This window comes from Columba livia, chromosome 1 (assembly GCF_036013475.1).
Source record: "Columba livia isolate bColLiv1 breed racing homer chromosome 1, bColLiv1.pat.W.v2, whole genome shotgun sequence".
Taxonomy (NCBI): Eukaryota; Metazoa; Chordata; class Aves; order Columbiformes; family Columbidae; genus Columba; species Columba livia.
The window spans coordinates 174,463,909-174,524,856 of record NC_088602.1 but is presented as its reverse complement, the minus strand read 5'-3'; the positions used below and the strand labels follow the sequence as shown (position 1 = coordinate 174,524,856).

The following is a 60,948-nucleotide window of genomic DNA, read 5'->3' as shown; positions in this document are numbered from 1 at the left end:
AGAATGTTCTCTTGGGAAAACAAACCAATCCAACCCAACCAACCAACCAACCAAAAAAAACCCACCACACACCTGAAAAAAACAAACACCCCTCTTCCTCCCCCCCAACTCATCCTCCAAAAGACCTCTCCAAGCTCAGGGCAGGGGGCAGAAGAAGAGGCGGGGCGGGGGGGGGGATGATAATTTTCCTTTTTTATTTTCTGACTTTTTGTAGGTTTAATGTTATTTTTAATGTTTGAGGCTAGTAGGACTGTTTAAAATGCAAAATTCTTACAAGAAAATATACCCGTTACTTTTATTTTAATTAAAAACTACCAAAGACCTCTGAACCTCTATAACATATCCTCTACATTATTTATGTTTAATAATTTTTAAAAATTCTGAAATTGTTCACAAATCATATTTTCTCCACAGTGCTGTCCCAGGAGATAATTGTCTATCCTATCATTGGCCTCACCAATAAACTTTTACAGTGTAATCACATGGAGTTTCCCTAATTCAGTAAGAAACCATAGCGGTTTAATATTCTCGACAATGACTTCTTGACCCATATTGAGGACAGAGGATTTCTTTGAGGAGGACTGGAACACTACATCACATCTGCCTCAAAAGCCACAGACATTTCCTTCTTACTTTGAATGAGGCCACAGGTGATTAATGAATACAGTACTTCGATATTCAGCTGCTCTGTATCGTCACCAGGATGCTGGCGTACAGGAATTTTCTTGAGTTTTAGTACGTTTTCAATCAGCTAGGATTATATTGCATTATTAGAAACATCCTCAGTATCAGATACTGGGCTAGAAACATTGTCAAGAAGAGGCATGTGGCAGAACAAGCCTGCGTACTGTCCTCTTGCATCAAGTACCTGGCAATTAAATTCTCCCCCCTTAAATATCTGTTCAAATGGACCTAAAACCAAACAGTCAATCTATGTGAAGACATCCTCAACTTTCAAGTCACATTCATCCCCCTCACTTTGTTACGGCTCAATTTTGAGCTAGTTCATTGCGTTTTGTCTCAGTTAGTTCATTGCATTTTGTCTCAGTTCGTCTCTGCTTTTGCCTAGGCTTTCAAGCTTGAAAAGATTAAAAGAGACTTAAAAAAAATGTTTCTAATCAAGCTCCAGTAAAGCCTTATTTTAGTCAGCTGTCTGTACAGCCATGGAAGCATCAATAAGGGAAGCTGACTCTTACTTAGAAAAACTTGAAAACAAGATTTTCTATAATTCAGCTATTCATTATGGAAACATCCTGGTACACAGGCAAGTGTCTTCTGGGCACGATCATTAGGAATGGCACAAGGGATCAGTTTTATATGGAGGAAATTATATCAACAGAATCATAGAATCACAGAATAGTTGAGGCTGGAAGGGACCTCTGGAAATCATCTAGTCCAACCATAACCTAGCAGAGTCACTAAACCATGTCCCTGAGAACCTCACCTATGTTTTTTTAATCACGTTCAGGGACGGTGACTCAACCACTTCCCCAGGCAGCCTATTCCAATGCCTGACAACCCTTCCCATGAAAACATGTTTCCTAATATCCCATCTGAACCTTCCCTGAGGCCACTTCCTCTCATTCTATCACTTGCTACTTGGGAGAAGAGACCAACACCCTCCATGCTACAACCTCCTTTCAGATAGTCGTAGAGAGCGATCAGGTCTCCCCTCACCCTCCTTTTCTCCAGTCTGAACAGTCCCAGTTCCCTCAGCTGCTCCTCATCAGACTTGTGTTTCAGACACTTCACCAGCTTCGTTGCCCTCCTCTGAACTCGCTCCAGCACCTCAATGATTTTCCTATAGTGAGGGGCCCAAAACTGAACACAGTATTCAAGGTGGAGGCTCACCAGTGCCAAGTACAGGGGGATGATCGCTTCTCTAGTCCTGCTGGCCACAGTATTTCTGGTACAAGCCAGGATGCTGTTGGCCTGCATGGCCACCTGGACAAACTGCTGGCTCATGTTCAGCCATCTGTTGACCACCACACCCATTTCCTTTTCTGCCAGGCAGCTTTACAGCCATTCTTCCCCAAGCTTGTAGCGCTGCTTAGGGTTGTTGTGACCCAAGTGCAGGACCTGGCACTTGGCCTTGTTGAACCTCATACTGCTGGCCTCAGCTCATCAGTCCAGCCAGTCCAGATCCCTCTATAGAGCCTTCCTACCCTCCATCAGATCAACACTCCTACCCAATTTGGTGTCATCTGCAAACTTACTGAAGGTGCACTCGATCCCCTCATCCAGATCATTGATAAAAAGATTAAACAGAACTGGCCCCAGTCCTGAGCCCTAGGGAACACCACTCGTGACTGGTCACCAACTGAATTTGACACCATTCACCACAACTCCTTGGGCCCAGTTCTTTAACCAGCGAAGAGCACACCTGTCCAAGCCATCAGCTGCCAGTTTCTGCAGCAAAATGCTGCGAGATACGTTGTCAAAGGCTTTACTGAAGTCTTACTACACAACATCCATAGAAGAGAGACTGAGAGAAGAAGACATACAGCATTTGACTGCTATATTTTTCCCTTTTTCATGAAACATTTGATGTTGTGTAAGACACTGTGAATCTTTTGGAAGGAGAAGGAGGAGTACTATTAAAATTGCTTAGCCTGGGAGTGTTACATGAGTTTGGAAAAGACTCTTGTGTCAGACCTTGGTACAGACAGTGCTGACTCAGGTTTCTTGCAGAGGACGTGCAATTCACCTACCTCCCCTGACAGTAACACTTTTGCTACACATTGAGTAACACATTTCCTCTCACAGTAACACTTTTGCTTATATGTCTGATTTTTCACCAAACACCTTTGTTTCTGAGCTTCGCTTGTTTCTGTTACATAGTTTGTGGGTCTCCTAAGTATAATAAACATCATAAGGTTTGTATTTCATATCATAAAAACTCCAAGTGGGAGGACACTAATAGTTCATTGTGGTCTCAATTTTAAATTACATTCCCGGACAAGAAAAACATGCTTCAAGTAACTTTATTCTCATCTCAGAAACAGTAATGTAGTGAAGCTCCAAGAGAAAGTCGCCCAGAGACACATTGAGACAACACTATACAGCTGCCACCAATGTTATTACTGGTACCGCAGGACCACTGATGTGGTAACTTTTATTGCAGTGCCAGAAGGATTCAGCGATTAATATGGGAAAAAAAACAGGAAAAAAAAAGAGTGTCAATGGAAGTGCAATAGATGTTAGTCCAGTGGTCCTGCCTCTGCAGACAACTGCTATTGACATCAGTAAAGCATAAGCAAAAGTTTCAATAAGATTTGCCGATAGGAGCCGTCACTTAGCTCACACAGAAATCAGAATTCAGTACATGCAGCTTTATGCCCCAAAAGGCACCACTATTTACCCTTCCACCAGATGGCTAGTTCTTTTAATTTGGAGTGTAAAATCACTCACATATTACGAGAGTCTGTCACTTTATATAGTGACCTACATATATCCAGCTATGTCTTGCAAATAGTTAGATCAGGTGAAATGAAACTTCTGGGCTTCCTGTTAATGTGGTGTGGTTGCACAGCAGTGACTCAGTGACATGGCAAAGTGGAATTACTGACAATGTGTCTCAAAGAAAATCACTCTAACTGGGAACAGAATTTTGAAAGCTGGTTTATAATCAAAAATTCAGTGATTAAACAGTTACTCAGGTTAAGAACTAGCACCAGCATTATGCACCTTGATTTACCAAGTATCATCAGTTATATAATGGAATAAATCCACACCATCTTAAGTAAAACTATTTAAGGTGAAGTGCTTATGCCCAGACACTGTCCATACACCAGCACTTCCACTGAGGCTCTGAGCTCAGTATCATCTCCTGAAGGTGAGGCCCCAGATGTTCAGTTGTTCTGTGTGTCAGAGCTGCTAGAGAAGGAGATGACAGTTTCCGTGTTGTTAACAGCAGTCTCCTAGTTAGTATCTATCCCTAGAAAGTCAACAGCCCACACCCCAGCCCTTCCTCAGCCCAGATTATGCTATTGCCCATCTCCCAGGAGAGCCTCTGAGTCAGTGAATTTCCTGTTGAAATGGGACTACTGTCAAGGATGTGAGATTTATGGGGCCAAAAGGAGACTAAACAAAATAGCTGTAGCCTAGCAATGAGGATGCCGTTTTCCTGGGTTATCTGTTTTTAGCTACATGCCGTGTAAGCTGAAACATGTAAACAGGCTGGAACCAGCTTCCTACTGGAAACACAAAGAGCACACTCCTCACGAGAGCACTGTTCTGGGAACTCAGGGGCCTGCTCCAGCCAGGAGGCACTGAGCCTCAGCAGGTTCCCCCCGCCTGCATGAGAGACCTTGGGGTGAGCACTGGGCACTCAGCTCTCCAGAACAGGGTGCACCTGCAGATGCCTGTACATGTATGTCATACCAACCCAGGGACCAGAAAATGACCTAGGAAAGGAGAAATCCAGAAGTATGGGCTTTCTGTGTCTCATTAGCCATTCCTATTCTACTTTAAGTCTTGAAGTAGGTACTTTGGAGACACCCCAGCACATGACAGCACTAAACAAAGTTACCTCGAGCAAAAAAATATTTTTAATATATATACACAGAGATACATACAATATGTATGTATACACAATTAAAAGGAAAAGCTTTGAGGCCCGCTTGAAACCTTCACAAGTCACTGCCATAGTTACCTCAGGAAAGGTAAACTGGCATAAATGTAAATCAGTCGTATTTACATTTACAAAGCTGACACATGCTTTACCAGGAGACTTTATCAGGACCCCTAAAGAAAGCAGGGAGTGAGAAGCTTCAGTTTTTCTTTTCCCCTTCATTGAAGAATGATCTCCATGAAGGAGGATTTGCTGCCATGACTCTACCACCAAATTCCCTGCAAAGAGCAAGCTCATACCAGCAAATGAGTGTTTCTGCTCATACACTTTTAATCCAGTTCCACGAATGGAATAAATGATCCAACAAAAGGTGTGTAAGCTGTAGACACTATCAGGCCCTGCTCATCTTCACAAAGAACTGCCATTCTCCAGGTGAATCTTCTGCAGTTCTCAGTCCTCCACCCTAACAAGGTGCTGCAGGACCACCAAGCACCATCCTTCAGAGTTTCTCAGGACTCCTCCCACGCTCAGCACATTTGGCGTGCTGAGTTCAGATCTGCTAGGCAGGGCTCAGTCGCTTCACGAGCCTCTACAGAACACAGCCTGCAAAACAGAAACCTCACAAGGTCAGGTCGCATCAGACACAGATAAACTGAAGTAAACAGCAGAATATTTAGGAAGCTCATTCACATTTTTAACATGGAAGTCCAGATGTCCTTCTTCAACACAATACTAAACTGAGATCAAAAAGCGAAACAAAACTTGTATTTCTATGAAACTGGACTTTTCTGGTTAGCTACCATCCACTGTCCTCTCTCCAGGTTTTGCTTTTGGTGTGATCACTGCAATCTGATTAACACTTTCCCACTGGGTTTCAGTGCGGAGCAAAGCCAAAGAACTGACTGCACCCCAAAGAGTTAACTGCAGCTCCACTGTCCTCCCCTCCCTTCTCAAGGCTCCTGTCTGCAAAGGCTTGAACAACTGCTGGAATCAGGACATTAATTTAGGCCACTTAAAATGAAAATTACCTTTTGGTTTGTTTTCTTTGTCACACATTTATGTGCATCTGTGTAACAGAACAATTTTGCTTCAGGCTATGTTAAAAATTGGTCAACAAGGGCATAGCAAAACTTCCTCTTGCATCAGATAGTGATGGGGATCTTTGCTGACAAATTTTATGAGACGGTAAGAACTGCTCTGATACCAGAACATTAGGTGCCAGCTCAGCCTTGCAGGAACAGGCAGATGTAATGAAGCAATATGGCATTATGCAAATAAGCACACGCTAAATTGTTCAAAGAAGTTGTGCTTCCTGCCCCATCTTCAAGTACTACAAATTTGCTCATCGAGTATTACAGGTAGTATTTGGAAATCCCTTTTTCCCCCACTGTCTGCCAGAAAGTGATGATACCAAAGAGTCAGATAAGGAAAACACCTTAGTACCTGGACTCGAAGACTTTGTGAGTGAAGGAGCAAGCTGGTGGCTGCTAAGTTACTTTGCTTCCTTTCACCCTCCTGCAGGACACGCTGGATTTCAGGCAAACCTGTTTTCAGCACATAGGGATCCACATGAGCAATAGAGATATATGGATCTATTAATTGAAAAAGGCTGAAAAATCCATGTACAACACCATACCCACAGTGGCTTAAGCAGCACTAGAAGAGCACTGGGAAACCTTGGGACTTAAACCAGACTGTGCGTCCCCAAAAATATACCTTGTTGCCTACACCTTCATTAAAAGTAATCTAGCTCTGATGGTTAAACTACTACTCAAATTTGTAAGGTTAATGACATTTAAATACTTCACATTACCTTTTAGAACTCACCTCAGTAAGGCATTAAAATTTGAAAGTAACCTCAAAACATTATTGCAAAACTAACATATTTTAGCAGGAATTTTTTTAATTGGATGATATTATCCACAATTCCAGATTTTCTCCCAAACTTCCCTGCATAGCTGGAGAGCCCAAACTGATTCTTCTCAAACTGTTCAATCCAGGATTTTAGGGGTAATTTCAGCATTTTAAGCAGAGAAGGCTGAGGCATTGTGAAAAGCACTGGAAATTGAGACTCTGAAAAGAAATGAAAACCCTGAGCCATAAAATGACGCAAGGATAAAAGGATGCATTCCTAAATACCACCTTGCTGCTACTGTAAGCATTTAGCTAAATCCTCAGAAATCTCCTCATGCCCAGGATCATGCAAACCTCCCTGCAGCAATGGCCTAAGTGCTGAGAAAGGTGCTTCATCCCTCCTACTGAAGTCATTCCACTCCAAATGATTTGGCCAGAAAGAGGAAGACGCTAGATTGAGCACAGCTTTGGGAAAAGGAAGATCTTTGTTCTAACCCCTAATTTAATATAAAAAGATTTTAGAAGAAGCAGCTGAGAGCTCCCTCTTGCCACTGACAGGCAACAGGCTTATTTTCAGGCAAGACATGGAGGCTTTTGAGAAGAGACAGAATCAAGTCTCCTCTTTGTGGGCTTGGCAGGAATACTGGGTAAAGGCCTTTTCCCAGCTGGCAGTGCCCAGTAAGGAAAAGATGGTTTATTTACTTCTTTGCTTATTTACTGCTACAGCAAAATTCACCCAGCAGGCATAGCCAACTCAGGAACAGAGCCAAAGACATTAAATTCAACACTTATTGACTGGGTCCATTATTGATGTGCTGGTTTTTTAAATCTTGACCTTAAGTTGACAAGATCTCAAAACTGTTTATTCCTTAAACATATCTCCTATTGGCAACTGCCTTCCTCTTTGTTTATCTATTGGTCTATCCACTTCAAGGCTTCTAAGATTTCCTTGACAGAAAACAATACACATTTACTGTACAGCTCGCATTTGTAATTATTAATAAAGGGTGCACTTATGAACCTTTTTTCCATGCTCAGTGTGTTGGAAAACACAACAGGAAACATGTTCGAAGGTTGGTCTGAAACATTCAGAAAAACAAAACAAAAAGCCCTCTTGAAGTACATAAACAACAATAGCAGAAAGAAGGCACAAAGTATTTCATGTCTGCCTTGACAACTACAGAAGAGCATCCTTCAGAAGCTTTGCACTAGCATTACACAAAAAGGTGTTTTGTCTACATTTCCCTTAAATACTTGTGTCCAAAAGTAAATTCAGTCAGAACATTTCAGTCAAAATCTAAGTTTTGTTCAGATGAGAAATAATGTCATGATGATGTACGGAACACCAGGGACTTCTGTTCACATCTCTAAATTGGATTTGTACCTACATGCAACAAAACGGTCTCCCTCCTTTACCACTTCTGTTGTCTCTCTGGCAGAAGTCAATATACATGTACCATACAGCACACAGGTAATGAAATCAGACTCACCCAAACGCACCAGACTCACAGTGCAATACTGTAAGCAAAACTGGCTCATACGCCGTTAAGATATCTATGACTTGCAGGCCTCAAAATCAGGTCTGCACAAAAAATGACTGAGTTTAAAAAGAGGACACCGTTCATAAAACTTGAATTGCAAGTACCACGGAGGAAAAGTAATGGGTGATGAGAGCTCTTTGCCATGAGAATCATGAGAATGTGTTGAACATGAAGAATGTAGACAGAAGACACACAAGATCACCCACCTGCAATATATTGCAGCAACAATCCGTCCTAAACAAAAATTTTCAATTTTTTAGTCATTAAATTTTCCACTGTAAAAACGCCATTTTAGAGGAAAACTGGCAATTTCCATAAAGGCTGTTGCACACAAATACAGTTTCCCTTTCAGCAGAAACTTTCTGACCAATTATAACTTGCATATTAAGTGCATGCCACAGAATAATCCCAGAAGCCGAGGGGAAAGGGACCTGGGGTCCTGGTGGACGGCAGGATGACCATGAGCCAGCACTGTGCCCTTGCGGCCAAGAAGGCCAATGGCATCCTGGGGTGTATTAGAAGGTGGGTGGTTAGTAGGTCGAGAGAGGTTCTCCTTCCCCTCTACTCTGCCCTGGTGAGACCACATCTGGAATATTGTGTCCAGCTCTGGGCCCCTCAGTTCAAGAAGGACAGGGAACTGCTGGAGAGAGTCCAGAGCAGGGCAACAAAGATGATTAAGGAAGTGGAGCATCTCTCCTGTGAGGAAAGGCTGAGGGAGCTGGGGCTCTTTAGCTTGGAGAAGACTGAGGGGCGACCTCATTAATGTTATAAATATGTAAAGGGTGAGTGTCACGAGGATGGAGCCAGGCTCTTCTCGGTGACAACCAATAGTAAGACAAGGGGTAATGGGTCCAAACCGGAACACAAGAGGCTTCACTTATATATGAGAAGAAATGTCTTCTCAGTGAGGGTGACAGACACTGGAACACACTGCCAAGGGAGGTTGTGGAGTCTCCTTCTCTGGACACGTTCAAAACCCGCCTGGACACTTCCCCGTGTAGCGTCATCTAGGTGTTCTGCTCCGGCAGGGGGATTGGACTAGATGATCTTTTGAGGTCCCTTCCAATCCTTAACATTCTGTGATTCTGTGATAAAATAAAATACCTAGATTTGTTTTAAACATCTCCACTGGTAGGAAGCTACTGCAATGCACAATTTCTGGAAGAAGTCGATGCTGTTTCCTAACATCAGTGCTGGATCGCACTCACTCAACACCTCATGTGTTGGGGACTGGGCACTGCAGCCTCACAGCCCATGTAGCACCTACCTGCACTGGGTCATGATTCAAAGTATCTGTAGACAGTCAGGACTACTAGTGCAAACACATCTACGTTTAGTGACTTATTCTTTCTAAAGACCAGTTCTGAGCTAACATCCTGTCTTTCAAAAGTCCATAGGTGTTCCAGCTAACCAGGTGAAACAAAGAACTAAACATCAAGTGCCAACATAACAGGTTCTACCAATTTATCTGACATAACTTGAACAGAAACAAATCGAACAACTTTTTTTTTTTTTAATTTTCAGCAAACATATATGTAATTGTATACAAAATTGAAATGTAAGCAAACGTGTACAAAATTCAAATTGTTCTTGTATAAAATTTACAAATGAAATAATATCAAAACTTAAAGCCACACAAGAGGAATCAAACTGGGTGCTAGCCACCTATTTCCTCTATTTCACCTCAACTTGTTTGCATTGCTTGGAAAGATAAAATCAGCTGTCAGCATAAATCACAAACATTTTTCACTGTGACAATCATAACAGTGCTCAAGTCTCCCAGAAACAGGCAATTAGAAGGAGATATAATTAAAATGTCAAAGTCAAGAAAAAACATTCTTCTGAGTTTAAGAGATCAACTATGCCTGAATACCTGAGTTTGAAGTGGGACTGGGGAAAGCCACTGGTTAAGGTGGCTGAGGTTGCTTTATCGAGAGAAGTTGAAATTAACACTAAACATGGGTCTTACCCACAAAATGTTCACATAAGTACATCTGACAAACTTCATTAAGAAATAGTAAGAATTTTTGGTAACAGGTTAAAAGCAGTAACTAGTAAAAGTAACCTTTTGTTACAGCACTGTGTTGTACTGACACTTCATACAGTAACATAAGCAAATATACCACAGCTGCCTTTAAGACAGGTGGGTAAAATCAAGCAGCTGAGGTGGCTGGTGAATGATGATGTTGCCCCTGAATACTGTCCCCAGGTCACACCATACGACTACAGCAGAATACCTTGAAAAGTAACACACAGGTTGCATAAAAAAAAAAAATCACCTCAGTTTCAAGAAATGCCATTGTAAAAAAAAATAACAAACCCATGTGGCTGTTGTGACATAGTGAATTAAGACATAACTCTCAGATATAAAGGACATTTTCAACACTGGTTTAAATATTAACATTTTAAATTGGGATGGCAAGTCCTGAAATTTGGGACACACCAGTGATAAGTGAAAAGATGCTGCTTGATAGCTACAATCATGGTTTTTTACAAACTATAAAAAATCATTTTACAGAACTGTTTCTATACAACAGGTGGTAGAGACTATGTCTTGCCCCAGAAATCCTTCCTCTTCTGAGCACGTTCCAGTATCTGAGATGCAAGTGAGCTAGACGCTGCTGAGCGGGCAGAAATCTGAGACAGCCTGTCATCTGTGGGGAAAGCAGTAAGGGAGAAAGTAAATAGGAAGATTAAATATGCACTTCAAAACACAGTTGGTGTTCATGGCAGACTTTGAAAGTGCAAATATTTTTAATGCCCTCTTTCACAGTGGATTCTAAAATAGTACCACAATACACTTTAATTCTGTTACTTGGTGACTGACATGCTGGAAAAGAATCTCACTAGAAAGCTACTGGGATGCTAGGTAAGTTTAGGTGAGTTACATACTCCAGAATGAGATCACTACTGTCACCTGGGAATTGCCCAACTCTCCAAGTCATCTCTGTATTTATGCTCCTGTGTCAGAAGACCTCAGAAATTGTTCCACTGCCACTGAACTCTGCACAGACTAGGCTCTGATAATCTCAAATTCATGAAAGCCACACACCACTTCTAGCAAAGTGGTCAACCTTAGAATAACATGACTGAAATATCAGAATCTGTGTTGCCGAAAGAGCCCTTCTGAGCCAAAACCAGCTAGTGTGTCACAAGCTGTTAAAAGAAACGTGTTTTCTGAAGAAAACAGGAAGTTTAACACAAAGACAGCATGAAGCATGCTTTGAAAATGTACTTTTGAAAGGTCTACCTTTTGAATACAGGGTCTACTTCACACCCAGCTGCACTCTTAAAATTAAGCAGCCTGGATTCTGCTTCTCTGGCAAAGCACAACATTCTATTTCTTTAACATCATTATTAAAATGTTGCTACAGCTCTGTCAAGATGCTGTCTAAGAAAAATAACCTTAATTATACCCATGCTACTGCAATAAATTAAAAAGTACAGTGCCACTACTTTCCAGCCCCCTCTACCAACAACAACAACAAAGTTCCGCAACTCAATCTCAACAGAACCTGTACTTTGTCAGTGTTTCAACTAATTTTTCAGCATTAAATTCTTGAAATACAGTGCCCATAACAGGCTCACACACTATGCATAATGACTATATTCCCATGTATGAGAAAACTGCTAGCTGCACTTCTGCACACATGCACGTCATTGGAATAACTCCCAGGTTTGTATGTACGTGAACAAATATGGGTATACAAAAAATCTGTGAGCTGGCACATTGCACCTGTTTCTAAAAGGTCACCACTCATCATCATCACTCAGCTCATAGGAAAAAAAAGAAAAAGAAACAGCAGCTACAGCATTTAATCTGTGTGCAGCAAGCTCATGTGAAGCTGCAGAGTACTATAGGATTTTGCATGTTTTATGTAGACAAACAGATGCTTGGCTGAGCCATCTGCACAACCCACACATTTTCCAGCCAACTGCAATGAGTAAAACAGAGAATCGGCCTGAACCTTGGTTAAAACCAAGGAGCAAACAAGCCTAAGAGGTACAGGAAAAAAAGCTTTTGGTGGCTTTGGGGTATATCTATAAATAAATTGCCATCAGATAGAGGCTTGCTCTGCCCATACTCTAATCTAAGACAAATACAGGTGATTGCAACTAGCGCAGCAACACTCCAAGCTCAACTTCATATACCATGCTAAGAAACAATGTATAGCAGCTCAAGCTAGTGAGACTACAGTGCCTTTGACTGACTCACATTACTGAAAGACTTTATTTGTGTCTTGCCCACAAAGGACCAAGAAGACGCACTGGTGGGCTGTGCACTGGCTGCTCCCCCAGAGTAACTTTACAGTAAACAAAAAAAAGGCCAAAAGAGCAATCAGAACAACTGGATGCCATAAGTACCCTCAATACAATGAGCAGAGGAACAAGTTTAACAAAATTAAATTCAGATAAAACATTTTATGCTGCAGATCTGGCGCCAAAGTCTCACAAGCAAAATCTTTAGCTTAACATTTTTGGTAACTTTTTAAATTGCATCCAAAGCTACGGCAGCTGCAACCTGGGCTGTGATTATTTTGCACTTTGCTTCTCTTGCTATCAACACAAAGGTTTAAAGAATGTGTGGGGAGGAAACAATTTTAGGTATGGAACTTAGCAAGCTATAGTAGCCACACAGAGCCACAATGGTGTATTTTATTTTCAGCTGCATTTAAGGGTTTATTCCTAATAGAGTATACCTTCAGAATCGTACTTCAGATTACTAGGATACACATTTTCAAGTTGTTTTGAGGAAACAATGCAGAAGTTATTTATGCAAACACATAAACCAGTATTACTTACCACATTCAGAAACCTCTCACATTAGTGCAAAAGTTAAAATTAATCTACCTAATATACCCATGATATACAATAACACTTTGGGACAAGAAATACCTTCATCATTGTGGTTTCTTTCCTGAAGGGGTAACTGGAAAGATCGTCGTTTCAGATTGCCAACATTCCCTAAGACAAAAAGTCAAAGGCACAGGTTTGAAACATTTCAAAATATACAAAGGATAATATTTCATTTCAGAACATTTTAAAATGTTTCAACATTATTTTCAAAACATGAATTTTATAAATAGCAAACATACCAAAAGCTCCAGGAGGCTCCTTACGCTATGCTTAGGTAAACTTACTCCACTGTATGCTTCTCAAGGCACCTTCCTTTGGCAGATGCTACAAGTTGCTTAGTGAACTGCACTCAAGGCCCAGAGCTGGAACACAGCACCGACTCTAACCTCTTTCCGAGGAAATCTCTGGATTTCACCATCCCACTTAACCTGACAACTACTTATTCCATTCTAGAATAGAAATACTACTTTAGTGTAGCTAATCTTTATAGTAAAAGGACCAAGAATGGTAGGACCTTAAGCACCTACAGAAAGTCTTTCTGGAATGGAGACTTAAGAACATAAACTTCGACTAAGGGGTGAAGGATTCTTTTCTTTATCAAATTCATGCCCCCAGTGCCCCTAAACACTGTTAAAAATATTTGAAATGCTCCAGCACAAACTCCTCCTCAGCCAAGAAATGGCTTTTCTCGGTATCCAATAATATTTTACAGATGATTTTTGTTTCCATATCCTGAAGAAATATTTAAGGAGTTTATCTCTCAGAAATCCACAACTCCTGCAAAGTAATAGCACATTATAAAGGTCCCCAGTTACACATCATGGTTGGTAATTCCTGGTGGAAAAGTGTCACAGCATCCAGTTACAACCTAAAGATTAAAAATCACAACTGTTCATGCTAAACCAAATTAATTATCCTCATAATGAATAAATACTCATTGAAATTAATAAAGCAGAATTAGACAACAGACCACTAGAATACAACAGTATTAATGGAATCTGAAACTAAGGTGAAGAGTTGTGCACATTTCCTCAGTGAGACTAAACACTTAGTAGAAAAGCCTTTGTTTACAAACAACACATTCTTTGTAGAGCCTGTAAGGCAGCAAGCTCAGCACTGCACAGTAGCCATTTCCATCCTGCAGCACTCTAACATAGACAGTTATACACAAAACCCACCATTATGCTGGAATTCTGGATCCTTGAGAGTCCCTTGAATACGACGAGAGCGACTCCAGCAAGGCACAGAGCAGCTTTTGGCTGACTTCAGCACAGGAGGTGTAGAGGAACGCTCTTGATGGGCTGGAGCAAGAGGAACTTGCCCATCGGAAACTTTGTTTGGAGGCCACTGATCCTGCCTAAGCGGCAGAGGATCTAAAGTTCCCAGCCCAGCAGGTGGAGAGGTAAGGAGTGAAACTGCTTCCACTTCCGCATCAGGCTAAAACACAATAGAAAGGAAAAACACACAAAACCACAACATCTAATACACGGCCTTCAAGTACAGATCCTCACATACACAGCAAATATTGGCTTTACACTGCTACACTTCTCACAAGCGTACCAGAGAATAAGTATCTCAAGCTTGTGAGACAGTTTAAATAAAACCTATTCCTAATAACAAGTGTTTAACATGGTCTGAAAGCAAAATAATCAAGTCAAACCAAAAGTTTATTTTCTTCACAGCAAAACACTGTGATCTTAAATTTTAAACCAACAGAACCAACTTCTCATGCAATTGTGTCTGCTTCTATTACAGAACTTAATATAGTATGTATGTATGCAGTCAAATGCTAGACTGTATTCATCGAGCACAGACAAAGCATGACGACATAAAAACCACAATTTTGAGAGGAAGACAGTTAAACAACTCCTAAATGTTTCTACTTTTCTTTTAGTATTATAACTGTGCAAGCTGCAAAGTAAAGGAAACACAAAATAAAGGGAGAATGAAACTATTACAGCACATTTGCCTGTCTTGTACACAGGCACCCAACCTCTCCTTCTCAAACTTCTTTCAAGTCAAGGAATCTGGAGTTGTGCCCTATGTCAGTGACAAGCTACAGTAAATGTTGATGGGGAAACCAACAGCTCCTGACTGTGTTTTTTTTTTTAAACAGATTCTGTGCATTTAACATAAAAAGCCAAAATTGAGCTCATCCAATCTCACTCCAATAGTCTCGTCTCCTTTGCTTGATACCCCCCAAAAAAATTATATATTCAGAAATCAGCCTTTTTTAGTCACAGATGATGAAAATTTTATAATGGTAAATGACAACTCAAGAAAAAGAAATATTAAATTATTCACAACTACTTAAAAAGCACATTCCTAAAAGACATAATGGTAAGTCTCTTTTTGGCTCACCCTGAATGACCTTCTTTTTGAAGATTCTCTTGCACCTTGCTTAGCTGAAGAAAGGTCTGTTCCTAAACCTTGCGTTCTCTGTGGTGAAGATGAAGACTTGAATTTAGGGGGAGACACAAGAACCGCACCTCCTGTTGTAGCGGAGAAGATGAAAAATGCTTTATTACCCTAAATAACCTACTAAATTAATGCATACATGTCTTTTTTTCTTTAGTTCTTGAAATACTGCTTTGCATTTACAAGTTTTTACCAACAGCTGGGGTAGTGAGATCATGATGAGTCCTCCGAGCTCCACCAAGCGCCCTCAGCTTTGGAGTAGGAAGCCTGCCACCCGTCCTCGAGGACACAGAAGAGGAATCTGACACAGCTGCAGAAGAATTCAATACTAAGACATCTTCACTGCAAAAAATAAGAAATGATTAAAGGATTAGCTAAGGACCCAGGAGTCTCGCACTCAAGCTTTTTGTTTCTACTACATTCCTACAAAGATGCCTAAGGCAAGACAGTTAAGGCCATAAAACACCAACACCCTGTAGCTAAAACATCTGCTTGCAATATGGAGTCCTGGATTCCAGCCCCCAAGCCTCAGTTTATGTATTTTTTTATGTAACTGGATAAAATGCATAAACAATCTCAAGCTGCAAATTCAGGCTCACTCTGTTCCAACAAACCTTGACTGTATTGTTGCACAGTAGCAGAGACCCAACAGGAGGGCTGCAAATGACACTCATCCAAAAAAACTTTGAACCTGGTTACCACCTTAGAGGTGGTTTGACTCTTTTCAGTCAACGTGGCAGAACTGAAACCAAGTATCCCACATTTATGTAACCGCTTTAGCGCCCAGGTTATCAAATAAATCAGCACTGCTACTTCTGTCTTCTTCCTCCAGATGCACTTCTAAAGGAGGTGGTGGCAGCGTACCCACATACCCACACTGTGCAAGGCGTCCTGTCACTGCAGACTGGACGTGCGCTGTGGACACCTGAGCAAGGAACTCCTCATTTCTAGCTCTCAAGGAGGCTTAGGTAACGTGCCATTCTTAAGCCGCTCTGCACGCTGCATGGCCAAGTCCAGAGCAGACCTCAGGACACACAAAGCCACATTGCAGGATGACAGAAAATCTTCAGCGTCAAACAGAGACGCATCTATGAACCAGATCTCAGAATTAGACAGAAACTTAAGAAGGTTTTCAGGATGACAGTTTTGAAAGCCTGCATTTAATTTCTATTTGAGCCTAGCATCTCAACCTTTCTTTGACTCGGTTTTGCATCCAGGATATTATCCCCAAAAGAGACAATTACAGTTCCTCACCTTAGATTTGTGCTGCAGCAGCAAAGATAAAACCCAATGAGGAATACAAAATGCTTAGATGGTATGGTAACAATGGCCAAAGTTATTCAGATTTAAATCTCTATCAAACTAAAATACCGTTCTACCAAAAACAGTATGCCAAATGTGCATGGTAAAAAGCCAGATACTTCTGTAACTAAATATAATTTGGATCTTTCAACTGTCAAATGCAGTATTATACACAAACTGAATTGATCTGTCATTCTTTCTGAATACCCCTCCACCTTTTCCCTACCTGTGCTCAGTAACACAGTCACCAGTGATTACTGGATGCTAGTTATTTTTTCTCTCAAGTCCTTTATCTTGGCCCATGATTTTTTTTAAGAAAAGCAGGTGCTTAAGCACAAGATTAGCACGTACTCTATCTCTTCAGTCCTATCAATCCTACACTGACCATTTGGAGTAAATCCTGAGTTTTAATTTTCACTACACTTGGCTGCTGTGTAATGAACAATCTGTTCTGAGAGGCCCATATTGCAAATTTTAAAGCTTGGGAAAAAACATTGGAATTGTTCGTGCTTCTACAAACTTCTGTCTTGCAAGTTAGAAATACAGTATTCTTAATGATACATCCATTTCCATCAATCAGTTCAAGGTCTTGAACTTTCTCATTCCTTATCATACTGTTAAAAACAAAAGTAGTGTCACACCACAGAATCTCAGAATGTAAGGGAGTGGAAGGGACCTCAAAAGATCATCCAGTCCAATCCCCCTGACGGAGCAGAAACACCTAGATGAGGTTACACAGGAAAGTGTCCAGGCAGGTTTTGAATGTCTCCAGAGTAGGAGACTCCACAACCTCCCTGGGCAGCCTGTTCCAGTGTCTGTCACCCTCACTGAGAAGAAGTTTCTTCTCATATTTAAGTGGAACCTTCTGTGTTCCAGTTTGTATCCACTGCTCCTTGTCCTATTATTGCTTGTCACTGAGAAGAGCCTGGCTCCGTCCTCGTGACACTCACCCTTTACATATTTATAAACATCAATGAAGGTCACCCCTCAGTCTCCTCTTCTCCAAGACAAAGAGACCCAGCTCCCTCAGCCTTTCCTCACACGGGAGATGCTCCACTCCCTTAATCATTTTTGTTGCCCTGCACTGGACTCTCTCCAGCAGTTCCCTGTCCTTCTTGAACTGAGGGGCCCAAAACTGCACCCAATATCCCAGATGCAGTCTCAAAAAAGACCAACTTAGACCCTCTTAGGTAAATCTGTTTTAAAACAAAAATTAGTTAACCTATAAATTTCTGAAATGTTAGAGCAAAGAGTCATTCATATACATATATATATATATATAACAAAAATGTTGAGTTTTACCCTTCAATTTTCTTATTTTCCTTGGCATGCTTATTGTTTTCTTCTAACTCCTGAGCCACAACTGTAACCTGTTCATTTTGTTTTTCTTCTTCTTCTCTTGCTTGCTGATTCTCTCTTTCTTCAGTTCCTTCCTGTTCACCCCAAGCTAAACGCCTTTTGACTGGAACAGTTAAAGCATCTGCCATGTCTTTCTTCTCAGTGCTGTCCTGCTGTGTCTGTTCTCTGGAGTCAAGTTGCTGCAGCATTTTGGGGCTTGGTGCAGTCTCTTTTTCAGAAACTCTAGGTAACAAAGCAAGCAGTGTTTCATACCATTGATTTGCACAATATACTTGTGTCTATATAGAACATATTCATTCAGTTCAGCCCTCTGCCAAAAGTACAGTTCAGGTATTAAAAAGTGTCAGTCAACATGTTGTATGGTTAAATTTCTATTGAAGTTTTAACTGATGTTCATACACAACCCGTTTTCATATAGATTCTATGAAAACTCCTTCGGGATTACCATTTCCAAAAATGCAATGTAAAATTAGAGCTCTACTTCCAATTTTAAAAACAAGTTAGATTATCAGAAGTGCTCAGAAATAACAAGCTCCGTGCATAGAGACTGTCTGATGGCACAATTTTGAAAGCCGAGCAGTTAGAAGATTCGTATTTAGTCACAAGTCTTAATAGTCTTAAACTCTCAACTGCTCACATAAACCAATGCAAATTCGCCTAAAGCACAGAAATTAGATCAGTAAGAGGATCTCTATTTCACAGGCAAAATAACCCCAAACTAGTAAACGAAAAAATTTATGCCATACTTAATATCACACTTTATAGTGTAATAAACACTCTTTTCTGTGTCATTCTCTAACACTTATTAGAGCTACAGTCATGCAAATGGGTAGATCTCTCTCACACACACAAGACTAGTAGTGCGCACACAGCAGTCGAAACGGACCGCAGAGGCATCCAAGGCACTGGTTTTAAATGGCAGATAGATCTCAGAGAAGACACAGATTACTTTTTAATTTTTTTTAACTTCTTGCTTCAGCAACAGCTGTCTGTACATTTCACTAAAACACTAATTCTGGATTTTCCTAGCAAAGGATTTAATATCTCCCAATTCTGACGGCCTTCAAAGAAAGGAGAAAATGGATGTACACCATTCCACTACCTAAGTTCAGAACTAAACAGTGTCTAAGACTCAACCACAAGATTATTAATCCTGACAAGAACACAGATAAAAATCTGAGTGAGCAAAACATATTTCCCATCACTCCAGTGCAAAGACCACTACTTCAGTAAGACGCAGTGCAAAATTCCTCTAGACCTGATGAGACTAAAGTTGCCATAGTAAATACACATTTGTGGAGAATTACAATGGAGTAACATTTCTTTCAGAAGACTTGACCCCTACCAGGCCTCATTTTCAATTTGAACACATGTCAAATGATGAATCTGTGAAAGGTAAATGCCCTCATCTGTTCCAGAGAATTTACACTCATGGAATTGGAGAACAGCTCAGGGTGGAAGGGTCATCCAGTCCAAACTTTCATGGGGAAAGGGAGCCTAGATGAGATTATTGAGCACTATGTCTAATGACATCTTGAATACAGTCAAATGTTCAAGATCTCACAGCTACGCTAAGCCTATATTCAGCATTTTGCTCTGTTTCAAAGCTGCAGAATAATAGGCAGGAATGTCAACCTTACCCGGCAAGATCTAGTGCTCTGATGTTGTTGCTGATGCCTTCTTCTGAACTGGAATTTGAAGACACATCCCAAAGACTGTTATTATCGGACAGGATCTGATTGAGATGGTATCGGGAGAAGTGTGTTCCCTCTACTTGTTGCCTGTAAGCTTTTGCTCTTTCTCGAAGTTCTCTCACCTGCATATCAAGGTTTCGTAAGTTGTATGTCTATTTAAAGTCCACTAATAGGCTACAGTATTATAATGTATTTGCATTAGCTAGTGGTAGCTAAAGGAGAAAGGCAAGTTACTAATAATCCACCCACAGCATAAACATTGCATGCCTCAGTAAGTGCAACAAAAGCAAAGCAAAAATAACGAAAGTGTGTATTTAGTAAGCATGTCTGAGCCATGAAGCCAAAGCAAAATTATCAATTACTTATTCAAAGAACACAAAATCTTATGCAGCCACTATGAATAATTTTACAGCTGGATTCTAGTTTTTCCATCAGCACTCAGCCACAGTGCTTCAAACACTTAAACAGAAACTTAGATGCAACCAACCTCCATATACCACATGGAATTTAGGGTGTTTTGAGATGCCTAAAGAGAGGAATACAGAATTATTTCAAAATTTCTTACTTTTCTCTCAACAATGTATTCTTATTATCACCTTTCTAAATTCATTTCAGTCCAAGTAAGAAATTTAATATTAAAAACCTGTCAACATAGCTCTATGCTGCCTCCCTGAGATTCAGTAAAAACCTGTAAAACAAATACATCAGCACTGGTATTTCACCAGTTTTTGCAAGGCTTGCGAAAATTAATTCCCACTTCTGAGCCTTAACACTCAAAAATACATTCACCACACACTCACTTATAATTATTTCAAGTCAACAGATCTATGTGCACGAATAACACCAAGCTTGCATGCTATGAACACTGCAACTATCTCTAGCTATTTTAATCTTATCTCAGTGAGGAGCTGATGATTACATGAGAACTCTTGGTGCTACTGCATCTAAGACATAATATCAAAATCATTTCTTCTAGGCTATCAGTCACTGTAAGAATGAGATATCAGGTTTAGCCTTAAAAAAAAATGATAAGCCCTCTCATGGTTAAAACTATTTCAACAGTCGCATTCTCTTGTGTCCTTGACCCAAACACCAAGTGCAGGAGGAAAAAGCAACAACAAAACTCCTATGCTTAAATGTTCAAAAATAACTTTGTAATATTGTTGTGTGAATTCTGGCTCTGATGGTTCACAGGAAACAAGTATTTTGTCAAAGCGCAGGAAATTAATACTGACACCTCCTTTGGCACATTTTCGTAAGTTTTCTTATTTAGTCTTTTTTCATGTTAGACTTCCTATCATTCTTTCTGCAAGGAACAGAGTTAAGTGGGCCGATTTCTGCTAAATTCACTCAAAGCATCTAGATGTGGCAGATGGAAATCTACTTAGCCCACGTGAGCTAATATCCCACAATTTGACCCACTAAACTTCCAACTAATAGCCCATTAAAAGTATATACTTGTCATTTTAAGAGGAGAGTTTAAAGTTTGAGGTGTAAGTGATCTACTGGATTATTCACTTTGAGTAGAAGAATGAAAAATTAATTATGATAGTCACATCAGAAAGAATATAAATCCAGAGCAACAGGACACTGCAGGGGAAGGAAGAATACTATGTCTCCAGTGAATTGTGAAGAAGTACAAAGGACGACTGAATCCTTCAGCGACTCAGCAGGCAGCATTAGCTCAGCAGGACAAAGGCCCCAGAGAGTCCTACTGTGATTATGAATTGCCTGCATTAATTTTTCAAAACCATAATTCAAAGAGACTTTTTCATTAGACTGCTGAAAAGCAACCCTTACTAATATATTATTGTAGGGTAGCAGCCTAGGAGTAGTCACTCAGGCTAAGGTCATATCAGGATTCTATTATGGTCTTCGCTTGTTTGGGCTCAGAACTTCAGAAAATCTGGTTTGGACCTAAAGTTACCCACGTGTGGTCCCAGCTAAGGGAGAAACTAGACTGAATCAGCAGAGCTTATCGAGTAATCAGACACGCAAAAGATGTTCTGTAGACACCTTCAGCAGGGTTGAGTTTCAACAACCCATCAGAGGCAGAGGTTTGAACAGCATTTCTCTTCATGTCAGTGCATTAGTATGAGAACAGCTATGGAATCATGTAGAAACCAAAAGGACTGTTGGGCAGCCTCTACTGTGAATGGCCAAAGTACCTTTGTTGTTCTACAATAAAACAAATGAGCCTGACAGTTTTTTCAAGTTATGCATACTTGCATTACTCTACTATTAACATATTTCTCAAATGGCCAGATTCTTCCTATGTGTCAACCATGAATGAAATATTTCATTCAGTCCTACTATTCTAGCCATGCTGGATGCCATCCTGTAGTTCTCAGAACAAAGATATTGATGGATGCTTAAAAAAAAACCAAACCAACCCAAAAAAAAAGTGGGGCCAAGGATCAGGCCTATCAGGACTTTTATTCTTGTAGTAACAGAGGTTTAAAGAATTACCCTTGGTTTTCTTCCAGCTTGTCTTGAAAACTGGAAAATTCCAAGCTTTGTTATTGCTCTTTGTTTTCACTACACCCACATAAACTTCTTTTTGAAAAGTTATAACCCTCAATGATATATATGAAAACATTAACAAGACAACAAGAAATTAAAAAAAAACTCCGTACAGAACAAATCCCGCACAGCATCACGTTTACACAAACTAAATATTATTTTTTGTCCACTAGCAGAATTAGCTTGATATACTATATTGGTTTTGGCTGGGATAGAGTTAAATTTCTTCAGAGTAGCTTGTATTGGGCTATGTTTTAGATTTGTGCTGGAAACAGTGTTGATAACACAGATGTTTTGGTTACTGCTGAGCAGTGCTTACACAGTCAAGGCCTTTTCTGCTTCTCACCCCACCCGACCAGGGAGTGGGCTGGGGGTACACAAGAAGTTGGAAGGGGACACAGCTGGGACAGCTGACCCCAACTGACCATGTAACACCATGCCCGGTGTATAAAGCCGGGGAAAGAAGAGGGAAGTGCAGGACATTCAGAGTGATGGTGTTTGTCTCCCCAAATCACCATTACACGTGAGGGAGCCTGGCTTTCCTGGAGACAGCTGAACACCTTCGCCCTTCGCCCCTGGGAAGAGGTGAATGAAACCCTTGTTTTGCTTTGCTTGCACACACAGCTTTTGCTTTACCTATTAGACTGTCCTTATGCTAGCCCATAAATTTTCTCACTTTCACCCTTCTGATTCTCTCCCATATCCCACCAGGGGATTGGAGTGAGCAAGCCGCTGTGTGGGGCTTAGTTGCTGGTGGGGTTAAACTATGACACATGCTCACAGCCACGTGATTTAAAGTCTAATAGAAGGAGGAGAAATTCAGGTAATTCCAATTATAACAGTCTGTTCTACATGAACTCACACTAGCTTCTAGTGTAGGTATGCATACATAAAAATGTGTACACAATCTAGGCACATTTGTAAGCAATACAACATTTGTTATTATAGTCTTGAAATGAATTTGGCTCTTCCAGCTACTTCATTTAGAAGGCCCTAAAAATCCTAATAATTCTTTTTTGAATTCTCCATGCCTGCTCCCAAGTGACTACTTTCTAGTTTCCTCTGCAATTCCCTTGTCAGCAAGAAAATCTCCATGGAAAAGTCAGATGCATCCAAAACACATCTCTACAATGTGGGAATGTCTTGGTTTCTCATACGCTCTAATTAAATGGAGCATATATGTCCTTCCTACATCTCTCAAACACAAACCAAAAAGGATCCTGCCTGGTAAAGCAGAACACCCATCCTCCCCTTGCAGCCTCCTCATTCCCTCCCTTGACCCCACCGCAGTGACTCCTCCCAGCTGCCTGTGCTGCAAACAAAACCTACTCAGAGGCAACATGTCCCGTTCCCTTTATTTGCCTCCCAGTCAGCTCCTCTTGAAACTGAGCACTGCTCCCAGCTGTTTCCAATGCTACTCATGCAACATCCAGTCTCCAGACAAAAGCCTTACACACCAAAAAATGACATAATATTCCATGGACACATTCTGTACACTGCTTACAGTCAGACTGCATGCAAGAGTTTAGATCACAGCCTTGGCGATGGTAAGACTAAGTCTAATACATGCATCAATACATGTAAAAATAAAAATATTGCTTGTTTTAGTACTCTAATATCCTCATGAGGAGGTATTCACAGAATGGATTATCTCATGCATGCATACACAAAACCTGATTAATTATCTCAAACTAAGATATACTTTAAACTTTGAGACCTAGTTCACATTCACTATTTCATATATATTCATTTCTTTTTGCCTAAAAAGAGACATAAAATAACTTGCTAGATCAAGTCCAGTAAGAAAACAGAAAATTGCTACCACACTACTCCTGCAATTCCCAGAGAACATAATTTGCAAAATCTCAAAGCCCAATATACCCTAGGGTCATACATATTTCCAAGTATTTGCCACAAATTTAGCAACACACAGTGTCTCGTGAAGGCTCCCTTTCTCAGCTGGGAGAAGCCTAAGTCACTTCAGTGAAATCTGACAGTTGCAGAACTAGCTCCAGCAGTTTCTTAGCACACTGTTAATGGTTTTGATTTATTTGACTAACTCAGGAAACCATACTCAATAATCCTGCTCAGAAATGCTATGGTCCTGAAGCCGGTCAGCATTTTCAGAGTTCTGTCAAATGAATTCCTATACAGCATAATACTTTTCACAGTTACTGTATAAACTACATGAAAATAATTAGATTGGCTGAAACTTCCAAGAGAAACTCTTATTTTTGTATTGTGTATGGCTGAATTCAGCTTACTGCTTTGAATGGATACAGCACAGCAAGCTAATAAACTGATCTCAGCTATCAAGCTGACCTGGTCTTTTCCTTTTATCCCCTTGGAATCTTCTGTCACCTAATTCCACATTTTGAAAAATATGCTTGTTACAACTCAGCTGAACATCAGCGCTATGTTTATCTGCTCTAAGAGACTGTTTTGGATTATTCTGATTTGTAAGGGGAGCAAAGCTCCTCTCTCACTTTGCATGTCACATTAGTATATTGTAAGTCATACTGTCTCTTTTTTTTTCTTAATATATATTACACTGGCTTGTCAGAACCTAATCTTCTTTGTATACTCACCTTTGGGAGCTTGAGTCACCAGCATTACAATCTCAAACCTATATCTTATAAACAACCACAAGTCAAAGTTTTCTTTAATATAAAAATCAAAATATAATGCATACTCAGGCTTCAGATTTCTTAAGACCACTAACCTGGTTGGGAACTTTACTCCTGATACGAGACCAAACTCCATCTTTGTAGAAATACTGGGCTGGAGACAAAAATTTTGACCTATATTCAGTGTTCATCTTCCTAAGAAATCAAGAATGAGGAGAGGAAAAAAAAAAGACAGAAAGAACAAAGCTGATAACCAGAACACTTTTTAAGAGCACTTTTAAAGTTGTATCAACAATGATACTTGTACTCAAATGCCAGGCTGAGATGTGAAAAACACATGCTTTGAAACACAGCTCATCCATACCAACACAACTAGGCAAGCTGTGAAAAAGCTCATTCACAGCTGGTGGTTCTTCAAGTACTTACTCCTGTTGCTTTTTCCTCACAACTCTTCTGCTAGAAGCTTTTGCCTTGACAACCAAATGAGCAGATCACAATACACATAAGCCTCAATTACTTCAGTGCAAAGTGAAGCACCCTGGTTTAAGTCATTGATGAAGCTGTGTTTAAGTAAAAATGCCTGGTTTGGCACCAATATGTCCAAGACATTTCCTCCTATGAACTTCTCTCTAAAGGTGCTCTGCATACGGGTGGGGTGAACTTTTGGGGCCAGGAACATCTGATTGCTAGAACAACAGTCAGTAAAATACATCTATGTCCTACTCCTTTTGACCTTAAAAAGGCCTCAGTACTCAAAAAGATGGATTCATTTCCCCTTCTGCCACACACATACATACACAGAAAAATTAACATGATCTAACATAAAGCAGGCAATAAGCAATACTTCAAGTCCTTAAGCACTGAATTTTGGATTTATCAGCTTAAATCTAAAGAGGTTTTTGATTTTAATCTTGCTTCAGAACATTACTAACTTGATTTTCATGCATTCAGCACTGGGCAAAAAAGCCCTCTTTTTCAGCCCTTCTTCAGAAATAGATCATAAAAGCCTGAAGTCAGAGAATAAAATACATCTTTTAAAAAGAAAAATACCAAGGCAAAAAACCTCTTTATATTCAAAATTTCTTTCCATATGGTACTTTCTTTGATAGAATTCCTTCAGTTTTGGTTGTAAAACTAATGGATTAGTTCAAAACCCAAATCACTGCTGTGTCTTGATCCTAGTCATTCTGCTGCAAAAACAGGCCACGCAATGCTGATTACACACAAAGTGACAGTTCTGTCTGCATATTGAGAACTTGCACCTTTTGACAGTTATTTGCCCAGTGACTGTATTGGAATCTTTTGCCTTGTGATACCACACTGACGGCATAAGAGGCAAAAATTTGTCCTTGAATGAAAAAAGTCATAGCAAATTATCAAGAATTTTACTCACTGCAAAATTTACTGAAATTACTACAAAGAGTTATGAAAACCAAAGAGTTAAAGGTTTTAACTACATTATATCCACTCGCTTTTTCATATAGCAATTTTATTTCATAGTAGTTTGGGTGATCACTTTCTAATTATCTCCCAATATCCAACAGCATTCAGACCTAGCTAAGTCTCCTCTCCCACCTTTAATCTAATAGGTTAATACACTGCCAGAAAGTCATGTGAATGAAAGCAATCACTGGGACATACATTAAACACAAAGACAACAGAAATGGATTAATTTATGAATTCTAAAACCTACATCCATCCTAAACTTTTATTTCTCTTGGCATACCTCAGATGTGTAGAAAATGAAAACATGAGTTCAGTTCCTGCAATGTTAGGTACATGGCAGAAGAAAAAGACACTTGGAGAGCCCTCAGTAACAACTTCATTTCAAGCTTTTCAGTTACCCTAAATGGGACAGATTCACTTCCCTTTAACTCACACGTTTGTTTTTGCTATTCTTGGAGAGAAGGTGGTACGGAGTAGAAAAAATAGACATCAGGTACAATCATCACAGTTTTAACACAGGGATTAAGCACACAGGAGAGCAGTTTGAGAGTAGACTGCAACTTCCAAAGCACTCACTGAGCGCTTAGTAGGAGCACCGCATCAATTTAATTCCATTCACATTCAATTTATTAATAATATTATTATTGCATCAGAAGGTTCAACTGGACAAGTGTGGTAACAAAGCTTCCACTTCCGCTGCCCAGAGAAGAGGATGGAAATTAACACCAGGTTTAGATGCACCCATAGGAAGCTCAATTCCAGGGCTGCCATGGTGTGGTTAAAGGTCTGTGGTCTACCATTCTACATGTTAGGTACACCTATTCACGAGGTTTTCCTATTTTATACATACCCACGACTTGTATGTAAAGAGAGGGGCTTTGGACTGATATGTTGCTTATTTTTTTGTTTAGGATGTTTCTGTTCTGATCTCCCTTGTTTTGCTGCATCTTCTGCTGGCTTTTGAAATGGCTCTTCCCTCTTATTCTAAGGCAAAAATAATTTTAAAAATACCACATTAGCTAACAATCTGACAACTGACATCAAGTTTTTGCAAAAAAGTTAATTTTATTTTAGTGTTAACTGTTTCGTATATTTAATACAAACCAGAATATTACACTCCTTTGTTAATACAAAAATAAACTAGCAAAAAGCCCAACCTAAGATTCTGAGTGCAACATTGTTAGTTAGATGATCCATTTTGTAAGCTTTACAAAATTAATTCAATGTGAAACACAGAAATAAGATAATACAATATCTGTGCATTCTAACCTGAGTTGTGCAAGATCTAACACATATATTTCTGGAATTAGTAATAAAAAAAATTAAAACTCTTAGCTTTACACTCAAGCAATATAAACCAGTTTATAATAAACCAAAAGGGAATTTTTTTATTTGCTGCCACTATGGCTTATAAAGGGTCGCAATGACTTGTTCGTTTTTCACATCAAAGATATTTTTCCCACTTATTTTGTCCTCTCAGAAACTGCATCCATGATTTCTGATTCTGCTATAAATCTTCACAGATATTACTCAAATTCAAGAAAAAAAGGAAAGAAAAAAAAATGCCCACCAAAACCCCCAAAACCTTTTCAAGATATTAATCAGCGATGTCAGTATAACCAAAAAGTGGTTTAGACACTTTCACAAAAATTCCCTTCTCATGCCTTCTCTTCCATCACTCTATTAGCTCCCTTGGGATAACATAACCTGAATTTCCAACATTAAAAACAAAGAAATGCTTCCTGAAAGCCTCATGCCTTTCAGGCTTTCTTTACATCTGCTAAAAGAGGCAAAAGGGGACATAAAATTCCTCATTCCCAGATGAGATTTAAAGCACTGGGCAGGTGTGAGTTCTAAATTATAAAGCCTCCAAGCCAACAATCATCTTTAAGAACCTCAAATGTCCCAATGGCTCAAACTGAGCTGCAGGGTCTCCATATTAAGTATGCATTTTGCTCAGTAATGGTCCTAGTGAACGTGTTGTCTGACAATGGCTCCTTCTGTTTTATCAAGGAACCAAAATGGGTATTGACAGCCTCATATGCAGTCCTTCTATCTGAAGGAAGGTTAGCTAACCTGGAGGAATTGAGACAACACTACACTTGGCAGCTTGCTATAAAAATAGACATTCATACATCCACCTTGCAAAATAGGTTAGCTGTCATGTGGTCTAAATTGCTCTCACCTATTTTTAGAAGGTCTCAGCCTGAAACAATTCCATTTCATTATGCGTATCTGGTAACATGGCCATAGCCATGTTTCCTAAAAATCCACTTAACTTAGTTCAAGCCAATAGCAAGACCAAAGTTCAGATAGCCAAATTACTTTCATAAAATACATTGTAATGTTTTGAACGAAGAGTCTACACAGGCTACACAACGAGCTGTTACAGCCCTGTGCTAAATACAATTACTTACCTTTCAACTTAACAAGGCAAAAGGAAATTAATTGTAACCCTTCTTCCATATTTCTTTAAATAACAACTATTGGCTGAAAATCAATTCCAGCTGTGGCATCCATACATCAAATTAGGTTTTTTTTAATTCACACTATATCTGATTAATGAGATCCAAAAAGCTCCACACCTCCCATCCAGCCCTCCTGCACACCAAAAGACTACAGTGGTACCAATGAGAATACAAATCAGAGATTCAGATTTCAGAAACTATCCTAATGCCTAAAAGCAAAGTTTCAATCTAAGAAAGAAAAAAAAGCAAAAAACACAACAAAAAAACAAACCCCACACTTAAGATGTCACTGTAAACTGAACAAATCCACACAGAAACTACAGAACTCACTACAGAATGCCCTAAGATCAAAGAGAGCGTATAGATATTTTCAGTCTTTTATACCAAAACCACTACTGAGTCCAGTGTCATCAGTAACAACTCTAAAATATAACTAAAAAATTTCAAAATAAACATACCTCTGTATTACAGACAAGAATAATAACAATTATAGAAGTATACTAATGCTCTTCTTTTAGGGAAATATTTACTTGTTCACAAACCGGAAATTCTTTCTCTTCCAAACCATCTCTCTCTTGTGGATCCTTAACAGGAGGAGAACCTTTGAAATTTCTCTCATATGCAGTTTCAGAAGTAATTGCAGAAGATTTAAATGGCGGTATGGATTTGCTTGTGTTGCAAATAACCTTGAGTGGAAGAAAACAAAAAAAGAGAGTGTGATTCGCTTGAGGCTTAATATTCAAAATCAGTTAACCAATTCATGCAAATACACTCACCTATGAGCAGAAAGACAAATGTGTACAAATAAAGCATGTGCAGACTAATTAACTTCTAGAACAAATCGAAGAGAAACATAATCTGACAAAAACACATTTGTAAATAACAGAGTCGGACACAGTTCAACCTGTCATCAAACCCTGTTCTTACTGAAGTTCACTAACAGAGGCTTTGTTTATTTGGGAAGACAGTTCACCTTCAGAGTTGCACATAGGATCATATTTTCTAACATGTATGCCATCAAACTTCCCTATGAGTCCTCAGTATGTGTCCATGCCATAAATAACAGATAACTCTTCTGTGTTTCAGAACTGGATGCTTAGAGCTTGGCTAATTTGAGCTATCTGCTATTTTCCAATCAATACTGCACTATAAACCAAGGTAAAGAATTTGCCTAATATGTGTGTGGTCAGGTATCATCTCCTCATGGGGGTCTGAACTAAAAGACCATGCCATGTGTCACAGGCAAATTCTCCAGCTTTGCTATGAGAGTTTAGGTCTGACTTATAACCCAACTTGGATAACTTCAATATTTTCACAGAATCTCTTCAACTGAAAGGTATTGTCCATCATATCCACAGCAATCAAAAGAACATCAGTTTATAAATACAACTTTTATGATGAAATTCTAATCTTAGTTTAGAAGTGCAAATGTTTATACACCTGTAGATTTTTCTCTATTTCTCTGAGGATTTATAGTGCCTGTAGATTTATTCTTATCCCTTCCTATTCTGTATAAGCTGCAAAAAAAAAAAAAAATTATTTTAAATTTCACAGTCTTTCTTCTGAAATAGCACAACGTTCACAAGCATCAATAATTAAATTATCAATCTGATTTCTATTAGTATCAAATTGAATTCTCCATGAAAATTTCCATAAGGTGACTTTCTGGGATCCGCCTCTTCCTCAAATGCTTCTTTAGCTTCTGTACTCTTATCACACATATCAGTGAATTTTCACTGGATGAGGGACTGCTGGGAAACAAATATCTTGCAGTAAGTCACCTGTTGGCATTCCAACAGAAAAATACGCAATAGTGTTTGATCCTAGTTATCAACATTTATTGCCTCTGAAACCTATTACTGAACAAATCAGCTACCTGTGTGTGAAAACAGAGTGCATCATCTGTACTAGTCCCAGTAACGTCTATGCTTCTAGTGAAGACAAAATAAAAGCAGAAGTGCCTATTTTTTACTGTAAAATGACCAAAAGATGGACCTAGTGTCCCAAGTCCTGATCCCAGTAACAATGAATTGAAAACACAAAGCAGTCTCAAAGAGCTACTCTTTAGTCTGATTAGAAACAGCATTTCCAATCCTACAAAGTCCAAAAACTCATGAGATGTATTAAAATGCCACAAAAGTGTATTAAAATGCCACAAAAGTATCTCAAAATCAGAAGACTCCACTTTCAAATATAAGCAGTTCTCATCAAAGAAAAAACACTACAGAGATGCACCTTAGGGCTCAGAAGAACGCACAGAGACGGAGACTAAGAAATTGTGGTAACCCATAAAATATCATGAGAATAAATAGTGAAACCTGAATTATTTCAGTGGCAAGACATGTTGTTACAATACAGAACACCTGAACATTCATCTGTTGATTGGCTATATACTAGATAACATAAAAACGATAAAAATGAAAAGTAACATTGAGCGGGATCTTAGAGCTCCTACGGAAAATTAATGCAAACAGAAGAAAATGGTCCAGTTAGAAAGGATGGAATACAACCAGGGATAAGGAGAATGAGTAATTAGACCTGACCAAAATAATCACAGGGGAAACAAATCTAATTACACTGACCTTTGTATATTGCGAGAAAAAAAAAATCACATAACAACAGTCAAGGTTGTCACTCTACCATCAAAAGAAGAAGAAAGGAAATCTTGGAAGGTAAGCAATCGTACTGACACATAAAAGAAAGTATTCATTTACTTTTTGGATTCTTTAAAGTTACCTGTTCAGCTGCAAGTATTGGTGACTTTTCATGAGGACTCTTCCAAACAAATTGGCTTTGATATTCAGAATTTCTGGGGAAAGTATTTGAACGTGAAATATTCATGCCTGTTTTCTTCTGAAGGACTCTGTGAAGCTGACAACATAAAAAATAAATTAAAAAAAATTAAAAACCAACAATTTTTCCCTTTCCTACAATGTTTTGCAAGTCAGATATTTTTCAATGCATACTTTCAAACTAATGGTTTGGGTTTTGGCTGTATGAATTAAACGAACGCATTTTCTCATTACAGAAAACAACCCCCGAAAGTCTATATATTATTGGTCAAATCCTCCTTTTACTGATATCAATAGTAATGGCACATGAAGGACAAATTCCTATTGACCAAGTGGAACCAAAATCTGGTCTCAAAAGTGCTGTTCTCCTAACAGAGAGGCTAAAATAATAGAATATCAAAACACAGAACTAAGGAGAGAAATAGACATCAGAGGCTGATGTATGTGCATTAAATTACTGCAAGTAATAGATCAGTAATTTTTATAGTGGTCAATTAAAAAAAAAAAATCTTCCCTTACCCCATTACCCATTTTTTCTAATTCCTTTTTTGCAGATGTAAATGCTTTACTTTGATTTAGTGGTGCTGCAGAGGGTGATCTCTTCATGCTGTTTTCTGCAAGGGCAAGAGCTGTTTCACCTATAGAATCTACTGAATGTGACCGAACTTTTGGGGGGAGTCTGGGTTCTTCTGATGTTTCAAGTTTTTCCTGATTCACATCATTGTTGTTGTGGTCTGTGTGCAACACTGCAGTCCTAAGAGCTTCAGTTTCAGGTGGGTCATTCCAATCACAATCTGCTGTCCATTCAAAGGATTTTGAAATCTGTGGATGATGGTGAGGCACCCTTCTCTTGGAAATGAAATTCGGTTCTCTTGTGATTCCTGAAAAAGACATTTAGTTTACCAAAACATCCTACTGAAGACATACTATCATGCTATTACAAGAACAGACTGCAAGCTTATCATACAACTGATCGTTAGAAAAAACTATTTCAGAACATTTGAGCAATGGCAAGCTACGAATTATGGCCACAGCTATGAAACCCTGTCTTCTATCTGCAAATGCGTTACATTTCCACTAAAGAAAGATGGAAACATGGTGCTCCAGGACCATGTTGGATAAAACCCTATAAAGCAAATATGGCCACGGGACAATCTTTTGCAAGTTGATTCTGGAAGATTAACAACAACAACAGAATCAACACAGCGAAAACACTGTGGTTAATAGAGATACAGAATAACCAATCTGCAGTTGGTTATGCCACAAACACTTTTCATTACACACACAATACACCTTGCTGAACAGGTTCTCACCAATTGTGACAGATCCCTATCCATCTAATACAACTGTGATTTAAAATCAGCTCAGATAGCTGGTGACCTTTTAGTGTGCGAACACCAAAACATTTCCCAAATTGTAAAAAGACTATGTAATAAAACCAAGTATCCAGTTATTTTAAAGAATTGCTGGCCTTTACACATGCAAATGGAAATAAAATTACCTCACCATTTTAAGAAGAGGACTGAATGATTGAACACATTTAAAGCAGGAAAATTCTAATCTAATTGCAAAGTGCTCAACTGCAACAGAAAAATAAGTGAAGGCCCCTGACTGGCTGAAAGAAACACTTTCTAGGAGAGAGAATCTCCTATCTCATGAAAAAGCAAAGTAGAAAGACAGAACAATCTACGGGGAAAGTTACACAGAATTTCTGGATGTCCAACTACACATACAGACGACAGGAAATAATTCCAGTGGAAAAACACTGGAAAAGTAGCAGAAAGGAACTCCAAGCATCAGCAGCTATTAAATTTTTGTGGTGATTTTTCAAGTCATTCTTAAAACTACCAATTATGTATTTCAACAGGAAGAACCATAAGTGAATTATCAATAACAATCTGCAAGTTCTATGAGGTGTCAAGAGCGACATTTGAAGATGTTGGTGGTTAAATGGCCAGAAAACTGGTGGGAGTGAAAATAAACGCAAAGATGTAGGTAAACTACACCAAGCATGCACACAAACACTGCTACAAGGTGAGGAGAAGGAGAAACTGCTCTACTGCTAACTCGTGACTTTATTGCAAGTCTTGTAAAATTTGCAGTTTAGTTTGACTGGAAAAGATGCATAGGTTACAATTTTTAAAGTAAGTTAACATGTTTGGATGTTTGAGTGTTTAGTCTTCGGTACAGGTACCCATACACAGATCCATGTGTTACGGAAAACAAGATTAAAGAAATATATATTTGGCAGTAATGGAAGAAAGCAGAAATATATATAAAGCATAATCTTTAGCAAGATTAAATTATTTATTAAAATGTCTAGCATCTCAGTCAAAACCAAATCCTTCTCCCAGTGGCCTGTGCTTAATTATTAGACTGTAATTTAGAACACTTAAAATATTGTAGGAATATAATGAATATACTGGACTCTAATTGCGCAGACTGCATAGTGTGGTTGCACTGAATTGCACCATTTTGTTAATCTACCTTGTGCTACTACAATAATTCCTATTTTATACTGCTCCTTTTCAAAGCACGGCAGTTGTCATTGCACTCCCGCTTACTCCTATTCCTCAACTCCCTATGGGCCTTTCAATCCAGATGCTATTTCCTTTGTCTTCTACTTCCCAACCCCACATTTTCCTGCCATGATAATGTCTACCACCCCTAACTCCTAGACTATAGCACCAAAAGCTTTTCCATTTAATGCTTATCTTTTTTTTTTTTTTCAGCTAGCTCTCTCTGTTAGTTAAACCTTGCCCCAAGTCTCTTAAATACGGAATTTTACTTACCATTTCCATCCACCACAGGTAACCCAATGGCTCCTTTTTACAGATCCTATAGGGCTTAACACTGCATCTGTGCCTCATGTTTGGGACTCAGCTTATGCCACATGTCAGACACCACGTATTTTTCACATTTTATATAAATACCAGTAGCGTTAGAAGAAAGTTTCAGTGTAGCCAGAAAGAATACGGCATTCAAAAACATACTCTAAATGATGACCAGCAATATAACTTTAACTGTATAAAGCACACGAACAGCAAACACTACCAATTCACTGTGGCCATATACTCAACCACAGCAAAACTCTCTAGGCCTAGTGCTGCCCAGGCTCATCCTTACCAGGGACAGCTTGGACAGCGCTGGGGTTTGCAATCAAAGGGAGCAGCTTTCAGGAACGCTTACCTAACTGATCCGACCGAAGTCCTGCCCACAAGGATTTCTGCTGTGGGGACGGGCTACAAAACTCTGGGGTTTTCCATTTGAAGTTTCTCTTATATTCACTCAGCCCCTGCAGCAAACAGAGAGGCGTGTGTCAAATGACGGGTGCTCGTCCTGCTCCTGTTGGTAACAGGTCTCCAAGGGGACAAACACCAACAAGAAGTTGGCCGGGCTGGCAGGTTGCTCGGCATCTTCCAAACCCACCCCCAGCAAAGAGGAAAAGCTACTTGACTGCTAAGCACGGAGTACGATCATGCACCAAAAAAGTATGCAAAAACACTTTATATATTTAAGTGTATAATGTCTCAGGAACGAACACAGCCTGAATTCTGTCACCCACAGGAGTGAACTCCTTTTTGTGTTTATTAGCCGGTGCTCCTCAGCACAAAGGTCTCCCCTTGCTAGCCTCGCCGCTGGCACCTCACAAACGGCTGCATCCCCCCTCCTGCCGGCTGCAAGGGCCCGCCGGGCCCGCCGCCCCCAGGCCCGGGGCTCCGCCCGCTCAGCGCCCGGCCCACCGGAGCACATACCCCCCGCCCCGCCGCGGCCGCGCAGCCCAGCGCCGCCTCACCCTGAAGCGCACGGGCATGGCGGAGCGCGGGCTGCCGGGCCCCGGCCGTCAACGCCGTCGTTGCCCTAGCAGAGCGGCCGGACCGGCCCGCCTCAGCCCAGGCCGCCTCCTCTCGCCTCACCAGGCGCCTGCGCGGCGGCTGCCCAGCGGGGGCGGGAGGCGCTGCCGCCGCTTCCCCTGACGGCCATGCCCGCGGGGGCCATGTTGGGCGGCCGGGGCCGCCGCGTTATCCGAATTAGACGCGTTTTCCCCGCCCTGTGATGGGGTAGCGGCACTGTGTCGGTGGTGCAGTGTATGTGGGGAAAGACGGCGGGGAGGTGTGTGAATCCCTCTCAGTCAGTGGTGCGGGCCACTTGGTGCTAATGGAGCATAAGGCCAGGGGAATACTGGACATCTGGTTAAAAAAAACAAACAAAAAACAAAACCCACCACACGGCAGCACTCACAGCTTTATGTTGGTACAAAACCAGTTTACAGAAAGGAAAAAAAAAAAGCTCTCTTGCCTGTCTGGAGCGTGTCCGATGGTGTGGCAGCTGCCGGTCCTCCTTTGCCACCTCACCCGACCTCGCCCTGAGGTTAGGAGATCCTAATCCACCGTCTGGTCCAGATCTTCCCTTGGGGATTGCTATTTTGACTGCCCTCCCACCACCAACCTCCATCCCGAGTCTTTCGGACAGTATCAAATTCAAAAGAACTGAGAGGGTGGTAAAATAAAAAAGGAGTAAAATAGATATACTACACAAAATGGCTCAGGCAATCCATGCTCCCTTTGCCTGTGGCTGCTGACCCTCCATCTTCTTTCCCAGCAGGGCCCGTTGCTGGTGGCTGATGCCTCTAGTGCAGTGTAAGCTTCTTGAGCAGGGGCTTTGTCACCTCTGTGTCCGCAAAGCACCCTGCCAGACACGGGAGGAATGATTCAGTGCCAGTCCCGCTGACTTGTGTGCAGTTTAGGTCCAGTCAGATCCTGTGTAAAAAGGTGAGCAACAATTTTTCACCGTTGATGTGAGGGAGGAGAGAGCACCAATCTGCAATGAAAGGAAGAAATGTGCTGCATTGATGGTGTTTCCAAGTTTGACACGTCTTTATTAATTAATTTAAAGATCAAGACAATTTTGTTATGATTTGCTTGCTGATTACACTTGAAACTGCTATGTCCACCAAATAAAGTAGTTTGTTTTGTTATTACAATGGTTTATTTCATGTTCAATTCGGTCTAGGTCAGTACGTTTTCTAAAGCAATGTGCAAACTTGTTACAGAACATGAAAAGCCAGCTGGCAACTGAACTCCCTGTTCAAAATACAGATTCCATGGTTCCATGTTGGCTGGGAATCTCTCTACTTTGATATGTATGGAAGCCAGGCCAAACATAATTTCAGTGTGTTTTTATGGTGTTTTACAATTAACCAAACTATAATAATGCATTTATAGATGGTTTGGGGCTGTCTGGATTGCGAGATAGGTTCGATTCTTTAATGCAGAAACTTAACATGACAAAACACCATGCTGAAATGCAGAGTATTATTTTTCTTAACAATGTCTTTCCCTTTGTTTAAGATAAAGCAAAATAAATTATCCTGAAACAATAGAATTCACATTCCTCTATATGCACTGATTGATTTAAATTGCATTTTAAGTCTTCTCTTTATAGCTTAGAGGTTGGAATAGCTGATGTGGAGGAAGCACTTCAGTAAATATGTCAACCACTGAACTACTAGGATCTTTATCTCCTGCTCTTTATCGCTGCTGATATATACTAGCTACCTCAATGTATACCCATTACTGAACACACAGTTATTCGAGGTAATATAATGTAAGAATGCTAAAATGCTTAGGCTGGTAACAGTATTTTCATATGAGTGCTGAATAAATAATGAAATCATAAAAATGGATTCATGTGTAGAAAAAGTTACAGTGCATTCACAAACTCATGGTCTTGAAAAGAAGGAAAAGGTCATTTCCAGTTTTCTGGAAAATAATCTGTTTGGGACTGATGTAAATGTGCATCCCTTGGTAACTGGTCTGTATTATTTATTGGATTACATTGTTAAAAAAAAAAAAAATTAAAGCTTCTGTTGCTACATAACACATTTACATAGTTTTGAGTTCAAGTCACTTCCCGTTTCTGTAGCACTTGAGAGGTTGACCATCTTCCTCCTGTATTTCCTATAAAGCAAATATAAGTATTTTATTTTGCCTTGCTGATACTTACTCCAGATTTAGGTCTTCTTGTTGCTGTTCTTCAAATTAATCAACAGATGTGGTTTCTCTTGCTAAACCACATTAAAAATATTTTAATTTTTCATGTGTGTAATTTCAAATGGATAATTTGTGACCCATATTTTTTCTTTTCACATTGTTTGCCTGTTACGTTCACCACATCTTGCTCCATATCCAGACCTGTATCTTTGACCTTCTCTGTCTCTTGACCCCAGCCCTCTTGAGTCCTGACTTCAAGTGCTTGATTAACTTACATTTTCTTGAGCACCTTTCACTTGAACTTCAGCCTGTGAATAGCTGTCAGTTACATCTAACTAAATAGGGACCTTTTTATGACCTGTCTCTCATGCTGCTTGTAAACATGTATACCGCAGGCAACCTGCCTTAAAGAGTCAGTAACCTAAAGTCTCTTTCTTTTGTTTTGCTTTAACATCCACGTCTCTCCTGCCAAAACTCAAAGCATGATGTATCAGCAATCCTCCCTCCAGCCAAAGAAGGCTAGACACAGCTTGCTGTGGAGCCTGTCAACTCCATTCCATGTGTCAGCCTGAGGGAATCAAATGAGAGCAATGAAACGTGTTTTCTGCCTCCAGAGTCTGTAGCCTCTGGCACCTACTGGTACTGGAGCAAAGGAGGAGCAGTAGCACAGCTGGCCTGGCTCAGGTCCCATGGTTTTCCTCTTAATAGCAAATATTTCTCGTGCAAACTTGTCCCTGCTTGTTTTACAACTCATTTAGAAACTGCAGTGGTAAAGCTACTTTAATTTTAGTACTCATTTCAATCCCTTTTTCAAGTGACATAGCTGATCCAGCAGTCATTAAAGGGCAGCATTTTGTTCCTTACAGGGGTCTGGATTCAAAGATATCCTGGCTTCATGTGTCAGTAGTGGTTCTTGAGCTTGGCAAAAGTATTAACTTATCATCCTAAACTAGTCTGTCTCTCTGATACAACTTCATTCTGAATTGCAGAGAAGTCTGTGTAATTCATCTTTCTAACTATAAAACAGGTCATAAAATGAACATGAAACATGGATAGACAGGTCCAACTCTCAGCCCACCATCCCCCTTTTTGTGCATCGTGCACTATCTCTTAGGGCAAAACACTGTTAAAAGTGACTGCTGCCTTTGAGAACTTCATCTTCTGCCCACCCAAGGCCAGGTACATACAGCAGAGCTTTTCATGACCAAGGGCTGTCAGCCTCTGTGGCAACCCAGGGTGATCTCGAAACTCAAAAATGTCTCAGATCAGACTGCTTTTGAAATCAGCATCCTTAGCCTTCCTGTCATTCCTTCCTCTCTAAAGTGAGAAAAACATGAGATTCTTAACCATAGTTTGGTATCTGCTAATCATGAGCTTATTTTGATTATAAAAGAACAAGGTATTTTTTTTAAAGTGTAGAATTCAGGTTCAGAAACAGAACAAAGCATCTCAAAAGTGTGTAGCTGATGCAAGGCCAACAGTGGCTAACTTCATTTCTTACATTAGAAGAAACAGGAAAGTAGGTGAGCATGTGTCTTTTTGATCTAATTTTGATCTAATGTTTGTCTGGAGAGCACAGTGAAACCACAGCTGCTCATCCTTTCGCAAAGCGGCATACCCCCAACTTGTAGCTATAAACAATAGCGATCTCTGTTTCTATAGGAAGCATAGGGCGTTACTATGTGATATTTGCACAGCTCTACACGCTCGGTCATTACCAGTTTACATGACTGTTCGTAATGTAGAAGTAATCTCCTTTCTCTTTTTAAGGGTGCGTAAGATTTACACGCTGCGGCAGCGAAATTGTGCAATGCTGGCATAAATAATCTGTTATGACAACCCCTCTGGGAGCAGCTCCTGTTGGCAGGATGTGTGTAATTCTGGGATGGTCTGATGCGTTGGTAACTGCACCGTAACAATGGAAACATGAGCTTGGCCTCGGGTATTTCACGGCTTGGGTTGGCGGGCTCAGCTGTGTTGGCAAGGTAATGCAGTTCAACTTCAAAAGGGAAGGCGAAGAGGCTAATAGTCACTGCAGAGGGCCATCTGCTAGACAGCCAAAACTCCCTGTGATGTATTAAGAAAAGCTTTTATAAGAGACTGTGGTGGGTTGACCCTGGCTGGACACCAGGTGCCCACCAAAGCTGCTCCGTCAGACCCCTCCTCAGCTGGACAGGGGAGAGAAAATACAATGAAAGGCTCATGGGTCAAGATAAGAACAGGGAGAGATCACTCACCAATCACCATTGTGGGCAAAACAGACTCGACTTGGGGAAAATTAATTTAATTACCAATCAAATCAGAGTAGGGTAAGGAGAAATAAAAACTAAATCGTAAAACAAATTTCTCTCACCTCAGCTTCACTCCTGATTTTCTATACCTCCTCCCCATCAGCAGTGCAAAGGAAAGGGGAATGAGGGTTGCGGTCAGTTCATCACATGTTGTCTCTGCAGTTTCTTCCTCCTGGTGAGGAGGACTCCTCACACTCTTCCCTTGCTCTAGCATAGGGTCCTCCATGGGAGGCAGTTCTCCGTGGGTCCTTCCCACAGGCTGCCGTTCTTCATGAACTGTTCCATTATGGGTGCCTTCCATGGGGTGCAGTCCTTCAAGAACAGACTGCTCCAGCATGGGTCCCTCATGGAGTCAAAAGTCCTGCCAGCAGCGTGGGCTCCTTTCTGCATGAGCCCACAGGTCCTGCCAGGAGCCTGCTCCAGCATGGGCTTCCCAGGGGTCACAGTCTCCTTTGGGCATCCACCTGCTCTGCAGTTGGGTGTTGCATGGGCTGCAGGTGGATCTCTGCTCCACCATGGACCTCCATGGACTGCAAGAGTACAGCTGGTCTCACCATGGTCTGCACCACAGGCTGCAGGAGAATCTCTGTCCTGACACATGGTGTACCTCCTGCCCTCCTTCTTCACTGGTGTTGGTGTCTGCAGAGTTGTTGCTCTCACATATTCTCACTCCTCTCTTTGGCTGTTGTTGCTGTTGAGCAGGTTTTTATTCCATTTCTTAACTATGTTATCGCAGAGGTGCTGCCACCATCACTGATGGGCTCAACCTTGGCCAGCCGTGGGTTCATCTTGGAGCTGCCTGGCATTGACTCTATTGGACACAGGGAAGTTTCTAGCAACTTCTCACAGAAGGCAACTCTGTAGCTCCCCAGCTACCACAACCTTGCCATGCAAACCCAATATAGAGACATGCTGAACTTTCTTTTAAAATAAACTTTGGTCATTTTTCTTTTAATATCTTCCTTTGCTCTGCATGGTGTCTGTTAATAATGTGCTATCACACTATTGGTGCTGTATACATCCATCAGTAAGAAGTCACACTTCTGTGATGCTGACTCATAATCATTTAGAAGGGAAGGCTCATTAAGGGAGTTGGAATTAGCCACACTGTCCAAAGGAGATTGTTCTTTACCTTTTGGAATCCAAACATGAGCAGGTCTCCCTCTTCCCTGGCGCTTCTGGCTGTGTCCTTCAGGAGGTGAACAGACAGACAGAAGTATATTTCAACAGACCTGTAGGACAGAGTGAAAACATTCAAACAGATTCAGGTTTTGTATGTCTTGCTCAACATTTCATCTGGCAACACTGTGCTAAAGGACTATCTAAAAAATTGTTCTTGCTCTGGTAATAATGATTTATCTATTTGCCACAGCATCTGTCATCTGTGCTGATATCTGCATCTTATCTGTTCTCTGTCCAAAAGATGATAATATAATAGGATCATGTTTTGAAAAAAATGTATGTAAAACTGCTGTGTTTCATGGTACAAATATTGAAAGAGATGTTATTAATAGCTTGAAATACACTGTACCGGTAGCTGGAACAGTGTTGAGGACAGACTAGGAAGGGGACAATATGATCAAAGGGGAAACAATGTCAGCACTCAGCTGCAGGAAGAGCCATTAGTGGTATTTGCATAGATCATATATTCCCCCTCGTTATCAGGAGCTCATTCACTGTAGTTACCAGGGGTAGCTGGCTGCAGACAGATAATGTATTACTCCCTTTCTCCCTTACTGATGGCATCTGGAGAAGAAGTTGCATGTTCCACTGTAGTATGCATTTCTTTTGTCACCACAGCAGCTTGTGGTGATGGTTTTCTGTCACAGAGACACACACAATTATTTTTATGAAGTGGCAGCAGTTCTTAAGATCCTGAGTCATATCAATTTTTTGGTCTGCCATTTTATCCCCTCCAGTAACTGCAATGCAAATGTCCTTATTCTTCTTGTTTTCGCTTTTTGTTAAACAAAACATCAGCAGATGGCAAGCCTTCACTGGTACAGCTTGATCATATACCCATAGTGAAAACAGACCAGCCTTTTTCAATGGGTACCTCTTCCCTCCTGACTCCTACCAGCCCAAAGAACTGAGAATAATGCTCCAGCAGTGACATAAATAAACCTACATTTATCTGCAAACTACAAAAATTGTTAGATATTACTGTGCTGACTACACCGTGTCTAGGAAAGCTAGATTTGATGCACACAATTACTTGACTAGCTCCAGTGCCCTCTAATAAGGTGATTTGAAAGCATTGGTTAGAGTAGCACAGCAGAGGTTCCCAAATTGTGTTCATGCATTTTCTTCAAGTATGTACACTTTGCAGCCCTGTACAGGACCTGCTGTCACTAGCCGTGGCCACCACCACTGCTGCCACTGGTGTCCCTGCCAGTGATCGTACCTGGCTTTTAAAATTTCGAAATGGGTCTCCCCTCAACAAGTGCCATTAAATACAGCGAGCAGGACACCTGAATGAGCCCTGCTCTAGCTGCCCTCGGTAGATAGTCCAACACAAATCAGCAAGTAGGCAGGATCTCCTAGATCTGGCCTCCCACCAGTCTGAACAGCTCCGTATTCTCCTGGCATTTCTCTGCACTAGGTATGCGCAGCAGCTGATATACATATTAGCTGTATTTAGGTATTGAAAGGAATATATTTGACTGTATACCTGGTTCTGAAACATTGTTCTGCTGTTCACAAGAACGAGAGCTTCTGAACACTCTGTGTAAGCCTTTGATTGCTGCAGCTCAACTTTTCTATTAGCAATTATCTTAGGCAATACACAAGAATATTTTGGGGCACTGAATACTGTACTAAAACACTGTAGCATTATTCTGCAAAGTGCCACAGGAACATGATTTGAATGTGCTAAAAAATGCTCCAGTCTGTATTGGTTTGAGTGTTCTGTCCAGAACATGCTGGTTTTATGCCAGACTAGGTATTGCCAGTTTGCCCCAGACAATATGAAGCCAGTATAAATACCAAAGTGTGTATTATGGATAATTCACCAGAACTGCCATCATGTGTTCCTGCCCCATCCATTTGGACTGGTAGCGAATCCAGTACCACGCAAATCAAACCTTAAATGGTCTTGTCAGCGTGTCCTTACTAAAACTGAAGTTTCTTAATTGTCTCAGCCTCTCTTCTGTCTTGCATGCATACGAGCATAAAGAAATCTAATATTTACCAGCACAGCTGTTTCCTACCTCCTTCCCCATCTGCAGCCCCCCAGGACACCATTCTAATAGAGTTTTGTGTAAACAGCAGTTGGCAAAAAAACTGAAGTCCCTTCTAAGGCAGATATGACATCACTGTGACACATGTATCTTGAGTTTCTTCGAAAAATTATTTCCTCCAGATAATGCCCACCAGAGAAACAGCAAGCTGAGGGTGTTCCTGGAGGGCCTCATCCGTCTATGGCTGAAGACAGCGTCAGGCTTTAGGTTGGCTGCAGGGGAAGCGGGTGTGGAGCTACAGGCTGAGGTGGCCCCCGCTGCCGTTTGTGGACTTGCTAAGGGGGATTTGCCAAATACAAGATTTGTGCGGCTGATCCCAACTCTGCTCTTCCCCAGCTAAAGGAAAGCACGGGGAAGGGCTGAGGCCAAGGTAGTGGCACGGTAGGACCATCACTTAGGTGGGGACCAGGCACCATGGCCTTGGCTGGAAGCAGCTCCCAGGGGACAAGGGTGGATCCTGTTTGCAGCTTCACAGTGGCACTGCGTGGGGACCTCTCCCTTGGCTGCACTGACTGCCTTGTCCCCAAGCCCTGGCAGTCAGACCTCCCAGTGAGGGGGATACTCTCAGGGCCTTTACAGAGTGAGCACAGTGGGCCTTGCTGTGTTTACATCTGGTCTGCATGAACACAATGCTTTCTACTATTTTCTTGTGATCTGTAGCAAAACCCAAAGTTCCCAATGTTTTTGGAAAGGAAAATGCCACCCAACCAGCAATCTGGTCCTTGTCGCAGCTGCTCTGTCTCAGTGCCCAAACGTCAAGTTTCAATCAATTTAGTGTTGGATGCCTTTTCAGTTTCAGATAAACCAGATCCTTCAGTACTTAACAGCTTTTAGAAAATATATGCAATTAAATATGATATGTTGGATTTGTTTCAAAATACCTGACTTGCACTGGTATGCTTCCAAAGACAATTTCATTAGGGTTTTTCTTTCCATAACAGTACCTGGAACCAAATCCTGCAATTTCCTTCCTGTAAGTAGCTCCCACTGAAATCAGTGGAGCGACCTCAGAGGTACGGTCTGCTGAAGGTGTCTCTTTTCTTTCCATAGACCAGATTAACTGCTTTGCAGGCTAAATCTAGCCATGGAGTCATTGGATGATCATCTCTGCTAAGAGATCGAGAAAGGATTATGTTTTATATCCTTTTATGTTCTAGTCAGTGGCTTGAACTTGGCCCATGTGAGCAGTGGCTCGATGTCACTTATGGGAGCAGTCTGTAATTTGGTATTCTGGCAAAGCTTTTTCACAAATGAATAGACTGTCCCAGGCAAAATCTGAATAAATGGTGTAGTTCTTTTATGTGAAATCTGGAATGGCAGTGAAAGGTTTTGTGATTGAAATGTATACCTCCCCACCTGCCGATGTGCTGGGTCTCACTATCGCCAGTTGGAGCAAGCTATCAAAATCCAACCCTCGATTACAATATCTGGTGAAGAGATGAAGTTGTAACTATCATGTCCAAAAAGACCCATTGATGTAAGGAACAACATTCCCGATGACCTCAAGAGGCAGACAAGCTGTCCTTTTGTGAATACAGGGATGGTGAAAGCATTAATGTAAAGACCAATATCCTAGTGAGTTAAAGCCAACAGTGTTGGTACTTAACTGTTTTTAAAGGTTAGTTCAGGCAGCTGCTCCACCACTTCTGGTAGCATAACCAAGTTGAAATTCTCTCAGCAGAACAAAGCAGTTCTTCGTCCCCACTGGGATGTAAAAGTTGCAAGAAAGAAACCGTGTGAGTAGTAGGTAGATTTTTAAATAGAAATGCGTAGGAAAAAAATAATTATTTTGGCTGGCTTATGCTGGAAGTTTGCATTTGGGTTTGGATTTGCACATACAAAAACATTTATTATTAACATTTTCAGAATATTTCATTGGTCCTCAATTTTGTCTCTGTGTCTGAATACCTCCCTGACTGCACAATCTCCAGTGTAGCAGCATGGTAAAGACAGGCTATTTGTGACTACTTAACGCCCATTTGCAAAACTGTTGGGGCCACCACCAAGGCACACAGAGAAAACTATATCCTACCTTATGTTTGGAGAAAAGTGTCCAGTGTTGCTGAACAGTAGTAAATACTTAGTTATGTATCCACACATAGCCTCTGGTGTGGCATTAAGCTCTCATGGAGTATTTTCTCTGGTGAATACAATACTATGTGGAAATAACTGGAAGTTAAATATTTCATGTGCAATCACAGGATGAAAAAAAGTCTAAATTTTCAATTGAAAATCTTCAAATTTTCCCCAAACTTTACTTCTTTGTTGTTCTTGTTGGCGAAAAATTAAAGGAGAGTCGCAATCTGCTTTGGTTTTATCAGAATTTAGACTTTGTACAAATAATATCAGAAAGGAGTTTGAAAATCATTTGACATGTTAATTGAACAGTAGCAACAGGATCCAAGAAGGCAATCCAGCTTGACTGCATTATCACAGCTGATGTATTGGCCTTGCTTGAGAAAATTGGTATTTTTGGTTTTCTCTCCATTTTAGGTCTCTCCTTTAAACATGGGTCATGCTGGCAGTTTCTGTGAAGTTGTTGCTTTTTCAAATTTAGAAAAACTATTTGAGAGTTAATTTTTGATATTTTTTTTTCTGCTCACAGCATTATCTCCCTCTCAAACATAGTCATCAGCAAATAATTTGCTGTTAAAGAAGATATTACATTGTTTCCTCTCATAACATGCTGCTTCCATCCGTACTTTAGCTTGAAAATGTAACTCTAATGCAGCAGCTCTTCCATGGGATTTTCCTCCTAATCTTTTTCATCTGCTCTTGCTCCACCCCCAACACTCACTGCACACTGAAAGCATGGTATTGAGGCAGCTTAAAGAAGACATATTTATCACATTTCTTCTGTCTATAAAATGTTTAATCCTCAACAAATGATGCTTTTCTAATCCATTTTTTACAGTCATTGAGAACCATGGCTCATCTCTCGGACATACGTCTCATTGTGTTTTGAATTGGATTATTTAAGAAGCACTGACAAAATGCCTAAAAGCCTTTATTGGCATAGTATTACTTCTGCTAGAAATTGTATTTGCTTCCTGGGCACTTTGGCTAATCCCAATGGCAGAAAGGGTTGCTGGAAGAAGGATGCACAGCAGAAAGAGAGATTGGGGACCACACATCACACAGAGAGCAGGACCAACTCCTGAGGTACTGGAGTAAAGGTTACCTGTTAAAAAGAGCTTTTATCAACAGGTTTTGTCAGAAAAGCTCACAGGAAATCCCAGGATTATTTTGAAGAAAATGTCCTATGAGTTTCCAGAAAAGAGTGGCAGAAGCACCGCATTTTTCTGTCCACATGGGGAGTGACTTGTGAAGCAGCTCAGGGTTGCTTCCTGCTGCCTCACCAGGGCAAACTGAATTTTCAGTTGCTGAATGGGGATAATGCAGATTTTATGGCATGGCAGTTTCTCTGAAGACTTGAGTGCTGACTTTCTTTCCAGTATTGGCCTGAATCCATTAAACTGCACATGAATGCACAATACTAGAAATTTTCCACTGCAATCTATTCATTAAAACTGCAGTCTGTTCTATGGCTTGCTCACTGCAGAAAGACTGAAGTCAACAATTTCTTCTGTTGTGTTTTGGTCGATAAATCTGCTGGTCCAGATTCATTTCTGGTACAATTCCAATGCTGCAATGTGGATGGATGTTGTCTTTTATCTCACTCACAGAATTAAATTGTACAATCAAAAAGACGTGAAATCTTCAAAAGTACTTTGCTTAAGAAAGGGTGAAAATGTCATTGAACAAAGACAAATGGAGGAATTTTAATTTAAAATTTACTGCAGGTTTGCTGACAACTGGTTGTTAAGCCGATCTATTCCAGGTTAAGTTTAGACAATAATCGTAAATCAAAATGAAATACAAGATCAGTTAAATAAAGCTATTTAGAAACATTTATTTTTTAAGATACGCTTTACAGGGCTTCCAGGCAATGCATGGACTGTTGACAACTGAATGATGACTTGGGCGGATGAAGAAGTGGCAGTGAGTGAGAACTGCCTGAGTGAAGCACATCTCTATTCTTCTGTTTTATTACTGCGTTGCCTCTGGCTTCCAGACCCAGGGAGAGGCCAGCTGGAGCAGGCAGGCAAATTTACAGATGTTAACATTTGCCTTTGGCGTTTTCTTTCACCAAAGTTCAGAATATCATCTGCAGTCTTCTGAGGGCTGATGTACAGTTTGGAGGTGAAAGACAAAACTTACCTGATCATCCAGGGCATGGATCTATAACCTGGGACATGGTGCTTTCTCATTTAAAAGCATACTCTGATTATTATTGTTTTTCGTGAGGGGATGTGAAAACCACCGTCTGCGTTGCCGTTGGGACGCGGCACAGTGCGACTGTCACCACTAGGTGGCACGAACCTGATGCAGCAGAAAGCGTCTGAAAAAATGCTGAAACGTAATGCTTTGCTGAACAGCTGCCGTCCGCTAAGTGAGAAGACTACCAGCACCACGCTAGCCATCAGCACAGGACTCGGCTGCAAAGCCCACTTCATTCTGGTTTGCACAACAGCCTTTTAGATAACAGGGGAGGGAGGATGTGTTTGGAAAAGAACCGCTGTGTTGCCTCTTCCTCCCAGCCAAAATGAAAATCCATTGCTACTATTTTTTTTTTCTGTATTTCTGCAGCCAGGTATTTAAAGCACACACTTTTTTATCCCATTTGGAGCTACAGTAATGTGGACAGCTAGGACCACACCATAAAAACAGCTAGCTGGCTGCTGTTGCTGTCCCATTCCCTCTGGCCACGGCCACGCAGCTCACTGGGTGCAACCTTGTTCTAGACCTCAAAATTGTAAACTGAAGTGTCTGAGCAGCTCTTTGCCTCCAGGCCAGCACCAACACTGCACTGCAGGTGTGGGCAGAGCTGCTCTCGTGGTGTCCTCTGAGTGGGATGTCAATCTGGAAGCCTTGGGTCACTCTCCAAGTGGGTGTTAAAGACCCCAAGATACTTCCAGTTGAATCAAGTGATCCTCGAGATTTCTTTAGGGATATACACTCTAATATACTGCTGATTTTTTGTTTAGATTTGCTAATACCTAATCCATTACTTAAAGCAACTTTTTTATATAATTATGATAATTGATCCTTATTAAATACAGGAAAGCTGGCCTCGCTGTTTACAACATAGGGGGCTGATAGCTACAGAAATATGTTCTGAATAGTCTTACAACTCTTGATTAAGCTTTTATAAGTTGGTTTTTTTTTCTACATCATGAGAGATGTGGAAAGCACTTCAAACAGGGAGAATATGTGCTTTAAATGTGGTATCATATATGCAGAAGTCTCTCAAAATAAAGAAAATGGAAGGTCCTTGTACTAAAGCACCTATGCTTTAAATGAGATTAAGTGCAGGATAAGATAACAATAAACAAAGGGTTGGATGAAAGACTGGCAATGGTGAACAGTCAGACTTTATAATACAACCATATCTTATTTCCTCCTCACATTTTTTTTAATACAGTAAATTTATTGTAATAGGATTTCTGGACAGCATCCACTTTGAAAGCCTGTGCAGAGATTAGCAATAGAAGATTGGCTGAAAAAAAAATTGAGGCATGTCAAAGGATTTTAAGGGAGTCCGAGGTTGCAGGAAGCAAAAGATCAGAGACTACTTCTTTAAAAATTCTTCTAACAATTCCCATTTCTTAAACAGACAGCACATTTAAATACATTACTCTTATATAAAAGTCCCTGAGTCATTTGTGTCAAATGTGAATTTGGTTTGGTTTCCTGGAAGTGTGATGCTACACTCAGACACTGTGGTGACGAAGGTTGTACACATGAAGCCAGTCAGAAACTGCGTGCAGGGGTAAGAGTTTCCTTACAGGAAACTTGAATTTTGGCAGAAAACGAAGTCAGTTCTCAATTTTGGCTAATGATTTAAAAAAAAACAGGGAAATGTTCTTTTTTTTGTACAACATAGAGGAAAGCAGACTATATCTGAGAAAATCTTCATTTTGAGACTACCTGATTTTTCATCAGTACAAGTTTCAATCAACAGTTCAGATATCTCTAAAGCATGTATTCTCGCACTGTTAAGTCCCTTGCCCGAAAAGGACGGCAATTTACTTGCACTTGTCAATTATATGCTGTTTAACTACACGTGTATTGTGGATAGCACTTGAAAACACATGATAATAGAAGCCCTGAAGTTTGAAGCTTGCACAGAGGCAAAGCTTGCTTGGGGATCTTTGTTTGGAGTGGGCTTTCTGCTCAGGCAGAGATGCTTCACCAGCCTTTTCCCCTCTTCTGTGATCAGAGCTTCATCCCACCCCATTTGCTTCGCAAAGGTCTGGGCTCCCAGGGCCCTGCAGCAGTGACAGGGGCACAGCCAATGCAGGGGAACAGCCCAGGGAACAAACCTTGAAACAGTATCTGCCAAGGCTGAGGGTGAATTACTGAAACTCGATATTTGCCAAATTAAAAAAAAAAAAAAAGTCGCCTGCCAGCTCACATTAGGGACATTAGGGATGCACAATCAAAACTCTGCAAATTCAAAACATCCAGTGTTTACGGTCTTCTTTTCTACGGAGAGGGTGAAATTTGGGCTGTTTCACAGGCAGTTGGTGTGTGTGATTTCAAAACACCAAAGGAGTCAGAGAGGGGCACTCACCATTGCAGCTAGAGCCCCAAAGTGCAGCCCTGGACATCCTCATAAAAATCTGCCCAGAACTTCACATGCTCCCACACAGAGTGCAAAAAAATACCACATATTTCTGCATAGCTTTCCTGCACAAAACAGCTTTTCTGTTAGTACTGGGCCTATTGCATTTGGATCTGTGTTACAATTAAAGAATCAATTTTGACCAAATCTTCCTGAGAGAATCTCCCTCCTTATTAGATATTTTTTTCTTTTGTCTGTTGCTTCTAAAAATATCTATAGAGATCAGCAACTGGAAATCTGTTGTTGTAGTAGCAGCAGCTGAATTATTAGTATTTTATTTTCCTGAAGGAAAGTGTTTTCTTATGTCAAAACATTGCAGGATAGTGCTGTCTGCAGTGCTACACAAAACATCTGTACGCATTTCCATTAACTGCTAGCACGCTGGATCAATATTCAAACGCGGTCATTTGTGTTCTCTGCGATACCACCGAGCATCTAAAAACTGTCTCTAAAAACTGGGTGGTTAATGTGAACCAGGCATTTTTAAATAGATCAGCCGGCCCACCCATGATTATGAGCCTGAACATAAGGGAGCATGTTTTACAAGGTCAGTTCCAATTAAAGCTCCTCTCCCAACCCAAATATCTTTAATCTCCAAAGACTACTTGTATGCATCATTTCGCTTATGCAAGTCTGTTTTGTGATTACTTCCAATTGCTTCCCCTCCCACGTAGCTTTCTCACCCTCATCTGCCACGGTTACGAATACACACGTAAAGATGGAACTGGCTTTAGTGTGCTACAGCTGCTTTGCTCGGGTGCTTTTTTGTAGGGCAGCCTTCACAATGTGATTTAACACTTGGGAACAAACCGGCACATGGGGGAAGGGGAAAGAACTGCTCAGATGATGATGATCATATTCCTGCTATTTTAGTTACTAGTTTTACTCTTTTACTCTACACTTTATACACAAGCATAAAGTTGTAAAGATGCTAAAAAGAGCACAGGAGAGGTTTTTTGATAGCAGAAATAGAATTAAATTCTAGTCTTGAATATGGATCAGAGTCAAAACTCCTGATCTAAACTGGAGACAGGCTCAAATGTCAAGGGCAGATTTTTATCTTAATTCTCAGCATGGAAATCTGAAGTAGCTCCACATTTTGTCAAATGCAGTGTGTTGCTGGAAGCCTCACTGAGAGCACAGCTTGAATCAAAGTGTGTGTATTTGGTGTTCAGTGTTTTGATTTGGGTTGCGAAAGAAACCCACTTGTGAACTCTGGCGCAATCCAAGACCAAGAACGGAAATTTGTTCCAGCCCATTTTAATTAAAAAATTTGTTTTAGAAATGCAAAGGTCAATCAGGACACAGACCATTGTATTATTTGAACAGAGTAGAAAGTAATGTTTCTCCAAACTCTACCCCAATATACTGATTTCTTTCTTATTTTTCAACAGGAATAAGAAACTATGGGCTTCTGCAACTCTTTTATTCCAGGAAAGGGGAGTGATGCCATCTGATTCAATATTTGCTTCCCTGCCTTGCATCAGCCTGGTAGTACAAAGGGAAGTTGGAAACAGCCAGTCTCCTGAGCTGGCTGCCCTCTCCCGGGGGAGCTCCCGGCTGGCACTGAGCTGCTCCCAGCGCCTCGGGAAGAGGAAAGGCGGCGATGGAGGTGGCTGAGCCTGCCGTGCTGACATCCTACCCATCCCATCCCATCCCATCCCATCCCATCCCATCCCATCCCATCCCATCCCATCCCATCCCATCCCACCCCAGCTGCTGTCCTGTCTGGTGGGACACCCGCTCCTTGGGAGAGTGGAGCAGCCTTGCGGTTATAACCAGCTTTTCTGAGACATCTCTTCCCAGCTCGGGTGTGCCAGAAAATCGGGCCCAGTGGAGTTACACCAGTATGCATGTGAGCAAATGAGGGCCCTGGCTCTTTAGTTCCATTGTTCCGTGTTGATGATGCAATATGACTAATTTGCTAGGAATAATAGTGCTGCACTCAGATATGCCCCTCTCAGAAACAGCTTCCTCGCAGGCTCATTAAGGGTAACCTTTAAAAAAAAAAAATTGCCTCAGTTCCTGAAAGCAGAATGACTCTTCAAAGCCACAGATACTACTTTCAAACTATACCATCTTGCTTATGTAGTATGTAAAAATACTAGGTGGCACCATGCTGCGTTTGAATGGTGCTTTTAGACAGGTTGTTTCTCCACCCCCTCAAATAAAAATACATAGCCATTTTTTAGATAAATAGTATCCTTGATATCAGACATTCCCTCCAGTACTGAGGCTTGGGGTTTACTGGCATGGGACTGTCCCTGCACAGCATGTTGGTAGTACCAAGGCTTTGAATTAAAGGCCTGAATTAAAGAAAGCAGATATTTAACTGAAAGGACTTCCCAAGCATACGCAGAACATTTCTAATCAGTGTCCATAAGTGCAACTGATGGTAAAGGAATCCTGCCTTTGAACTGATTGCTCTGATCAGATTTGGTTTTAATTGAGTTCAGATGTAAATAGTTTTTAAAAAGGAAGCAGTGCTGTAGAAATAATTGGGGTTTGTGTACTTCCAGTTGAGATTGGTGGTAAATTCTGAAATTCTTCTGCTGCTTCTCTTTGACAATTATGTCAAATATGTGAATTTCTAGCTTGTGTGTGTGTGTGTAGAAAGATGAGAATATCTGTGTTAGTCTACCTCACCCAAAACCCAAGGGACTCGAAAGGCTTTACACCTGAGTGTCCTCCTACAGGCTCAGTTTCCATGATTTCCGCAGGTCTAGCAAATCTAGCCCCAAGTGTTAAGTGTGGTTTTCCTAGGAAAACTGGTGATTGGATGACCATGAATAAAAATGGCATAAAATGTCAAATGTTCCGGTACAATATCAACTTCAAGATAAAAGTAATTTATTTGAACATGGAAATATTTTTGGGACTGCCTGAGAAATTTTCCATTGCCCTCATAACAGTTAATCTGTAAACTCTGCCTCACTAATTCCCACCGTATTTCAATTTGAAAAATGTGTAAGGTCATATTAGAAAACAAGACATACTAGGAAAGATATCATATTAAATTGGTATATTTATTACATATACCTACACAATTAATTTAGGTTTTGAGGAGAAAAAGAACAAATATACATTTGAATGAAGCAATATAATGTACATTTATCACAAAGTTTGCTGCAGTGAGCACATATTTTCTACTTCTTACAGAAAATCTCCCAGACAGCTCTGAGTTTCACCGAATTTACTACAGTAAATGGGTTAGCAGGCAAACTGTACCTGAAATGTTATTCCCAATAAGCACACTTGATTGGAGACTATGTCTGTGCTTACTACTTTCTGCAGGAGCTGCTGATGTTCTGAGGAGTCAGGAGTTATACCTGTTTTGACTAAGGTAGACCTTTGGAGCAGATGTTGTATTGATCAGATTTCTAGGACACACATCACTGTAGAGTCCAAGTCACCTTAGGCAGCATATTTCAGAGCTATGTATAAAGAATATTGATTTTTGGATGCCTATTTCTAAACAGAGAAAATGCAACATCTGCATCTTTCTTCTCCCTGAACTTGCACCTGGTATTTCCAATTCCTCCTGTGCAGACTGGCTGTGAATCACTTTCTTGTATCATCCGCTCTGCATGCTTCTAATACCTAAACCCACTGAAGTTAACAACAACCATCTTCATGTGGACAAGATCACATCTTGAAGACATAGATTAAGAACAAGGTGAAGGAAAGAGGCATACACAGCTTCTGCTTCATGGTTTCATACTGAAAGCCCCTTTCTGCTATTAAACCATATATAGTGCCTTGTCCAGATGAAAGTATTTTGGAGGAAGCCATGCTGTTGCAAAGGATTGGGCAGCAAACATTTGTCCTTCACCCCTTACTCCTACCAGCTCATTTTTAACTGATTCCCAGATTAGGAAGTGAGGTATCATTATAGAAGTAGAGAACACAATTAAACAAAATCATTGTCCTGTGAGAAGAACGATGTCTCACAGCCCAATCACTTAGATCCCAAGGCAGAACCAATGGTTATGCTATTACTGGTACCCTCGTCACCCTGGCCACCAGTGTTCAAGAAGGCCTGCCTGCCTGCCTGACAGTTACTTGCAACTTGCAAGTGCAGTGAAAAACATTATCACAGAATAAGTTTAGTCTTAAATTAGCAGTAACTGTTGTGGAGTGGAGACTATTGTTTCGTGATGGTGCTCAGTGATTCTTGTACATTAAGTTGGTCCCTGCAGGGAGCAAACATTGCACATGGTCTTGTGCAACACACTGTGCTCTACTTCTTAGAGCAACACACACATGGCCAGACTCTCTAATAAGTTCAAAGAGAAGGCCTAGCTCACCTTGCAGAGCCATATAGCATATTTAAACTTACGTTTCAACTTTTTACCCAGTGAGAACTGTGTTGAGAACTACACTGATAAATGCAGGGAACTTGCATTAAGATCTTGGCCTTGTTGACAAATATAGGCTATTTAAAAAGTCTTGTGTTAGTAGCACTGCTGTTAGGTAGTGTATGACTAAGTCAAGTAATTATGAAGAGAGGAGTCTTTATACTAATTGATTGGTTATGTTCTCTATTAATATAGGGAGCTCATCCACTATGCTTTAGCTAGATATATAGAAGGTTTTAAAAGTGCCTTGGGCATTAGGAGCTAATATGAAATACATTGCAACATAAAGGTCTTTCAGAAAATCTAGCCCTATTTATTACAATGACATTAGGAAGTCAATAAGGATCATACTGTGAGTAAAAGGTGCAGAATTTCACCCAGCTTTTGATCTACTGCCTGAATGGATCTATGCAATTGCTGCTGCATTTATTTCTGTTTGTAACTAAAAGTAAGTTGCTTCCTACAGAAATTTTAGTTGTGCTCTGTGTATTATTTACATGTGTTGAAAGAAGCATTGATGTACGATAGGAGCCAGTGTAAAACTGTAGCAGGGGAAAGCTATTCAAACACATACATGCTGAACTCATTAGCAAAATTTATCTTGTATTATTTTTAGTAAGAGTCCAGATGACTGTGTATCCCCATTACATCTTCCTGGGCTTGTAAATTATCTATTTGTGAAAATTAAAAAAAAAAAAAAAAATTAAAAAGGCTTAATACAAACTTATCACGTTATCTTTCAGAAACAAGTTTCATCCACAATCTAGCACAACACTGAGGGGTCACAGAGGCTGCCTCTGTAGCTCAGTGGTTGCAGCTGTAGGAAGACTCACATAAAATCCCATCTGCAGCCAGCGTGTCCTGCTTCCCCAGCTGAGTGCCCTTAATTAAGGCACAGTTATTATGTGTATAAGGGAACCTCTGCAGTAGAGGAGGCGGTGCAGTAGAATAAGTTGAAACCTGGTGTCTTGCTGGTCTCCAGCAGAGGAGGTGTGGAGTCAAGCATCCTCAGGTAGTAGAAGACGTCCAGCTGGATTCACTGCAGCTTAGGCGTGCTTGTCTCCAAGAGAAAGAGATGCAGCAGAGATCAGGCAGCAAGAAATCCTGAGCAGAGACACTCGTACCGCAGAGTCCCTTAGGAGGACAAAGTCCCTAGTCACAGTGGCTTTTATAGCTCCCCTGGCCAGGTACCTGATTGTCCCCTAGCTCCATGAAATGCTGTGACTCAGAGCTGTGGCTCTAAAGGTAACAGCTGATAATTTACAGACCATTTCACCTTGGCCCGTAGCAGGGATTTTTCCGTACTGCAGTGAAAGTCAAAACTCAGTTCTAATGAGAACACCATTAATGTCTACCCTGACTTCCCAGCTGAACAAAATCCTCTGTACCAGAGCTTGCTCCACCCCAGCATCACACTTCAATGCTCCTCTTCCCTACCGCTCCAGCGTGAAGCACCTTCAGGATGCCAGCAAACCATCATCTTCTTCCAGCACCCTTTCCTCTTCTCAGGTGCTGTTTGCTGTACCTCATTCAAAACCGAAACAGGCAACAAGAGCACCCTGACTAATTATGCTCTACCCTACTGCCTCCTAACGTCTTTCCTCTTGGAAAACAATGAGATACTGGGGAAACTAGGACCTGCTGGGGGAGTTATACAGCAATTATATCTATTTCAGGATCATTCAGGCATACCTCATTGCTTTTGGTGTACCATTGATTTTGCTGCAATTAAATCCTGGAGGTTTCAGACTTAGCTGAAATGTCAAATACCAATTAAAAGAAAAAATTTCAGACATTCACAAAATGGATGCTTCCTGGAGATGCTTTAGCAACACTTCACCCCCCCCCACATACACACTTTTTGATCACCAGCTCAAATAAATCTTTCTCTGATAGTGTCAAAATCTTGGCCAAAATGGCTGGAAATCATTAATACTTCAACCTTACCAGCTAAATATATACACATTAGTGAAGAAGAAGTAGGTACCTGGTGCCAGTGCAGGTCAAGGACAACACAGAAATGAGAAAAATAGTGCTATCCTATGGGAACCACTGCAAGGTAAAGTTAAAATACGTAATGAGAGATGCTTCTCAGGAGTCAGGCAAGTTTTGACACGGAGAAAAACATAAGATAGCAGTGATGATGCATTTCTCTCCCTCCTGACTAGAACTGGTGTCTCATGAGCAGCCCCGTGTGAACAGCCCCCTCTGTGGACCAGCTGTGTTGACTGGGGCTTGTCTGTGGACCTAATGCAAAAGATTGTGTTGCCTGGTGTTAAAGCCAAGCTCTGGGCTGGCTTAGGTGTTAAAGCTAAGCTCTGTTTCCCATAGCCCTGTTTCCACCCCCTTGACTGTCCTGTGTTGGAGGGATGTCACCCAGATCCTTCCCTGGGAATCAGATCAGTTTATTCTGTTTACTTAACCAAGATGAGCTCATTACACCAATACCACTATCATGCTCCTACAGGAAAATGTGTGTTTGTTTCCAGTGCACATGTGCTACAAATCCCTACTGCATCTTGCCCACATCCTAGGAACAGCTTCCCACCCTTTTGCACCTGAAGTGGAGAAGGGTAGAGAGAAGCAGCATCTTCATAAAGCACATGATAAACATCACTGATTACGCTTGAGAGATCTAGAGAGTGAACATTTAAAATATGGTGCTCATTTTGTTAGACACTGTTTGAAAACATTCTAGATGGGGATTAATGAAAACCAATAGTTTACTTGTTATGTTTATTGTTTTCTCATTTAATTAGGGGTTTAGCTCTATGTTCAATGTCAACAGAGCCAGCAAATATTTAAATGGGATTGAGATACTCATTTCTTCATTGCTTTGCTCTTGGGGGAGAGGACACTTTACTTTCTGTCTCTCCATTTAATATTTTATTATGAAGCAACAAAGTGAAGTTTTTTTCCATCACCTACATCTGTGTGTTGAGCGGGGTGGCGGGGGGGGTGAAAGCAAGGCGACAGACACTACTTAGGAGGCTGAAACACCTTGTCTCTGCATTATATGGGAGCACAGCTGGATTATGTCAAACTGATGCCCTAGGCAAAATGCAAGACAGAGGTCCCTGAGGCTTTCTCTGTTCCCCCAAGGACACGCCATGTCTCTGCTGTTACATGGAGCAGCCACCGCTCCATGACAGGGGAGTTTGCTTCTCTGGCAGGCAGCGGACTTGCCTTCTGGCCACTCCTGGCACCATGCTAGAAGCCAGGGGGGTGTCCCACAGCATTTTCCTGCACTTGGGTGGGGTGGCCTGAGATGGCACACTCCTCCAGCAACACCTTCCAGCTGGGGTGCAGTCACTCTTGGCTCCTAGGTTTTGCACTCTAATCTTGCACCTCAGGCTAGTCTTCCAGGTGCCAGCGGCTCAGGCGTCATTGCATCCATTACACAGCCATCACCATTCAAAGGTTTTCCTCCTAACCATGAGACCTAGAAATACATGTAAGCTTATGTTCCGATGCAGTCACACAGCTCCCAGACACAGGGACCAAGGCTCACATTTAATGTACAGCTGCTAGAAACACATCTAGCACAGGGTAAGTTGGGAGCATTTGCTGTGGACCCATTTCACAGAGGGTGAGATGTACCCCAGGCACAAGCAGGAGGTACAGACAGCAGCACTGCCAGACCACTGCAAGGCTGGGCTTTCTGCCTTCATGCCAGCATACCCCTGGCACGCTGAAAGATTGGGAATGGAAGACTGCTTCAAACGTAAAGGTAGCATCCATTTGTATTTAATAGCTAGCATTGATTTCCAATTTTATATTTGCTGAACAGTAGCCACTGGCCACATTATAATTCATCATCTTCTTCACTGCACCTTCCAATTCAGACTCTACCATCACCCTTAATGAATCAATCCGTGTCAGCATACAATGCATATGCTTTTAAACTATTCCCGGTGACTTATTAAGTGAATTCAGCTGAACTCTGAACAGCCTGATTTTAGTTCTTGGGGCTACAAGGACGATTTAAATATAAAACACTCAAGCAGTTAAAATGACATGTTCAATCTGTATTGAAAAACTTAGTATTGGACTACTCTCTGTCCTTAAACCACACATGTTTAATGCATGATAGTAGTGTTTATCCATCATCATGAACCTTTACTGTGCCTTAAAACGACACGGAAAACACCAGATCAGCTGTGGGTTTCTTTTGCTGCTATTGAAGAACAACTCTCTGCGTGTCTCACCCTGTGCACACCATGAGCACGCACCAGCACAATCTTCCTGGGTGCTGGGTATTTTGTAAGTGGGGAGTATCCTAGTTTTTGTACTTCAACCAAAAAGGGGAAATGAGTATTCAGTTTTGTGGCTCCGTGGCTTGGTAGCCAGCCATTTGTTCCTTTGTGAGAGGATTGCAGAACCTGCTGTCCAGTGGCCTTGCTGGTAATACCAGTGGAAACACTGGAAATGTCAGTGGTGGAGAGGAGGGAGACCTGAGGCTTTTCCAGCCTGTAAACAGAAACGTGGTATCTTCAGCCCAGGGATCAATACAGGCTGCTGCTGGCTTTGTTTCACGTGACCTAGAGCCACCCCACTTTCTTCACCTTATTACAACACACAGCAGTGAAGCACATGTTAATGCATGGTCTCCTCTAAGGCCTGTGCAGCGCTGTGTAAGGAAGAAACACAAATCTTCAGTGAAAAGGCTGGTGAAACACTCTGACAACTGACAGCGGCAAACTCACATCATTGCTCAGTGCCAGGTTCAAATGGAGTTTTTCTTTGGGGAAGGGCAGTTCTGCTTGTATCATGTTCTTCTTCAAGAGATTACTTCTCCCTAGACCTAATGTTAGCACAGCGAGTCCAGAGATATTACTCATCAATTAAAAATTCAATAAAAATAAGCTCTCATTACCATAATCCTTCATACTGGGAAACGTGGGGTTGAGAGCTTTACCATTCTGGCCCCTGACAAAAGCCCCAAAGACTGTCGGCTGTGGTGTTAATTGATTGGTGTCATTTATAAGTAATCTAACAATCCTGAATAATTTATTTTGCCGTGACATATGCTGAGAATATACAGCTGCACAGATATGTGCACAGCTTTGGAAGAAATGGTGCTAAAAAGGGTGTAAGGCAAGGATTAAGATTCAGTGATCTCCTTAGGAGCACTTTCTCATGTGCTTTGCTTTCCAGCACTTTTATTATGGCACAAGTATATAGATCTGACAATAGGAGTGTATAGATCTGGGTGGTCAAGACATACAGGCTCGATATTCTCTTTTGCAGCAGATTACCCGTAATGAATTTTAAAAGCAAGGAAGGTGGATGCCGAGCAGGAAATGTGCAGCGCTGAAGACAGCCTTGCCGAACCACAATAAAAATTGACTGCCGTGTTTCCACAGTGAGGATGCTGATGATGGGAAAAAGTCTAATGATTTAATCTCTCCAGAGCCAAAATGGAATGAAAATTCCTGCCGTTGAGTGACTGCGTAGCAGGTTTTCCAGGGGTCACCTCGTGGGGAGTGACTCTCATTAATCGGCATTGTTTTTACATCTGCGTGAATAGCCCCAGCTGATATGCTTTGAAATCTAGAGGAACCACACCAGAGAGCCAGAAAGACTGAAGAGACTGGTGCTCAAAGCCAAATATCTTCCCATATGGATGCAGAAATGAAAAGTTCGTGTGAGCCCTTGTTTGCTCAGGCAAAGCTGCTGCTGAAGTCGATGGCTGACGACCTGGGCCTGTTTCAAGTCCACGTCACCCCCCATTCGGGGTGAATCCCACCCCCAGAGGCCAAACCCACACCTTTTCCGTTCTCTGAAGTGCAGAAATCTTTCCCATAAATTCCATTTTACTGGAATGATTAACTGCATTGCTGGAGCTGCTATGAAAAATGTTCATGTGCATTATAACTGAAAAGTCTAATCCCATGCAAGTTTGTAAAAGAACATGGAAATCAACCCCAAAACATGCATGATAAAAGGATGAGCTGCTTACAGCATTATTTCTGTACTGTCATGTAAAATTTTAAAAGTAGAGAATTATATTCATGTAGCTAGCTTAAAATTGCATTGGTACAAAATATTTGTATTTTACCAAATGTTGCAGGACAGGGTATTTCTTTCAGATCATTGGGTTTTGAAGTGAAGTGATCATGTGGAAATCCTAAATTTCATTTAACAAAGTTTTTTTAGTTCTTCAATCTGCTCCTGGAGTGGAGCCTAAAAATACAACCAAGTATAGCTAAATACCTCAGAAACTAGAATGGCAGGAAAAGAAAGAAAAAAAAAAAAGGCATGGAAACCTTAGTTTTAAAACCTCTTTTTTTTCTCTCTCTCCCAACTGTGACCTTGTTTTGAGGCCTGGAGGGTGATCCTTCTAACCCTGAGGGCAATGAGCTCTGCCTTCTCCATGGGACTTTTCCATCTGCACGGCATTTCCAGAGCTGCGCGGGTTTGAGGGGAACGCCGGCTGCAGGCAGCACATCCCATCTTGCTCCAGAGAAGTCAACAGCAGAGCTCTCCCTGACTTCAGTCAATGCTGGATAGAATCCAAAGAGAGCAAGGGCAGGAGGGAATATACTTGTTTTCATTATTCATGTCGGTTGTGTAAACAGTGCTCACTTCTGACAGAGAAATATGTGGCTTTATTTCTATCATTTTTAGAAAAAGTGTTTACCAAGAAAATAATCATTACTACACACTGATTGCTCATTTTTTCCATCATTCTACACGTCAGAGCATGCATTGGTACAAATACAAGTGATCTGGTTAAGTGTTTTAATACACAGGGGAGTAAATTGTTTGGGATGAAAGAAATTCATTATCCCCAGTTTGCAGGGCTGAAAGTCTGGCTGTTTTAATGTTACTGCCGAGTAAAAAATGTAAAAGTGCGTGCTGCGACAAGCTGAATACATAGTTAGATTTTATTCTAGTACGGTAAGCATATTAATCAGATTAT

At 40.9% G+C, this 60,948-nt stretch overlaps 1 protein-coding gene across 6 annotated transcripts; it reads right to left on the bottom strand.

Annotated features, from left to right (window-relative positions):
• Nucleotides 1-9,461: 9,461 nt before the first annotated feature.
• MDM1 (Mdm1 nuclear protein) lies at nucleotides 9,462-35,401 on the bottom strand. 6 transcript variants are annotated; one of them, XM_065048360.1, is made up of 15 exons: nucleotides 35,251-35,401; nucleotides 34,644-34,749; nucleotides 31,974-32,335; nucleotides 31,399-31,533; nucleotides 29,193-29,348; nucleotides 27,045-27,178; nucleotides 24,844-24,943; nucleotides 20,086-20,124; nucleotides 19,545-19,720; nucleotides 17,848-18,126; nucleotides 15,437-15,585; nucleotides 15,187-15,317; nucleotides 14,004-14,262; nucleotides 12,865-12,933; nucleotides 9,462-10,622 (listed from the first exon to the last, which is right to left on the bottom strand). In XM_065048360.1, exons 1-15 carry the CDS (start codon nucleotides 35,266-35,268, stop codon nucleotides 10,516-10,518), a joined length of 2,220 nt encoding a protein of 739 aa, XP_064904432.1. In that variant the 5' UTR covers nucleotides 35,269-35,401; the 3' UTR covers nucleotides 9,462-10,515. The 6 variants fall into 6 exon arrangements, with proteins under 6 accessions (XP_064904432.1, XP_064904439.1, XP_064904447.1 ...); XM_065048367.1 differs by having other exon boundaries at nucleotides 29,205-29,348; XM_065048375.1 differs by lacking the exon at nucleotides 20,086-20,124.
• Nucleotides 35,402-60,948: the final 25,547 nt, after the last annotated feature.

Bases quoted from the DNA above. Each gene is read 5' to 3' on its own strand.
- MDM1 (XM_065048360.1), bottom strand. The intron at 29,349-31,398 runs GTAACTTTAAAG...CTTCCACTCAAG, and splicing joins CAATACTTGCAGCTGAACAG to GTTATTTGCAACACAAGCAA. The intron at 10,623-12,864 runs GTATTTCTTGTC...CTTTCCCCACAG, and splicing joins AAGAAACCACAATGATGAAG to ATGACAGGCTGTCTCAGATT.